The 60437-nt window shown below is 47.7% G+C and overlaps 2 protein-coding genes across 5 annotated transcripts; both read left to right on the top strand.

Annotated features, from left to right (window-relative positions):
- Positions 1-1131: 1131 nt before the first annotated feature.
- LOC118628214 (phospholipase A and acyltransferase 3) lies at positions 1132-47803 on the top strand. Of its 4 annotated transcripts, none has more exons than XR_004959264.1 (7): positions 1132-1288; positions 1590-1667; positions 15316-15418; positions 21108-21376; positions 21689-21800; positions 22552-22666; positions 47728-47803. XR_004959264.1 is itself a non-coding variant. In XM_036259031.1 (5 exons), the coding sequence occupies exons 2-5, from the start codon at positions 1653-1655 to the stop codon at positions 31159-31161; spliced, it is 489 nt and encodes a 162-aa protein (XP_036114924.1). In that variant the 5' UTR covers positions 1134-1288; positions 1590-1652; the 3' UTR covers positions 31162-31324. The 4 variants fall into 4 exon arrangements, 1 of the variants encoding a protein (XP_036114924.1); XR_004959265.1 differs by having other exon boundaries at positions 21689-21844; XR_004959266.1 differs by lacking the exon at positions 22552-22666.
- On the top strand, positions 42427-59471 carry PLAAT2 (phospholipase A and acyltransferase 2). Its single transcript, XM_036259030.1, has 4 exons — positions 42427-42544; positions 44760-44868; positions 47728-47996; positions 59240-59471. The coding sequence occupies exons 1-4, from the start codon at positions 42536-42538 to the stop codon at positions 59351-59353; spliced, it is 501 nt and encodes a 166-aa protein (XP_036114923.1). The 5' UTR covers positions 42427-42535; the 3' UTR covers positions 59354-59471.
- Positions 59472-60437: the final 966 nt, after the last annotated feature.

Raw genomic sequence — 60437 nt, 5'->3', positions numbered from 1 at the left:
GTACAGTATCATCATCACTCTATTTTACAGATGAACAAAGTGAGGCTTAGAGAGGGAAGGGTGCCTGGATCCTATAAGTAGCAATGGACTGGGCCAGCATTTGGCCCAAGTGTCCTGATTCCAAGGCTCAGCACTATCTGGGAGAGGGGGAAACATGGAGATGGACAGGAACTGATTCTTCTCTAGTAGAGTCACAGCCCAGTGCTGGGACTGGCCTGTGTTTGGATATTCAATTCATTCATTCGTTCGTTCGTTCATTTGTTCATTCATCCATGGGATGCTTATTGTGGATCAGGTTTGGGGGAATATCTAATGACTTAAGACCCAATAGTCAAAAGTATTTTCTGTCTGCTAGACCCTTGTCTTCCAGTGCCTTAACATTTCATATAGTTGTGTTTTTTTTAATCCTCACTGAGGATATTTTTCTATTTATCTTCAGATAGAGTGGGAAGGGGAGAGAGAGAGAGAAACATCCATGTGAGAGGGACACATCGATTGGTTGCCTCCCGCAAGACCCTGACTATGGCTGGGAATGAACTGCAGCGGAGGTACTGGTTGCCTCTGGAACGACCCGACCAGGGCAGGGAGTGAACCGCCACCGAGGTACGTGCCCTTTACCAGAATCAAACTAGCGACGCATTGGTCTGCGGGCCGGCGCTCTATATGAGCCAAACTAGCCAGGGCTCATGTAGTTCTTTTTTTTTTTAATCAAATATATTTTTATTGATTTTATAGAGAGAAAGGAAGGGAGAGAGAGAGAGGAACATCCATGGGCTGCCTCCTGCAGTCCCCTACTGAAGATGGAGCCCCCAACCTGGGCATGTGCCCTACCTGGAATCGAATGGGATCTCAGTCCATAGGGCAACACTCAATCCACTGAGCCACACCGGCGGGGCTACATTCCACACAGTTAAATACAAGCCCGCTCTAGTGCAGGAGACAAGCTGCACTCCAGTGTGATGTGCACACGGGGACCTAGTATAAAACAACACCGTTCCTGAACCTTAGACGCCCTGCAGAGCGTGTGTGGACGGGGGAGGAGGCAGTGGCCCGGAAAAGGTTCCGCGGGTGGGTGCCGCCCCTCGGAGGAGCGCGGGGAGGGGCGACCCGATGAGTAGGAGGTGTCTGTCTCGGAGGCTGGAGCAGGGTTCCCGGTGGCCGGGCAGGAAGCTCTGCGAGGCTCTCAGTTACACTGGGAGGGGCCGGCTGACCTCACTCTGGTCGGACCGGCGGCCTTTAAACCCGGTGCCTTTGCCGCTGCGGCCGTGCTGCCCCCCGAGTCTGCGAGGTGGGTGAGGATCTGGGGGTGCCCGAGGGCTATGTGGGAGACGGAGAGGTGGGGTGAAGCAGGGGCAACTTCGGCCTCGGAGCCCCGCGGGCCGGTGGCGCAGCTGCGCCCCATCTAGTCCGTCCTCTCAGCCTAGTGCGGGCAGGGAGGGGGCAGGCGAGCGGCTCCAAGGGAGGGAGCCTTTGTTCCGAAGGATCTGAGACCGACTGCCTGGTCTCCCTGCAGAAGCCACCGTCCCCTGGGATCTTGGGGACGCTGCTACCTGTTAATGACATAATGAACCCTGCTCCCCCTGCCTCAGGCGCTTACGCAGCTGATAAAGCAAACTCCAGCCTGAAATTGAGGGTCCACAGCAGGAAAGAAGATGCGGGCGCCCATTGTAAGTGTGGGGCGGGCGTGGGCTGGGGGTGGGGGCCGTGTTTCAGCGTTGACTCTCCAGGAGCCAGAGTTATCACTTCAGAGAGAGGATCCTCGCGGAGGTGAGCCACACCTCTCTGTGCCCTGGGCAGCGGGCGTCAGAGGTGGGACAGCAGGCAGCGGCTCGAGTTGTCTCCGTTCTTGAACTTGCGTGGGCAGCCCCGGGAAGGCAGGGCCTGCAGAAAGAGGGAGGCAGCAGGGCGCCTTGCGCTGCACAGGTCGTGTGCTGCCTTCCGGAGTCAGACCACATCCCTTGGGCTGGCCCCTGGGGCTGAGTGTCGAGGGCTGGACCTGGCGCCGCCTGGGTCTGATCACAGGCCTTTTCTGGCCTTAGCGGATGCATCTCATGACCAGCCCTGTCAGCAATTACCCAGCTTTTGCTTTTCCTTTTTCTAGCCTACGACATGATTCAGAAATCATAAAGGGGCTCAGCGAACACTTCCTTGCAACTTCGCATTTCTGGCTGCAGAGAGGGTTAGAGTGCAGCTTTGGAGGTAGACCCACCTGGGACCTGTAACCCCCAGCACCTAGCGGTGGAACTTAGATCAAGTTTCAAATCCATTCTGTTTCCTCCAGTGAAGATTTTGTAACTAGGAAGTGCTCAGAACAGTGCTTTGCAAACATATGAAATGCTCAGCCACAATTCACTATTATTATTATTAATTTTAATTTCAAAAGCTTCTCTCATACAAAACAACAGATACACAAATAGGAAAAGCCTTCAGCATTAGGATAAGTTTGTCAGAGATTCATGAAAAACCCCATTTCATAATACTTTCCAGAAAGTGCAATACTGCCTTTTTAAAAATCAATTCTGGTGGCTTTCAACTATCCCCACATTTGAAACATTTTTACTAAAACATCTTCACCAGAAAAGTCACCGTAAGTTTTTATCTTATTTGGCAAAGTTCTCCCACATTTTTCTTCTGCAAAAATCAGAGAAAATAGCTGAATGATGGAGACACATGTTTAATCCATTACTTTCGAAGAGTCTAGTTGTTGGTGAAAATGACTCAGGCTTTCAAACACTTCTCTTTTGTTTTTTTCTGCCACTGGGAGAATAGACTCTTGTCTTCTGTTTAAACACAGGAAAATGTAGGGTCACAGGGGCTGGCGACACAAATCCTGTGAAAAGTCAGCTCGAACCATGCTGAGTGATTTGGGAAATTATCATTGGAACAGACACACGTAGCTGAGTGTGTTGGGGGCTGATATCTAACTGGGTGCTCTCTAATTGAACTTTCTTGTAGAAGACAAATGTTTTTAAAGATTAAGAAATAAAAACGGGCTAATTTGAGGCTCACATATATATTATTAAATCTCAGAACTAGAACTTAAATCTGCAGAAAAAAAAGTTAGAGCAAAAGAATAGCTTTGGGGAGAGTTGTATTTTATCACTGATGTTCTTTAAAATTGTCAGCACGTGCAGACAATAAACAGGAGACTGACTTTTGGTGTGTCTTATTATTGTTTTAAAATTCTCTATAGACAACTCACTCCTATTTGCACCCAGGAAATTCAGCTGCCACTTCCCCACTGTGGGTGAGCCACTACCGGCTCGTAGGGCTGAACAAAACGCAGCTGTTACAGCAGCGCCCGGACCTCGCTGGGATGGAGAGGCTGCATGTCTACCATAGGGTCTACGTTTCGCTGAGCCCTTTAACCAGCCTGTGATGCCTCCTGGTCGGTGCCAGTAATGGTGTGTCCCTGTTCCAAATGTGCTTAGAGTGAGTGGGACAGGAGCCTTTGCCTCCTCTCCTCCACCCACTTGTCCTTAATCTGTGTTTTGTTGAGCAGCTGTTGCTGGGGAAGTGAAGATCCAAGTGAAACCGAGTCCACAATATGAGGCAATGGACGGGCCTGCTCTGATCTCTGACTTTCTAGGCTCCCTTCTCGGCTTCTCTCTGACCCTCTGTTTGCCTGATGTGCTGACAGGTCTCTGTGGAGCAAGTTGAAGTGCAGAGAGGAGCAGGGAGGAGAGGACCCTTCTCAAAGAGCAATGGGGCTTTTGGCCCTACAGAGGTTTCTCCTCCTCCTGGAGGGGCCGCAGGCTTGGAGGGCCACACGCCTTTGCTGAGAACGTTGTATGTGCCAGGCTGGCTGCTCAGTCTAGCTGGAAGGCTGGGCATGGAAATGATCACTCCTTCCCATCGGCTCAGCCCTCAGTTACAGTTGTTGGACAACAGGGCTGCGGCCTTGGAGGCAGCAGCAACACTCTGTGCTGGGGCCTTGGGGAGGCAGTGAGGAGGTAGAGGTGTTGAACCTGTCTTGAGGGATGAGTAGGAGTTTGCCAGTGAACAGCCAAGAGAATTTCAGGCCTAGAGTACAGTGATATAGAGGCAAAGTTGCCATGGGTTGTCACTGGATGTCAGAACCTTCGTGTGAATTACTTGGTATTGTGGAAAAAACCTTGGCCTTGGCACCTGGCACTACTTCTTGGAGAGAGCTGAGACCGTGGGCAAGTTACTTCCCATCTCTGAGCCGTTTCCTGGTCTGTGAAATGGACGCTGTAGGGAGTCCAGATGTGTGTGACAACCCCCAGGAGTGCCCGGTGGGGTTGGGGGTAGTTTCCAGACAAGTTGGGGACAGTCCTGATTCACGTGGGGTGGGTTTGAACACATAGAACAGGTCTGGGGCTTGGAGAGCAAAAGCCTGGAAGGCGGATGACTTTTTTTCCAGAATACTCATAACCTTTGGATTCATGGTGCTGGGCCTAGTGCCTGCTGGAACTAACACTGTCCCTTTCCCAGCAGCTGGCAAGGGCAGAGGTGATGTGTCAGCCCAACCGCTCCCCTCCATCTTCTCTCTGGGCCTGAGGCTGGGGAGTCTGGCAGTCAGGCCTCCTCCTCATGCTCCCTGCACCCACCCTGCCGGGGGCACAGTGTCTCAACCCTCTCCTGGGCATAAGTGGTTTTACACCTTTCCCCCTGTTATCTTATTTACTTCTCGCACAGACCCTGCCTGTTGGGTCTTAATAGCCTTGTTTTACCAGAGAAGCTCAGAGAGGTTAAGTGATTCCTGAAGGTCACACAGCAAAATTGCAGAGAGGGGCTCTATCTCGGTTGGACTGTGAAAGGCAACCTCAGACGCAGATAGATGGGACTGATGGCCAACTCCTCATGCCTTTCTTCTCTTCCTAAAACGCTGTCAGGGAAACTCGTGTCTCCCAGCTGGCAAGTCCCTTCTCGGCACCACCTGGGACTTCAGTCTTTTTTCTTTTTTTTTAACACATGCTTCTAGACATTTCCCCAGAGTGTCAGAAACAAAGGGCATGAGGTCAGGGATTTCCACACTCACCACAGCAAGGAGAGAAACTTGTTCCCAGGCTGGGTTTCACAACCTTCAAAGTGTCTCCAGCTAGTCCTAGAGCTGTCTGGACCTTTCCAAATCAAACACAGAACAATGGGCCCGGGCCGGTTTGGCTCAGGGGTTAGAGCGTTGGCCCTCAGACCAAAGGGTCTTGGGTTTGATTCTGGTCAAGGGCACGTGCCTCGATTTCGGTTCGATCCCCGGCCCTGGCTGAGGTCCTGCAGGAGGCAACCTATCAATGTGTCTTACTCACATCAATGTTTCTCTCCACTCCCCGCCCCCACCTGAAAATCAATGGAAATAAAATCCTTGGGTGAGGATTAAAGAAAAAAAAAAAAGAACAATGGCAGCAAAAATTGCCATTTATGGCCCTAGCCAGGTAGATCAGTTGGTTAGAGCTTCGTCCTGATACCTCAAGGTTGTGGGTTTGATCCCTGATCAGGGCACATGCAAGAATCAACCAATGAATGCATGAATAAGTGGAGCAACAAATCAATGTGTTTCTCTCTCTAAAAATAAATCAATAAAAACAATTAAAAAAAACCCTGCCATTTATAGAATGCGTCCTATGTGCCGGGCAGTATTTGCTGAGTGTTTCATAGCTATGAACTTACTTGATCTTCAGGAGACCCCCACGGATCAGGTGCTGTAATGATTCCCATTTGACCGCCGAGGAAACAGGCTGGGAGAAGCTGAGTAGCCCCAGCTATCCAGTTAGTAAGTAGCAGAGCCGGGATTTGAACTCCGGCTGTCTGCTGTTTCTGAAAACTAAATCCATCTTGACCGAAACACGGAGCAGTTGTGCTCATTAGCCTACTTTCTGCATTTTTTGTATGCCTGAAATATTTCATTACAAAACCAAAACAGCAGACGCCTAACGATGGAGCTAAAGGAGGCTGGCTGTGGGTGGATTGGAAGACTCCTTGGTGGCCTGATTAAAAATAACCTTCTTGTTGTGTTTCAACTCTTGGGTTGAAAATTCTTCTAAAAGTGCCCTGTTTCCTCTCGGACGGTCCAGTGCCCACGGCAGAGGGCTCACCCTGGGTCAGAGGTGCAGCTGGCCGGGGTGCTGGGCAGGGCCAGGGGTCTGGGCTGGTGCAAGCAGCCGGGGCTGCTTCCTTTGCCTGTGGTGGGGCAGGGGCTGACCCTGCTGGGTGACCTCATCTCCCTCAGCCTCAGCTTCCCTCCTGCGAAGTGAGGTATGACTGCCCACTTAGACCAACCTTTCCGCCTTACTCCTCTCTCCCCTTCAGGCTCCCTCTCCTGTGGTTCTCACTCTGGGCTGCACAGTAGATTCACCTGGAAGCTTTAAAAAAAAAAAAAATGCCAGCCTTGGGCTTCATCTGAGGGATCCTGCTTCTGGCCAAACCCCCAGGCACCCTGAGGTCCCCGCCCGCCTGTCGCTGTGCTTTTGCTCTGTAGAGCTCTCTGCCCCACCCCTGTTTGCCTGCCTCCCTCTAGCCCCCGCAAAGCCACTTCCTCCCTCAGCCTTCTCTTCTGGCGGGAGTGTGAGGGTGGAGAGTGTAGCACTTGGGTTTGAATGCTGCTCTGCCACACACCTGTTCCCTCTCATCTCTCAGGACTTGGGCAAAAATCTCAGGTGCTGCCTTTTCTAGCGTCACCTCCATCGGCTCCTCGCATTCTCTCTTAAACCCCTTTCAGCCAGACTTTCGCTCCCAACATAAAGGTCTCCAGGGACCCTCATCCCAGACCACGCTCCTGACCTCCAGACTTAAGTGATCACTGCCTCTGAGCCTCTCCATTTGCCTACCTGGTGGGCATTTCAACCCAGCTTGCCCGTTTAGACTCCTCGTTGCTGTGGCCAGAAACCTTGGGGTCACTGTTGAATCCTCTTTCCTTCACGCCCCTTCATTCCACCAGCTGTTTCTACCTTCAAAGGAACCTAGACTCCGTGCCCCCTCCCCGGGACCCCATCTTCCATTCTCTGGCTCCCACCGTGCCCTCCCACCATGCCCCCTGGCTTCAGCCAGCCTGGCCTCGGGGTGGCTCCTCCAACACAGTCCTGTCTGCGCCTTTGCTCAGGCTGTTCGCTGTCTGAATGCTCAGGACACCCCCAGGGCCTCTCTCTGCCTTCCCTGACCCCCATGTAGCACGGCTCCCTGCATCCCACCGCCCTCCAGCCCCCTGCTCTGCCTTTTCTTTCTTTTCGTTTGTATTTGGTTTCTCTTCTAATATTCCAGGTGATTTACTCATTTACTAAGATATTTAAAGATTTCGTCTCTCTCCCTGGTGGTGAACAAACGTTCCACGTGGGCAGGCGCCTTTGCTTTGCTCATAGACACGCCCTGGTGCCTGGGTTGGTGCCTGCCGCTTAGCTCTGGGGGCATCTGTTGAGTGAATGAGCAAATGACCCTCCCAGGCAGAGGTGGGGCTCCCCAAGGTGAAGGGGTCCCCAAGGGGTGTGGTTGACCACTCACCCCATTTCCCAAAAGCAGGTGGGGTGTATGTGATTCCACAGGCAAGCCACCCTCGCCGGTAATTCACGCGTAGGCTGCAGTCCGACAACCACGGCTGGGGATCGAGGCTGCGCCGGGACTCAGCAACCAGGGAGTCCAGAGCAGAGCACACGACACGCCTGCTTTACTGCTGTGTCACTGTCCTGGACCCCCTCGGTGTGTTACCGCTGCCTCTCCGGACACCCGTCACTTAAATTTATAAGTGTAAAGGTACTGTACAGGTGGAATGAACAGGTGTGATAGAGCGAATACAGTGTCGTCACAGTCTAGGTTGTGAGTGGGTATGCAGACGTTCACTAAAAATGCTTTCAATTTTGAATGTTTGAAAAAGCAAACTGCAAGTTTAAACACTTATAATAGAATGTTGGGACACACACTATGAAATTAAAAATGCTCATTGCAGAAAATCTGGAAAATACAGAAAAATAGAAGGAAGCAAAATAATCACAAGCCACCTTCACCCCAGCGGCCACCAGCATCTGTCAGGATGTGGTATACATCTTTCTAGTTTCTTTTTCTTTCCTTTTTTTTTTTTTGCTGTGTGTATTCATTTTGTTACATAATAGTAACTATATGGGTTACCCCAAAATTGAACATACTGATGTTTGTCATCTTAAGTTTTTTTTTCTGATTCTAAAACAAATATATGTACATTTAAACATTTTGAAAAACTAGAAAAGAATTCAAAACAAAATTAATGCCCCAAATTCTACCACCTAGTAATAAACACTTTGTTTTAGTGTATTTCCACAATTTTTAAATTTTTCTTTTTCAAACAAAATAAAAAAATATATTGTTTTGTAAAAAAGCTTTTTCATTAACCATTATGTTATAGGCATTTCTTGTCATTAAGTGTTCTTTTAAAAATATAACTTTAGCCTGGCCGGTGTGGCTCAGTGGATTAAGCGTGGTCCCATGAATTGAGAGGTCCCAGTTTGATTCCTGGTCATGGCACATGCCCAGGTTGTGGGCCTGATCCCCAGTGAGGGGCATGTAGGAGGTGGCCAATTGATGTTCTCTCTCATCAATGTTTTTATCTCTTTCTCCTGCTCCCTTCCTCTCTTTCTAATATCAATAAAGGAAAAAAAATCTGGCCTTTATACAGAAATTGGGTCAAAGGGAATATATATATATATATATGTATGTATGTGTATATATATATATATATATATATATATATATATATGTATTTTTTAATCCTCACTCAAGGATATTTTTCCATTTATCTTCAGATAGAATGGGAGGGAGACAGAGAGAGAGAGAAACATTGATGTGAGAGAAGCATATTGACTGGTTGCCTCCTGCATGACCCCGACCAGGGCTGGGGACTAAAACTGCAACTGAGGTACATGCCCTTGACTGGAATCTACCTGAGACTCTTTGGTCTGCGGGCTGACGCTCTTTCTGCTGAGCAAAACCATCAGGGCAGTATGAATATTTTTAAGGTTAGTGAGACAAGTTGCCAAGTTACCCTTCAGAAAAGTTGAACTTTGATTTATATTCCCATCAGCAGTGAATGAGAGTTTACCTGCATCTTTTCCTATATTTTGTATCTGTGTTTTAATTCCTCCCAAACTAGTTTTGAATTTGCATTTATTGTATTAGTAGTGAGATAGAATATGTTGTCTTGTATTAATGGTAATATATATTGCTCCTTTTAAAATTATTTATCATGCCCTTTGTCCAGTTTTTTTTCTATTTTGGTATTAAAATCTTATTTTTAAAATTGATTTATAAAAACTTTTTATATGTTGAAGATAGTAACTGCTTTTCTGTCATTTTCTTCCAGTTGGTCAGGATAGTTCGTTTGTGGTATTGTTTCCATGCATAGGATACTCTGGTCTGGCTCCTTTGGTTTTAAGAAATAAGCAACCCACTTAAGCTAGTTCAAATAAAGAAGGTTTAGTTTAAGAACACATGTGGAGACCTAAGGGGATTCTGTGAAGATCTAAGAACTGGAGCTATAATAAGGACAGGCCTGCCAGGGCCTGGAGCTGGGAGGCAGTTCAGGATCAAGGTTGTTCCCGGCAGCCCAGTCCCTGGAGTCTGTGCATCGCCACCCAAGTGCGCCGTCATCCACACCGATGTGACTCAGCCATCTTTCTTGATGTGCCTGCTCCCTTCTCTCCTGCTATCAACTGGGGCTTCTATTGGTCAGAGTTGGCAGTCTCTCCTCCTAGCCTTGGTTTGGTCTATGGACCACCGGGGTCTTTCTTGCCTCCTCTACATCATGACTTTTCAGTTTCAGACTCTACTGCCCATTTAATTTCCTGGTTCCAATTTTTGAGAGAGAGAGAGAGGATATGATTGGTCCAGCTCCACATAGTGGGTCATAGAATGCTGACCTGGCCCTGGCCGGTTTGCTTCAGGGGTTGGAGCGTCAGCCTGCGGTCCAGAGAGACCGGGTTCGGTTCCCACTGAGGGCATGTACCTCGGTTGCAGTTTGTCCCCGGCCCTGGTTGCCTGGTTGGGTCGTTGTGGGTGGCAACCACTCAATGTGTCCCTTTCACATCAATGTTTCCCTCTTTCTTTTTCCCTCCCACTCTATCTGAACAAAAAATGGAAAAATGTCCTTGGGTGAGGATAAAAAAAAGAAAAAAGAATGCTGACCTGCTTGGGGCCCACGCCTTCTTCCAGCCCAGCTGACTGAGGCTGATCTCATCGCATGGTATGAAACACAGCTGCCTGGGCACCTGGGATTGTGGGGGATCATTTTCCCTTAAAAGGAAAATGTTTCGTAACAGAAACTCTCAATGATAAGAACTTTAACATTAAAAAAATTATAAAGCCTTTTCATCTTTTACTTTATGCCTTTTTCTTTGGCATTTATCCTTAGGGTGTCTTTTCTAATTTCAATATCTGATACACATCCATTTATATTATTTGAGAAATTATTTTGTGGTTTTATGTTACATTAAGTATTACATATGTGTATATATATAAATGTGTGTGTGTGTGTGTGTGTGTGTATTTTTTTATCCTTATCTGAGGACATTTTTTTTGCATTTATCTTCAGATAGAGCGGGAGAGAGGGAGGAAGAGAGAGAGAGAAACATCGATGTGAGAGAGACACATTGACTGGTTATCTCCTTCATGACCTAACCAGGGCCGGGGATGAACTGCAACTGAGGTACGTGCCCTTGACCGGAATCAAGCCCATGACTCATTGGTCCGAGGGCCGATGCCCTAACAGCTGAGCCAAACCAGCCAGGGCTCCATATCACTTATATTTAAGCATCATTAACATAGCCATAGTTACAGGTTCCAGATGGGAGATGGTTTCAAGGTGACAGATAATGTCCACCTTTTCCAATTAAAATCTGCTAGTTCATCAACATGAGGGATTTTTGCCCAGCTGAAAAATCTTTAAAATTTTTTATTATGGAAGTAATTCATGTTGGGATAAAGCCAATGAAATCATATAATATAAAATGTAAAAGTCCCTGAGTCCCAATCCCCCACAGTACATGATACACAACAGTTTATTGGCTTTTCCCCAGATCATGCATAGAGTATAATATATTTTGCTTCATAAATGTTCAAAAATGTATTTTAAGCAAAATGGGGATAGTAATGTTTTTCAATATCCTTTTTTTTTTTTTGTTTTTATTGTTTATTTCTGTGTTTGCTCATGTAAATCCACTGCGTTCTCTCTAGGGGCTGTATCTACATATTTAACTGGTTTTTATTCATGGTTGTTTAGGTTGTTTTTCCAATATAAACTTTGGAGGCCAGAAATGGTTCCTTAACTTGCTTGCTAAGGAAAATGGCTGTTCCACAGCTCTTTGTAGCTCTGCTTTGTGGAGGGGACAAAGGGCTTTTGTCCTGCAATCTCGTGGGCGAAGAGGCTCAGCTTTGCCATTGTTACCGCTGAGTCCAGTAAGGGGCCCAGTTACTGTGCTGCCTGGGAGCCCAGCCCTGCCCTGGAGAGGCAGCTCTTCTGGGTGCTTCCTGCTGGTCCCCCGGTTCCTGGGGGGAGAGCCAGGGATTCCAGGACTGGGGATCAAGCTGCGGAGGGAGGCGCGCTGCCGGTCCCTTTGTAACAGGAGTTGGCACACTTTCTGTCAAGGGCCCAACAGTGAAGATTTCAAGAATTCGGGCCCTGTGTTCTCCACTGCGGTGACTCAGCTCTGCTCTGTAGAAAGCAGCGTGGACACATGTCAGTTTCCGTCTGTGGCTGCGGGCTGGGAAAACTGTGGACAGTGACGTTTGAATTTCATGTATCACCCAATAGTGTTCTTTTGACTTTTCCTCCAACCACTGAACACGTGTAACAAGCATTTGTAGCTTGCGCGCAGAAATAAGCAGGGGCACAAATCTGACCCGGGGATCATAGGGTTTGTACTTCTACTTTTATAACAGGATTTATTGAGTTCTTAATTTCAATTCAGCCGAGTTGGCCTGTGTATATCATTAAGCCACTGTTTCTCTAGTTAGATTTTAGTGTTAGAAAGTGAGTCATTCCCTTAGTTCATGGCAAGACCCCTCTCTCATATGGTTTTCTTTCTGTTCCCTTTGATTATTATCCCTCACTCCATCTTCCCGGTGGTCAGCATCCTAGGGCGGTTAATGTGCGGTTCTTCAGTTTGTGTGATTTTCTTCTTGTTGCTGTTGCTTTCTTAAATTTATTTTTTCAGGGACGGTTCTCCTAGGACGGGTATCACTGGGTTGCGCGTGGCACCTCTGATGTACGCGGCGCTGTTGCGCTGCAGGGCTGCTCCTCGTTTCCCGCCGGCACTGTGCCTGAAGGACGCTGCGTGGACAGCGAGCCCTGGCTTCCAGCGAGCGTGCAGGGCGCCGTGGGCAAGTCCACCGCCTTGCACCTCATTTGATTTATTATTAATTTTTTTTTTCCTTTATTGATTTTAGAGCAGAGGAAGTGAGAGAGAGAGAGAGAGAAACATCAGTTCGATTCCTGACCTGGAATCGAACCGGCGACCTCTTGGTGCATGGTCGATGCTCAACCACTGAGCCACATTGGCTGGACCTTTCATCTCATTTTAAAAAGAAGTTTCCTTGATGTTTTGAGCTTGTGTGTATAAGGAAACACATGTGTTTTGTCCTTACAGCAGACAGGCAATTTGAGTATTTAAAAAAATAAAATCACAACTTTTTTCTTTCAAACCGTACATATCCATTTTAAAATGTTTGAAATTTTAATTTGTTTTTTAAAAAATCAGTGTTTAAAAAAAAATTAAGGCCTTATTTACCACTTTTAGCGTTCGGTTCCATGAGTTTTGATAAACACACAATGACATAACCATCCCCACAACAAGTACAGAAAGTTGGACTGTCCTGAAACCCCTCGGGTCCATTAGCTGCCAGCCCCCGCCCTCGCTGCCAGCCCCCGCCCTCGCTGCCAGCCTCCCCCTCGCTGCCAGCCCCCGCCCTCGCTGCCAGCCCCCGCCCTCGATGCCAGCCCCCGCCCTCAGCCCCCGCCCTCGATGCCAGCCTCCGCCCTCGATGCCAGCCCCCCCCTCGATGCCAGCCTCCCCCTCGCTGCCAGCCCCCGCCCTCGATGCCAGCCCCTGCAGTCCTGGGTCATTCTTCTGTCCTACAGCGAAGCGGAGTCTGGAATGACACATAAGGGGAACCATATGTTGCTTTTGGGGTGTGGCTTCTTCCACTCAGCATCATGGCTTGCCTCCCTTTTCCCTTTGGTGTTTAGTGTTAAAAAGTCTGAGTTTCTTTGTCGATATTTTATTCGTTGTGATACGATTTTTTCCGTGTGTAGGTCTCCTATCATTGATGTATGTTTGGGACACAGAGCGCCTGTGGTCTGTGTACCCATGGCTGCTTGTTCCTCGACTCCATATTACTGAGGTTCAAACTCTTCGTTTGCAGTCTGTGGCCTCCCCGGGGGCTGGCACTTTGTCTTTATGTCCTTGCTCATTTGTGGAGACCCACAGTCCAATTCCTCTTTGAGGATCCTTGAAGACCCCTTAACTCTCATCAAGCAATTTATATATATATAAATCTGGAAAGCAAATGGGATTCATAAATTGTGACCACTGCCCATTATTCTGACATAGATTCTCAGTAAGGTCTGGGATTATTTTATTTATAATTATAATTACCGCATAAGAGAAATATCTTTAAAATTCCTGTGAAGAAAAATTTTTTTGTTAATCTGCACCCGAGGATATTTTTTTTTTTTCCATTGAGTTTTAGGAAGGGTGGAAGGGAGGGAGAGAGAGAGAAGAGAGAGATAGAAACCTCGTTGTGAGAGACACATCAGTTGGTTGCCTCCTGCATGCACCCTGGGGTGAATCTGCAACCCAGGTATGTGCTCTTGACCAGAAATTGAAACTGCGACCCTTTGGTCCATGGGCTGATGCTCTAACCACTGAACCACATTGGCCAGGGCCCATGAAAAGATTTTTTTTCTGCTATATGTAATGCTTATTTGCATTTTTCGTTTGCAGTTTTTTATGTTCCCATAAATAGAAATGAACTGCCATCTACTTGCTTCATAGGCATTGCAGGGCTGTGATTGGCTATTCCTAATGCCCATCGTTTTTATCCCAAAGGAGTCCATATAAGTGTGGCTCCTCCCTTCCTCATCTTTGGTGGAATCTCTCAGACCACAGAGCTTGGGGGTGGGATGTGGGCAACCCCGACCCACCCCTTCACTGCTCTGCAGGTGTTCTAAAGTGATGGTTTCCTGCTCATTAGAGAGATTTAAGGTTGGTTTGGACCCGAGAGGCTCTCACCACTGATTCTGGTCCAAATCAGAATGTTGCCCCCCCAGCACTGAGCTGACTGTCTGTACTGGCACCTCAATAATATTGAATGAAAGGGATCTTGAACCTCTCTGAACTTTTCTCAAGCTCTGCCCCATGCTACCCTAACAGGGCAGGGTTCTGAGCAGGATTTCAGCTCCCTCCCTACTTCCCCCTGCGAGCGTGCACACACACACTTCATTGTGTTATAATAAGAAATACTTATTTGGTTCCTAAAACTCTTGTAATTTCCTGAGTGATTGGGTAAGAGTAGGTTTTTTTCTCTCCCCATAATAAGCCCTTTCAACCATACCTGAGTTTATGCTAATGAGGTGATGAGGGCTCAGAGTCAGAGGAACCAACCCTGTGTTCAGAGGTCTGGAAGTTGAGCCAATCATGAATGGCCAGCAATTTAATCAATTGTGCCTGCGTATTGTAGCCTCCATGACACACCCTGATCTAAGGGATTGGTGAACTGGAGGTGTCGTGGAGGTGTAGTGGAGGTGTCATGGAGGTGTAGTGGAGGTGTCAGGAGAGGGCATGGAGCTCTGTGCCCCTCCCCCATACCTCGCCCCGTGCATCTCTTCCATCTGGCTGTTCCTGAGTTTTATCCTTTTGTTATAAACTGGTGATCAAGTAAGTAAACTGTTTTCATGAGTTCTGTGAGCCAGTCTCGGAAGTTGTGGAACCTGAGGAGGGGGTTGTGGGAACTCCTGATCTATAGCTGGTTGGTCAGAGGCACAGGTGACAACATGGACCTGTGATTGGCACCTGAATTGCGGGGGGACAGTCTTGTGGGACTGAGCCTTTACCTGTGGGGTCTGTGTTAACTCTGGGTGCTTGGTATTCATTGAGGATTGAGTTGCTTGGTATGGAAAACCCATACATGTTGGTGTGGGAACAGTAGAAAGGAGGAAGAGTTTTCCTTCACACACACCCACCACCCTTATCATCAGGATGAGAAGCCAGGAGGATATTACTGCCAGGCCCTAGGCCAGGTTGCAGAGTGTCTATGGGACACGCGCAGGGACCCCAGCCATTGCCCCAGGGTTCCATGGTCTCACTCCTTCTGCCTCTAACAGCCCTGTTCTTGGTTTTGCAGCCAGAGCCCAATCCTGGAGACCTGATTGAGATTTTCCGCCCCTTCTACAGACACTGGGCCATCTACGTTGGTGATGGATATGTGGTCCACCTGGCCCCCCCAAGTAAGGACGCCCAAGGCCTCCACCGTGCTGGCAGGAGAGGGAGATGGGGGAGCTGTGGGTGCAGGTGACCCCAGTGTTCCCTTTGCTCCCCGACTGGCAGTTGGTTCCTGAGTGCTATAAGAAGGCAGTTTGGTGCAGGGCAATGATTTCCCAAGTCTGCTCCTTGGAAGTTTCTGCAGCCCGTCTGAGGGGAGCTTCCAAGGGGGCAGCTCTGCCTTGCAGGTTTTATACACTGAGCTTTGAGTGAAACACCTTCAACGCTGAAGTGTACAGCTCCCGAGGGAGCACGGGTTTGGGCAGCAGACTTGGTCATGAATCTCCTTTCTACGCTCAGCCTTGGCTTCCTTCTCCGTAAATGGGGCTAAGATTACCGAACTGGGAGAGTCGTCCTGAGAATTCTCCGCCCCTTCTTTTAAACTTGTCATTTAAATGAGGTAGAACATACAGAAGTGCACAGATATATTAGGATGTATAGTCCGTCAATTTTCAGACTGTATCCATCCGTGTGACAATGACCCAGATCAATATCTAGAACTTTCCACTCCCGCATGCCTCTTCCGTGTCCCGCTCCCTCCCCAGAGGCATCTGCTGTTCTGGCCTCCTCTGCTGGAGATCAGGGCTGCCTGCCGGCTCTGGAATGTCACAGGAAGACAAGTCACCTCTTTCCTGAGGCTGGAGAGGCGCTGTGTTGGGAGTGGCAGTCAATCTTACATTTTCATGCTGGTTCTTCTGTTATGTGAATATACCTGTTTGTTATCCCTTCTTCTGCGGATGGACATTGGGCTGTTTCCAGCGTGGGCTGCTCTGAGGGCAGCCGCCTTGGACATCCCTGGCCGTGGGTTTTGCCCATGCCTTTACCTTTTTGTTTAAATCCTCACCTGAGGATTTTTTTTCATTTATTTTCAGACAGAATGGGAGGGAGAGAGAGAGACATCCATGAGAGAGACATACCGACTGGCTGCCTCCTGCATGACCCTGACCAGGGCCGGGGACCGAACCACAACCAAGGCACGTGTCCTTGACTGGAATTGAACCCGCGACTCTTTGGTCCGCGGGCCAATGCTCTAACCGCTGAGCCAAACCGGCCAGGGCTCACCCCTTTACTTTTAACTACTGGCCTTAGCCTGTACTTAGAGAGAAATCAGAAGCGACTAGAGCAGATGTCATCTCCCCACCCCGATGAACCCAACTACCATCTGTGTCCACAGAATCGGTCTTTTCTTCTGTTAAAATGCAGCACGTGCCCTGACCGGTTTGGCTCAGCGGTTAGAGCGTCGGCCTGTAGTCCAGAGAGTCCTGGGTTCAGTTCCCGCTAAGGGCACGTACCTCGGTTGCAGTTTGTCCCCGGCCCTGGTTGGGTTGTACGGGAGGCAGCCACTCGATGTGTCCCTTTCACGTCGATGTTTCTCTCTCTCTCTCTCTCTTCCTCTCTCTCCCTCCCACTCTAACTGAACAAAAAATGGAAAAATGTCCTCGGGTGAGGATAAAAAAAATACAGCACGTGTCCCTGCCCCTACTGTGTTTGTAAAGCCAGGCCCTGTGTGGGTCCTGGACCCTGTCTTCTCACTTTCATAAGCTCTTTGCTCCTCAAGTTTCCCCTCTCTGTCATTCTTCCCCTTTCCTTTTTTTTTTTTAAACATTGACATGAGAGAGACACATTGACTGGTTGCCTCCCTTTCAACCTCAACCAGGGCTGGGGATGAACCGCAACCGAGATACGTGCCCTTGGCCGAACTCGAACCCGAGACTCACTGGTCTGCCGGCTGCCGCTCTAACCGCTGAGTCAAACCGGCCAGGACCATCCTTCCCCTTTCTGCTGGGCTGTTCCTATGGGTGTAGAAACCAGCGTGAGATCTCCTGCTGGTAAAACAAACACCCCTCCACGTCAGGTCCCCTCCCTCTCACTCCCCATAGAGCGAACCCCTGTCTACAGTGCGTGTTGTTGGTTTCTCACTTCCCCTGCTCTCTGGTCCCCCCCCCCCCCCCCCCCCCGCTCTTGTTCACTCCTGTCCTGGAGCAGCACTTATCAAGGCTACCAAGACACCCTCCCCATCTTGACAGAGTCACTGTTCTGGTCACCTGGCACCTGCCTTTGTTCCTCTCCCAATAGGCCCTGTGTAGGCCCCTCCTCCTCTCTCGTGTCCCCAGCCCTTACTCTCCCCGGGTGACCTCAGCGGGTCCTCTGGCGTCCAGTACCTTCCTTTGTCGATGTGTCGTAAACCCACACCCTCCGTGTAGGTCTCCCCACCCGGCTTTGGACTTGTAGAACCTCTTGACTACTTGGCCTCTCCGCTTGGGTGTCCATGACGTGCCCCTGATGGAAGACTCCTGTGCTCAGGCCCCAAGTCTAGCCGTCATCCTTGATCCTTTGCACCCCACGTCTAATCCGTCAGGAACTCCTGCTGGCTTTGTCTGCAGAACAGACCCAGATCCCATGACCTGTCACCATGGCTGCGGCCGGGCCCTGCAGTCAGCTGCCGTCCTCTCTCCCCTGACGCTGCTGCAGCTTCTGGCTGGGTTGGCGTCTCTGCCTCTTGCCCACTGATCAGTCCCTCCTTCACTGGGCAGCCAGCGTGATCTTTCAAGTATAAGTCCGATCGTATCACTCCTCTCCCTAAGATTCTTTTTTAAAAAATTCTTCCCCCCTTTATTAATTGTAGAGAGAAGGGAAGGGAGAGGGAGAGAGAGATATCAATGAGAGAGAACATCAATTGGCCACCTCTGGCACCGGGGATCAGGCCCACAACCTGGGCGTGTGCCCTGACTGGGAATCGAACCGGCGACCTCTTGGTGCTCAACCACTGAGCCACACCAGCCAGGCCTCTCCCTAAGATTTTTAATTGGCATTTGCATCACACGTAGAGTAAGGTTCAAAGTGTGCTGTGGCCTGTGGGGCCTGGCGTGGCCTGGCCTCCGCCTGCCTCTCTGACCCTCACCTTCCGCTGCTTTCCTCCTGGGCCTCCAGACCTCAGCCTCCTCGGCCTCCTCGCACCTTGCACACGCCGTGCTCTTTCCCTCCCGAGGCCTTTGCTCTCGCGTGTCCTTCTGCTTGTGGTGCTTGTCCCTGGATCTCGGCACAGCTGCCTTCTCTTCCTCATTCAAGTCTCAACTCAAATGCCCATCCCAGGGTGGCCCTCCCAGTCCGAGCTCGAGCAGCCTCCCCTCGTCAGCTTCCCCCAGTTGCTTCACGTGCCCTAATCCACAGCGCGTGCGTGGCTGGGAGTACCTTGCTGGTCTGCGTGTGCACAGCCAGTGTCCTCTCACTAAAAGGGGCTGTCTAGTTTCCACCACTGTCTCCAGCCCCTCGGACAAGGCCTGGCACACAGAGGGCCTCAGTGCTGATCACCGCTCTGAGTGTGTGCAGCAGGTGGATGGGAGGCGGGGAAGGCCTGGCAGGGATCTGGTGGACAGGTGTGCCACGGATCACTGGGCACGTGATGCTCCTGAAAGGGAAAAGCCTACAGCATCTTCTCATTCTAGCTGCGCAGGAATCTTGTGAGATAGGTCAGGACTGACCCAGGCTTCTGAGAAAATGGTAGAAATTAGAATCGGAAGAAAGCTTAGAGAACAACCCCAAGAATAATGACAGCTGACACTTGCTGGGTACTCACCTCGTGCTACGCACCCGTGAAGGCCCCTTACGTGGCCAGCTGCTTCAGGCCTGCAGCTCCCGGCAGTACGGTAGGGACAGGGAGGGACTGTTATTGTCCCTGTTGTACACGGAATCTGGGACTCAGAGAAGGTAAGCAAAGCGCCCAAGTTCACACAGCAGGTGAGTGGTGAAGGTGGGACTGGGACCCTCGCTGTCTGACTCTGGATTTTGTCCTTTAACCACGATGTGCCTTTATGACTGACTACCCGGTCTAAGGTTCCCCAAGTTCAGTCATCAGTTGTTTGCCGTATCCACGTGCTCTTTCTACAATCGTTCAATTAACGTTTTCTTTAATAGACTACCTTTAAGAAGTGAAATAATTTTTTCAAAGGAGCTTTAAATTACTATACTGATGTTCCTGTATCAACTTCAGTGTGTATTTGGGGATTCCCACAGCACTGGCTCAGTAAGGTTAAGTGACGTGTCAGGACCGTCCGGTGACGGAGGCGGAATCAGAACCCGGTTCTGAGTGTGAGCCGCACACCATTGTATCACCAGGTGGTGCCCCCGGCGCAGAGTTTAAAGAGGCCCTCGCTCGGGGATTGACTTTGCACTTGCCTGACGCAGAGAGTAGGTACCTCCTGAAATTCTGTGCTCCAGGCATCTTGCCTGCCTCACCCCAGTCCCAGCCCTGCCACCCACCCCGCCAAAGGGCTGAAGCTCTGCCGAGCCAGTTCCCAAGCTGACCCTCTTCACACACGCTGGGCTCACACACACCATCTCTATTTACTCCAGTGAACCCCTCAAGCATCTCCTGTGCTATCGATAGTGAGTCAGAAGTCTCCTGATTTTCTAAAATCTCAGGGTTGGCCCTGGCCGGTTTGGCTCAGCGGTTAGAGCGTCAGCTGTGGACCAGAGAGTCCTGGGTTCGGTTCCCGTTAAGGGCACGTACCTTGGTTGCAGTTTGTCCCCGGCCCCGGTTGGGGTATGTGTGGGTGGCAACAAGTTGATGTGTCTCTCTCACATTGATGTTTCTCTCTCTCTCTTCCTTCCTCTCTCCCTTCCGCTCTATCTGAAGATAAATGCAAAAATGTCCTTGGTGAGGATTAACAAAACAAATAAATAAAATCTCAGGGTTGTACTCAGGGCAAAGGGGTGTAGTCCTTTGGAAAACCAAGCAGAGGAGGACCTGGGATCAGCCCCCCTGCCATTGCTTGCTGCTATCACACAGTGTCACAGTCTCCTGCCCAGTGTGGCAGGGTGCCTCCCTTGGGGGATCCTGGTCCTAGCAGGGCCATAGTAGCTCTTTGAGGGTGAGGGAGCCTCCTCTCTGGGTCTACCAGTTTGCTACACTGCATTTTCGGTCATCATGCTCCAAGTGTGACCTGCCTGCATAGTGCAGGTTGGCCGCCTTGGGAAGGGTGCCTGGTCTCTGCCGGCATCAGCCCCCACTCCCCACCATCCTGGTCGTCATAGTGACCCCAGACTTCCTTTCTCGGAGGCAGTCCAATCCTGGAGCTCTGTTGCCCCTCCCCGCCCCTCAGCCTTGGCCAGGGCTGCGCAGGTGTACCCACTGGGCCTCCCTGGCGTCACCTCTCAGGGCCTCCCTGGCGTCACCTCTCAGGGAGCACCTGTGGGATTTTGGTCCCTTTGCTCTCAGAAAGGCAGAAGTACTTCTGCAAATCCACCCACCTGTCCTGCAGTAGTCAGCTTTGTATGTGCAGTCCTGACAGAATCGCAGCCAGTTCATACTCGGTTCGCCCAGGGAGATGGGTGTGCTGGTGGCTGACATCTGTGTAACCAAGAGGGCCACTGAGCCGTCACAGGGTGTAGAAGGCCAGCTTCTTTAGGTTAAAGAAAATTATGACGAATCATGGAACTTCACTACTCCTGATTTCAGATAAGGAAACCAGGGCCCAGAGACCACAAGCACCTCCTCCAAAGCCACACAGCATGGGTCTGACCCTCTCCCCTTTTCCCTTCCACATCTGCTCATCCTCTTGCGGATGGTGCCAGGGGTGGGTGCCTGGTGGGAAGCTCCCTCTGAGCCGCGGGGCCTGCCCAGGACCATCTCTGTTTCCTCTTTGTGAACCACAGGTGAAATCGCGGGGGCTGGCGCGGCCAGCCTCATGTCCGCCCTGACCGACAAGGCCATAGTGAAGAAGGAGCTGCTCTATTATGTGGCCGGGAGAGACAAGTACCATGTCAATAACAAACATGACGACAAGTACGAACCGCTGCCTCCCAGCAAAATCGTCCAGCGGGCGGAGGAGCTGGTGGGGCAGGAGATGCTCTACAAGCTGACCAGCGAGAACTGTGAGCACTTTGTGAACGAGCTGCGCTACGGAGTCCCCCGCAGTGACCAGGTGCGTCCTCAGCCTGTGTCCCTGTCCCCAGGAACCAGACCTTCCCCTCCGCTGACAGTGGCTGGGCATCTGGGTGGAGACAGAGAAGTGAACTAGACAAAACAGCAGAGACAGAATCCCTGTCCTTGAGGGAGTGACAGCCAGGGTAGGGATGAGGGTGCGGGGTACTGCTAGTCGGCAGAGCAGACCAGTGCGGTCAGGGGGTGATGTCACAGCCCTGACAGTTACCCCCATTGCCAAGCCCTTCCTGGCTTCCTGGGGATGGACCCTTCCCAGAGCCCAAGAGGCAGGTTTATTAGTCCCACTTTACAGATGGAGAAACCGAGGCTCACAACACTAAAGTAACTTGTCAATGTCCTGGTACTTGTGATTTCCTGGGAGTCTACAACCGAGCGAAGTAGCAGTGGTGGGATTTGAAGCTCAGGTCTGTTTGAAAAGCACTGTCCTCAGCCATGCAGCAACCCAAGGGTCAGTCCAGGAGGCCCCACAGACGCAGTTTGATTCATTGACTAAGTTTGATTTTGGTCATGATCCCTCTTTTTTGAATGTCTTTTTCCTGGGTAACTAACGCCCTTCCTGTCCTCTCCCACCCCCTCCTCTCCCTCTCTGCACCTTCAGTACCATTTGTGTGTGTGTGTGTGTATACATTAGAAAAGTTCTTGGATGCTTGTTGATATAAAAGTATAATTTTTTTCAAAATTTTGAAGTCCTTGCTTCACGGTCATCTAGCTAATGCTGTTGTCGAGAAGTCTGAAATGGTTCAGATTTTCATCCTTTGTAGGTGACTGACCCGTCCCGCAGGTCGAGCAACGAGGACTCTAGAGGGGGAGTGAGGATGAGGAGGGACAAGAGACACGAGAAATGGAGACAAGACAGGACTCTGATCAAGTCTCGTTTATTCAGGGGTAATTCACACAATATATAGGGCAAGAAGCACCTGTTGCCAAGCACCAGGCTTGCCCGAAGCAAATCTAGGAAATACTACAAAGGAACAAAAGGTCAGCAAAGACTGGCTTCTTGAGTAAATGGTTACTTAAAAAAATGCAAAATGCAGAGATAAAGAAATGCAGAATGCAGAGATATCCTGCCTTGGGGCAGGCGATGGCAGAGCAGATTATAACAAAATTGACGCCATGCAAACAGTCTCCCACAGGTGACCCACGTTTTCTTTCCAGGAGCTTTATCTTCAGCGCTCTGAGGTTTCACTGTGAAGTGCCTGTGTGGATCTATGCTTATGTACTGAGTGGGCACTTGACGACTCCTTTCTCTCTGGAACCCCCATTCCTGCAGGTCTGGAGTTTTCCGTTTTCTCTTCTCGTATTCTGGGACTCCAATTCTTCTGACTGCTCCTCTGATTTTCTCTGTCCCGTTTTCCATTTATTCTTTATTTTTAATTAGAAAACTAACATTTATGGATAGATTTGGGTATAATAGAAGTTTTTTTTAAAAGTGGCTGTGACAATATCAGCATAAAAAAGAAATTTAGCCCTGGCCGGTTTGGCTCAGCGGTTGGAGCGTTGGCCTGCGGACCAGAGAGTCCCGGGTTTGGTTCCCGTTAGGGGCACGTACCATAAAAATAAAAAGAAACTTATGCTAAATAAATCCGTTTTCATTACTGGTGATACCAAGTAACAGTTGAGGTCATCATTCACACGTGGCTTCTACTTCAGGTAAATTTCCGTACTCCTCTGCAACAATACACTTCAAGTAAAACTATAGAAACTGGAAAGCAATAAGATACCCTATGAAAGTCAGGGTGCTACATTAGGAAGACCTGGTAGGTTTATAAAACATCTCCTAGTCATCTCATTTCTAGTTATTCTTCATTGGTTATTAATAATAGACTCCCAGGTTTATATAAAGAATTATGTGTCAAAACAAATTGTTACATAATTTAGTAAATGCATATGTCACTAGGCACAAATTATATTTAAAGCAATTGCATACAATTCAGACTTTGAGATAGTGAAATAATTAAGAAATAGTTTGTATCATTTACTCTTTTTTAAAAAAATTCCTATCCGAGAACATTTTTCCATTTTTTGTTCAGATAGAGTGGCAGGGAGAGAGAGGGGGAGAGAGAGAGAAACAGCGACATGAAAGGGACACATCGAGTGGCTGTTTCCTTAGCGGGAACCGAACCTGGGTCTCTCTGGACTGCAGGCCAACACTCTAACCGCTGAGCCAAACCGGCCAGGGCTCATTTACTCTTTTTTAATCTTCACCCAAGGATATTTTTCTATTTATCCTCAGACAAAGTGGGAGGGAGAGAGGGGTGGGGGGAGAGAGAGAGAGACAGAGAGACAGAGACAGAGAAACATCAATGTGAGAGGGACACATCAACCGGCTGCCTCCCACACAACCCTGACCAGGGCCGGGGACAAACTGCAACTGAGGTACGTGCCCTTGACTGGAATTGAACCTGCAACTCATTGGTCCATGGGCCGATGCTCCAACCACTGAGCCAGACCAGCCAGGGCTCATTTACTCTTTATACGAACAATACTTCAACTGTTCTTGCAAAATGAAACAGTGTAAATTGGACTGTTTCTTCCTGTGGCTTTGGCCCTGTGCACTCCATCCTCTTGAAAGAACCTGAACAGTGACAACACAACATGAAAACAGCATAAACAATTCTGCTGGACCCCCTCATGGGAAATAAAACCAGAATACATTACAAAACAAAAGGAGGTGTCATCTATACTGTTTGCAAAGGTCCCCTCTTTCATTTCTTGGCCTAGGATGAGGGTTTATCACCCTCAGCACTATTGACATTTTGAATCATTGACAATGAAGGTAACTCTTCATTGTCATGACTTGTCCTGTGCATTGCAAGATGGTTAGCAGCATCCGTGGCATCTACCCATTAGATGCCGGTAGCCCTCCCCACCTCCAGGTATCAGAAACAAAATGTCTGTAGCTATTGCCAAATTTCCCCCAGAGGGCAAATCTGCCCCCAGTTGAGAACTACTGGCCTAGGTGAGTAAAGGTCATAATACACGGTGTGGCCAAACTGCAGTGTGACTTCCACACGTCTCCCATCTCATCAGAGATGGTGGATTCAGTGGATGTTGGAAATGCCCAGCAGTGTCTTTCTTTGTAATGCTGTCCAAGTGGCAACTCTCCCTTGCATTGAACTCATGAGGACATTTTTGTTTGTTTGCCTTTAACAATCTGGTCAATCATTGTTTATTTGTGCTGTGTGTGCTCTTTGAAGCAGATTAGATTTTCCTTCAACAGAGTATTTCTGAGTTATTTAATTGACCAGTTAGAAAGGGAAGCAATGGATTTAGACTAAATGTAGTTTGTGCTTTACTTGCCTAAGAGTTTCTAAAAAATGATTCCCTGACTTTCCATCAGTTGCTTTCAGAATAACGGTGTCTTTTATCCACTCAGAACATTACTGAATTTGAAGGAAGCACATTAGAAGTTTCTTTTCCCCAGAAACAACTCTGGGGCTTAACTTAGAGAAGTTGTGTAGCGTCGACAGCTGATTTTCCATAGTTTGGTAGAATTCCAGTTTGTTCGCTTCAAAGAAAAGGCAGATTTCTTAGCATGTCTCCTTCAGAGCATTCTGATGTCAGGCCTGCGGCGCCCGGCATGGAGCCCATTTTCACGATCAGAACTCCGGTGATTTTAGCACCGTGCCGGGCAGGGCCCACCCGCCTCGCACAAGAAAACCATCAGTGGCGCCTGAAGGAGCGCTGACTCAGGGACGGATCGTTTTCCCTGTAAGATCTGCACTACCGGCTAACTAGACACTACTTTCTAGTGTTCAGTTATACTCTGACTCTACAGCGGAGCTGCTGTTGTTTTCCTTGACAAAGTATCTTTTGTATGAACCAGTTTCATCAGCATTTCTTCTCACACTGTGAGGTTCTATAGAGCACTAGGGGCATTTTGTGCCTCCTCCGTCATCTGCAAACCATTTCTCCCACCCTGACACGGAGCTGAACCGGGAGAACCCTGGATACAGGTGGATTTATACAGGTTTTTAGAGAGAGAGGGAGAGCGAGAACCATCGATGAGAGAGAACATTGACTGGCTGCCTCCTGCATGCCCCCACTGGGGATCAGGCCCACAACCTGGACATGTGCCCTGACCGGGAATCGAACCGGTGACTTCTTGGTGCATGGGTCCATGCTCAACTACTGAGCCACACCGGCCAGACTGATTGCCTTTTAGAAGAAGGTTCAAAGATTGAGCAGCAGTCTTGCTGGTTTGACTCAGCAGTTAGAGCATTGGCCCAAGGAACCAAAGGGTCATGGGTTTGATTTCTGGTCAAAGGCATCTACCTGGGTTGTAGGTTCTGGCCCTGATCATGGTTGTGCGGGAGGCAACCAATCGATGTATCTCTCTCCCTCCCTCCCTTCCACTCTCTCTAAACATCAATGGAAAAATATCCTTGGGTGAGGATTAACACACATACACACACACAAAGACTGAGTAGCAGCAGTCAAATCTCAGGTCAGTAGTTTTATCCAACTTTGTCATGGTATGTTCTGGCTGCTAAGATCAGTTATGGTTGCCTTGTGATGTTAGTTACACTGGTGTATTTCCTAGCATCTCACACAGCTGTGCTGGACACATGCATGGCCCAGATGAGCCTGGGCAGTGTCAATATATATTTAACTACTGAAGACCTCCAAATTCTTCTCTACATTGGTCATGTAGGCGCTGTGGCAGCCACAACACATACAACCCAGGCAAGTTCTGTGGTTAGAGTAGCAAGGGCAGTGTCGACCATGTCACGTGAGGATGTGGGGTTTGGGTCGTAAGTCCACATTTTCATCTTTCTTATTCCTGGAATCTTTGGTTCACTGTCTTCACTGGAATTCTTGGCATAAAATGATTAAGAATCTTTTCCTTTGCTGTTCTTGATCCTGCTTACAGGCCTAGCTTGGTTTCAGGGTGAGATTTCTTAATCTGTGTCCATGACAGTCTTTCACGCCTTCAGTGAAGAAAAGTCGTTTTGCTGATTTTGGCCACGTGCCTTCGTTGCTATGGCCAACGAAGTTGCTATGAGAACAGTTGCTATGAGATGGGGAGAGGGCTTGCTCTCTTTTTGCCTTGTCATGGGAGCTGGGCCCTGGATAATGCTGGACACAGGGAGAGGCCCGACTTCCTTGCTGTTGCTTGCCGGTCTGGATCATTCCCACTCAGTTGTATCTTCAGTGCTGCTGCCGCACCTGGAAAACCATGGAGGGCTGGACGGTGGATGTGAGGACACCATGGCTGAGAGACTGGGAAGGGATGGGGAAAGGGCCATTGGAGACACTGGCCTTCCAGCTGGACTGCAGATTAGGACAACGGGTGTGGAATGGCTTCTAAGCTTCCGAGTGCACCCTCAGCACTCACTGACAGAGGCTCTCTATCCGCACTGACTCTGCAGCTCTTGTGATGGAGGTCGCGTCCATGGCCACCAGGTTTCAGTTCAGTGGCAGACTGTCAGGACCTCGGGTTGCATGTGAATAGTTCTACCTCAAGTGTACTTGAATGCTGGGGTGAAAGAAGAGCTAGCCATACCAAATCTAAATCTTTTTTTTATCCTCACTGGAGGAGATACACACACACACACACACATTTGTTTGTGTTTGCATTTATCTGCAGATAGAGCGGGAGGGAGGAGGAGGAGAGAGAGAGAAACATCGACGTGAGAGAGACACATCGATTGGTTGCCACCTGCACAACCCTGACTCGGCCCAGGGCGGACCTCAACCGAGGTACATGCCCTTAGTGCGAACCGAACCCGGGTCTCACTAGTCCGCGGGTGGACCAGGCAGACCGGCCAAACCGGCCAGGGCACAAATCTAGATCTCAGTAGTTTTCCACGTCAAGTAATCTATCAGTTCTATGTTTTCCTTGGAAACATCCATCCTGGAGATGGCCATTCTGCCGTCTGTGCTGCTTGCACCCTGGCTGACTGCGTCCTAACCCTAGGACTTCCCCTTGCTGTCAGCCTAGGGATTTCCTTTGCCTTTTTCTTGGATTAGATTTCCTGATTCCATGATCTCTTCATTTCTTATTTATTTGCTCTTTCTCTTATTTAGCTAGACCTTATCCCCACCCCACCCCGAAGTTGCTTTAAGTTAGAAAGACGGTACTTGGGATAATGGTGACGACAGTTAACTCAACATGCCGGGCTCTTGAGTCACACCACTCGAATCTGCTGTATAAATTTCCTACAGCTGCTATGACAAATTTCCACAAATTTAGTGTTTTAAAAGCACACAAATGTATTGTCTTTTAGTTCTGCAGGTCGTAAGTCTGAAATAGGTCTCACTGGGCTAAAATCAGGGTGCCCACAGGGCTGTGTTCTTTCCTGGAGGTGCAAGGGGAGGATCTGTTTTCTTGCCTTTTCCAGCTTCCAGAGGCTGCCTGCATTCCTTGGCTTATGGCCCTTCCATCTTCAAAGCCAGATATGGCTGGTTGAGTCTTTTTTTTTTTTACATTAAATCACTATAACACTGACTTTTCTGCCTCCCTCTCCCTCTCATCCTTTAAGGAACTTTATGATTACATTGGGCTCACCTGGATAATACAGGATAATCTCTCTATTTTAAGGTAAATTGTTAGCAACCTTAATTCACCTGCAACTTTAATTTAACCTCCTCACCATGTAGCATAATATACTTACAGGTTCCTGGAATTAGGACATGGACATCATCCATGGGGGCTATTTATTCTGTTTACCGCTTACCCTCTACACCTGGTACAAAGCTGTTGTCTTGGGATCTCCCGCACCATCATTCTAGAGGAATTTCCTTCTATTGTCTCCTATACTAGAGTGCCCATCTCCTGTATCTCACGTCTTCTTTTCCAATTTACTCCCTGTTGTGGTGGAATCTCCTTCAGCAGCTTCTTGAAAAAAGATCATGGAAGGTAAAATTTTTGAGATCCTATATGTTTGAATTATTTTTTATTTTGCCTTCCCACTTGATTTGATGGTTTTTCTGGGTATAGAATGCTAGGTTAGAAAGTTTTACTCGAGAATTTTGGAGGCATTGTTCCATTGTCTTCCTGCTTCCAATTCTGACTCCTGACCCTTTCTTTGTCTCCCCTTTTCTCCCCAGCTCTAGCAATTGCAACTTCTTTACCCAGTATTCGAAAACTACACAGTAATGTGCCTTGGTGTAGGCCTGCTTTTATCCGTCGAGATGGGCCTTGGAGCACCATTTCAATCTAAAAACATACGTCCTTTGGCCCTAATCAATTTTCATGAATTATTTTATTGGATTTCCCTCCTCTGTGTTTCCTTTCTCTGGAATGGCTATTATTGAGACACTGGACTACCTGAATTGTTCTCTATTTTTTTTTACATTTGGCTTCTGTTTTCTATATCTTCATCTTTTTGTTCTTTATTCTGAGAGATGTCTTCAACTTTATCTTTAACCTTTGTATTGAGTTGGTCATTTCTAGCGTACCTTTATTTCCTAAGGACTATTTATATTCTCTCAGTATTCTATTATTCTTTTTTTTTTTTATCCTCACCCGAGGACACTTTTCCATTTTTTGTTCAGGTAGAGTGGGAGGGAGAGAGAGAGAGAGAGAGAAACATTGACGTGAAAGGGACACATCGAGTGGCTGCCACCCGCACGACCCAACCAGGGCCGGGGACAAACTGCAACCGAGGTACGCGCCCTTAGCGGGAACCGAACCCGGGTCTCTCAGGACCGCAGGCTGATGCTCTAACCGCTGAGCCAAACCGGCCAGGGCTATTATTCTTTTTATAGCACTATGTTTTTATTAAGGATGCAGTGTTTTTTATTTTTAATGATAGTTTTAAAAAAGATGCTTTCTTTTCTACATATGATTTCTGTTTCTCCAGATTGTTTCTATTCTATTTGTTTTGCTCTCTGTCTTCCATGTTAGAGGTCTCCCTCTGAGGTCCGGTGCCTTGGTTGTATGCTCATAATTAAGGGTTGGGGGATAAGCTGCTGAATGGAAACTCTGAATGAGGCGGGGTGGGGGAGCAACGGCGTGTTGACTCTGAGTTTCACTTCTGGGTGATCTGGGCAGGCTGTTTGGGAATCCTCAGTATTGACGTCTTTTGTCCCATTGGGCTGGTCAGATTCCCCAGAAAAGTTTACCTGACTCTTGTGAAGAGGGTCAAGTTCTGGGCGCAGAGAGGGTTAGGAGGGCCAGGAGTCCCACTCTGAGCATGTTTAAGGTCTCTCCGAACCTAGTTTTTGGCATGATACCCCCATCCGCACGTGTTCTAATAGGTTTCCAGGCCCCCGAATCTTCTGTTTCATCCGCCCCAGAGAATAAACTTTAGACTTGAGCTGTGAGTAGGGAGAGCGTCCAGGGACCTAACTAAAGCCCCTCCTTTCTCCCACCTGGTTGAAGGAGGTGATCTCGTTCAAGGTTTCTGTTCTGTAATCACATGTGACTGGTCTCAGCTTCCCCTCTCTGCCTTGGAAGGCAGTGCTCTCTGCGTCCTTGGGGAATCATGCTAAACAAATGGCTTACTTTGCTTTTAGTTGGGTTTCCGGAATAGTGAAAACTGACATGTCCAATTTTTCCCTTGAAACTTACTCTTACTTTTGCAACGTTTTTTTCTCTAGTGCAAGCAATACAAGTTATATATTCTTATCGTTTAAAGTATAACATCACTGCTATTTGTAGTGGAGTCCTTTATTTAAGAATATGTAAAGAGCACCTCTGCGTCTAGTCGGGTGCTGGAGATACAGAGGTGAACACGACACGTGAGGTGCTTGCCCTCATGGAGGTCGTAGTTTATTGGTATTCAATAGCAATACCTCCCTGACGTCATACTAGCTCCAAGGGCTCCCCGTTGGCCAGCCAGGATCTCAACCATCCTGGCTTCATCTCTGTCTTTTCCACAGCCCTCCTCTGGGATTTATGTGTTTTATTTTATATTATATGTGTGTGTGTGTGTGTGTGTGTGTGTGTGTGTGTGTGTGTGTATATATATACATAATCCTCACCCGAGGACATTTTTCTATTTTTTTATTCAGATAGAGCGGGAGGGAGAGAGAAACATCGATGTGAAAGGGACACATCGAGTGGCTGCCACCCACATGACCCAACCAGGGCCAGAGACAAACTGCAACCGAGGTACGTGCCCTTAGGAGAAACCGAACCCAGGTCTCTCTGGACCGTAGGCCGACACTCTAACCGCTGAGCCAAACCGGCCAGGGCAATTTATTTGTTTTAAATACCCACAGGATGGCCCTGGCCAGTTTGGCTCAGCGGTTAGAGCGTCGGCCTGTGGTCCGGAGAGACCCGGGTTCGGTTCCCGCTGAGGGCATGTACTTCGTTGCAGTTTGTCCCCGGCCCTGGTTGGTCATGCGGGTGGCAGCCACTCGATGTGTCCCTTCACATCCATGTTTCTCTCTCTCTCTCCCTCCCACTCTATCTGTACAAAAAATGGAAAAATATTCTTGGGTGAGGATAAAAAAAAAAAAAAAATACCCACAGAATGAATCAAATTTCCCTCTTCAAGTCCAGGTACATTGCTGGCCAGCTGGCTCCATCCACCAATTCTTTCCCCAGACTGCCCTCTTCCCCGCTTTTCCTTGCCAATATTTGTTGACGTCTGAGTTTGTTAAGGAGACCAAGGGGCATGTGAGGCTCTCTGAGCTGAATGTTCCTGTTGAACGCACAGCCTGTACTCAGATTCCTGACACAGTCTGACCCACCCTCCTCTCTCTCCGCAGGTCAGAGATGCCATTGTGGCGGCTGGCATCGCGGGAGTGGGCCTGGCAGCCGTGGGCTTCATTGGAGCCATGCTCTCAAGAAACAAGCGACAAAAGCAATAAGTCGAAGGGACTGCCTTGCCAGCAATTACCTTTTACATGAAGGGGGTCTTGTTTTGCTAGAGGTTTGGTTTATGGGTTTCATTCTGTTTTTATAATGAGGCTTATTTTCACAGAATTCAATAAAGCCCAATAAAGGAGGATTTTATTGGGGAAAATGCAGCAAGAACTGCCTGGTGTGAAGTCTGTTGAGGGCACAGCTGGGCTCTGTTCCCGGTGATGCCGGTTCGTGCCCTGGCCTTCTGGTGATTTTTCTCTCACTTTGTCCTTGCAGGCTGTGTTCTTTACCTTGCAGGAAAAAGAGCCCACCTCCGATTTCAAGTAATGGAGATTTCTGGTTGTGAGGATATACTGGGCAGCAAGGGAGATAGACCTGAGTGACATACGAGAACAGGAGCCATGAAGCAGCCAGGACCGTGGTCTGGGACTAGACCCTGGATGGCTTCTAGATTCAGCAGCTGGAGTCTGTAGATATTCACTGGAGTTAAACCAAACCGAACCAAACTTTTGCCATAAAGAAACTCAATATATGTTCTTGCCAGCCTTAAAACCGGCCTTATTACCTCTCTGCTCTTCACCTCTTTCCTCTGCCTTGTTGCTTCCACCCCCTCGGCCCCAGCACCCGTGCTTCCTTGCCACTGGGCTTGGGATAATCCCCAAGTCTCTGATCCTACATCCCCTCCTGTGGTCCCTTCTTCCCCAGTCAGCTCAGCTCCATCCCTCCCCACTGCCTGCCAGGTGCTCCTAGTTCAAGTTCCTGGGAGAGAATCTGATTGGCTTAGCTCATCACATCCTAGCTCAGCCTACTGACTGGCTGCCTGTTGGGTCAGGTGACCCCACTGGGCCAATCAGCCCTGCGCTGATGGGGCCAGGTCACATGGTGCAAGGTTCCCTCACACCTTCCAGGTTGGGGGTGTGGCAGGCTGCTCAGCCCTCCTGGGAGGGGTTGTGGGGAAGGAATGACCTCTTGTAGCTGGTCCCTTGAAGTCTGCTACTGCTCTGGGCTTGGCAGCTGTTCAAAGTGGCCATTTCTCTAAAAGGGGCTTTTATGGGTTCCTCCGAAATACTCTGCTGGTGTTGAGAATGTTTCCTTGGTCAGCCCCAGTTGTGCGGGGACCATCTGTCTGTTGGAATCCTGGACAGGGCAGTCAAGGAAAAGAAAACTGACTCTGCAAATTTAAGGAAAGGTTTTTATTTAGGACTTATTGAGGGCTAGACTTGAAATAGTGCTCTGACTTGGGGGAAGTGAGAGGGATTTACGTAGGCAGAAAAGTAAGAGACAGTACATTCGCTACTAGAAGTTACAATCAGGGTGCATATGCTTTAGTGGTTGTTTAGCATTGAATGGAAGGGACACATAGAAAAGATAAGGTTGACGGGCCGGTGTGGCTCAGTGGTTGAGTGTTGACCCATGCATGCACCAACCTATGCACAAGAGGTCCCTGGTTCGATTCCCGGTCAGGGTACACGCCCAGGTTGTGGGCCCGATCCCCAGTGGGCGGACACGCAGAAAGTGGCCAATCGATGTTCTTGCTCATCTGTGTTTCTGTCTTTCTCTCCCTCTCCCTAACATGAATTAAAAAAAAAAAAAAGATAGAGTTGAGTTGCCACTGAACCTCCTGATGTGGAAATGATCAAATTTCATAGAGACTCTTGAGATGAATCTTTGATCAGGATGTAGAGAGAACAGACACTGTTTCTGGTCATCATTGTCCTCTAGTGTTGAAACAATGCAGGGTCTACGTGTGACTAGCCCCCGTGGATGCCTTGGTAGAGAGTTTCGGGCAGTAAGGTCCTGGTCCTCCCTTGTGCCGATTTAGTCAGGGGAGCTGAGGTACCCGTTCCTTTCCTCCACACCAGCTTCCTCAGCGGGGCGCTCATCTGGTCCTGGGTGAGCACATGCGTGTGGCTCCATGCCCCAGTGCCCAGTGTTGATGTGAGAACAGTTCTCTCCCAGTGCAGGCTCCTTTCTTGTTGTCTAAACTTGATTGATGTAACATATGCCAGTTCTCATGCTGCTCAAACCCACGGGACGCAGTGAAGTCCCCTCTCCAGTGCGCTGGTGACAGGGACATGTGGAGTGTAAACCTCCAAACAAGTTACAGAGATCAAAGGTCTGCGAAAAAAGAAACTGTTAACAAACAAAAGAAAAGTTCAGACTATAATAAAAAATAAAAAAGCATTTATTTCAGCAAAGGAGGGATTGTTATCTGGGGCACAGATTCAGGTAACAACTCAAATTGTGCTCTGAAGGGAACAAAGAAAGGCAGCTTATTTATAAAGGGCAAAATCATGAGAGCTGTTCTCATTAAGAGCCTCCAGGATAAGGTCAGCTGGGATTGGTTAGGCATGTACATGGGGGTGCTGGTTGTGGAAGTGGATCGGTTCCTTTCAAGGTGAAGAATGCAGATGGTCTGGTGAGCATGAGGAAGTCAAGTCCATATGTAGCAGTCATTGATTAACTCAGGAGATTTGTTCTTCAGCCTTTAGCTGAGTTTGGCAACAGGTCAACAACTTAACAGCAGTTCAAGGAGCTGAGACATCAGCCCCATTTTCTCAGTGGCCTCCTTCCATTTTAAAAAAAGAGTTTTTATTGACTTTTTAGACAGAGAGGAAGGGAGAGGGAGAGAGAGATAGGAACATCGATGAGAGAGAGAACCATCAACATCCATCGGCTGCCTCCTGCATGCCCCCACTGGGGACTGAGCCCGCGAGCCTGGGCATGTGCCCTGACCAGGAATCGAACCAGAGACCTCTTGGTGCATGGGTTGACACTCAACCACTGAGCCACACTGGCTGGGCCATTTTTTAAAAAATATTTTCTCTCTGGAATCAATAAAGGAAAAAAATAAAATAAAATAAGTAAATTACTATTATTTTTTTTAGAGAGAAACATCGACGTGAGAAAGATACACTGATCGGCTGCCTCCTACACGCATCCTACTGGGGATCAAATCTGAAACCCAGGCATGTGCCCTGACTGGGAATTGAACCGGGACTGCTCAGTCCACTGAGCCACACCGGCCACGATATATATATATTTTTTTAAATCCTCACCCGAGTATATTTTTCCATTTATCTTCAGACAGAGTGGAAGTGGGGTGGGGGTGGGGGATAAAGAGAGAGAGAGAAACATCGACGTGAGAGAGAAACATCGATGTGAGAGAGACACATTGACTGGTTGCCTCCCACACCACCTGTCCAGGGCCAGGGACCCAACTGCACCGAGGCACGTGCCCTGAGAGAGAGAGAGAGAGACAGAGAGAGAGAGAGAGAGAGAGACTAAAATATTGATGTGAGAAACATTGGTTGCCTTCCAAACATGCCCTGACTGGGGATTGAACCTACAACCTGGGCATGTGCCCTGACCAGGAATCGAAAAGGCAACTTTTTGGTATACAGGAAAATGTTCAACCAATTGAGCCACTCTGGCTGGGCTCAACTCCCCCATTTTAAGTGACTTTCTTAGCAATTCTTTTTTCATTTTATTTTCTCCATTCTCAAAACACAAGAAAGCAAAACAAAAACACCCAGTTCAATTAAAAAATAAATTAACAAATTGCATACAAAAGCTGGAATGTGTAGAAATAACCAAATACGACAGAAGAACTAATTCCAAATATATTGGTAATCACCATAAATGTAAATGGGTTAAACTTGCCAAGTAAAACACAAACATTAGCCCTGGCCAAGTAGCTCAGTTGGTTAGAGCATCGTCCTGATACCCTAAAGTTGTATAATGTCACATATAAGAGTAAACCAATGCATTAATAAGTGGAACAACAAATTGGTGTTCTCTCTCTCCTTTCCTCTTTCTGTCTCAAATCAATTAAACACACACACATATGAACATTACATGGAATTAGAAAGCTAATTCAGAGAATATAGTTTACAGCAGATACACTTGAAATGTAAGGACACAGCCCTGGCTGGTTTGGCTCAGTGGTTAGAGCATCAGCTTGCAGACTGAAGGGTTGTGGGTTCAATTCCTGGTCAAGGGCATGTACCTGGGTTACAGGTTTGATCCCTGGCCAGGGTCGTGCGGTAGCCAGCCAATATGTGTCTCTCACATCAATGTTTCTCTCTCTCTCCCGCTCTATCTGAAGATGAATGCAAAAATGTCCTCGGGTGAGGATAAAAAAAAAAAAAAGAAAGCAATTCGAGATAATTGGGAAAATTTAAATATGAACTGGGTGTGGATGAAAAAGGGCCACATAGTAAACCTGACGGGCTCAGGGGAGGCCACAAACTCAGGGACCTAAAGTAATCACATAGGATGGTCTGAAATGAAAAATTTCCAACTAAAAGCAGTTCACGGCTGGTAGTCATGTCCTGTGCTGGTATTTTTCCCACCAAGGGTCAATCTTTGCCTTAACTGGGCCTGTCTCTTGTCTTCTTTTGCATCTATGATGTGTCTATTCATTTTACTTTTTATCAATCTCAGAGATCTCCCCTACTTGGCTTTCTCCCACCTCCATAACCCATTACCAATGGATTCGACGTACCCCCTACATCTTCCCTTTGATTCTGAGGTATAAAATACATGGTAAAACTGCCATTTTCCGGAGCATTTTTTCAATCGGTTGAGATTTTGCTTCCCGGAAATTGTTGTCAGTTTGGCCAAATAAATTCGTAAAAAGTCTTACAGGTTTGGATGTTTCTTTTTCTTTCTCTTTAAAAAAAAAAGTTCTCGCCCAAGGATATTTTTCCATTTATCCTCATACAGAGTGGGTGAAAGGGTTAATTATGTTTTAACAAAATTAAACTTCATTCTGACCGGTTATTCCTGCACGTAAACACCCGAGCAGTTTTCTAAAAGCCCTGGGCCTGACACCCAGAGGAAACAAAGATAAGGGGTTAATGGTGGCTTTGGGAAACTTGGAGGAACCATAAAAAGAAAGAGATTAATGATGGCCCAGACCCTGCTGGTGCAGATTCCCCCCTTCCCTCTGAGACAGTGTGTATCAGCCCCGGCACCAATTACGTGGTGCCAAGAGAATGGTTTTTTTTTTTAATGTAGTTTTTTTAGTTTCTGTAGTTTGGGCCTATAAAAACCAGAGAACAAAGAGATTTTGAAGCTGGACTCTTTTAAGGAGTCAGCCCGCCTGCACCCAGGCTTATGCAATAAGGCCATTTTGCTCTACAGTGGCCTTGTGTTGTAGCTGTGATCTCCCGCCGGCTTTGACCTTTTAGTGGGAAGGAGGGAGAGAGAGAGAGAAACATCGATGTGAGAGGGACACATCAACTGGTTGCCTCCCGCATGACCCAGGACAAACCGCAACCGAGGCACGTGCCCTTGACCGGAATTGAACCCATGACTCTCCAGTCCGCGGGCCAAAGCTCTAACTGCTGAGCCCAACCGGCTAGGGCTGGATGTTTCTTATGTTGACACACTGTACAGAGAAAACTATGGGCCCAAAATGGTTTCATTTGTGCTAAAAGCCCATGACACCAAACCTATTTTTAATACCTGATTTGATTGTAGTCTCAACCTCTTCCAGAAATGGAATCTTAATCAACCAGTCTGGAATTTTCTGGTCAGGCACCAGACAAGTAGTCTGTGGTGGGGGCCTCTCCATTCCCTGCCCTTCTCCTCCACAGAAAGGGGGCAGTCTGCATGAGGAAAAGCCTCCTGGTTCCTTTGCTTTCCCCCAAACCAGAGGTCCTAGACTAATCACAATCAGTTCTTTTCTTTTGTTAATAGCTCTCTTGCCCCGCCCTTCTACCTATAAAAGACCTTCCATTTTATGCAAACCCTCAGAGTGCCCTTGTACTTGCTAGATGAGATGTTGCCCAATGCATAAATTGCTTAATAAAGCCAAGTAGATCTTCACATTTACTAGGTTGAATTTTGTTTTTTAACAAATGCAAAAGGCAATGTATTAGTCAGGGTTCTCTAGGGAAAAAGAACCAATAGGATATAGATATAGATACAGATATAGATATATGAACTTCATTGTAGGAAGTGGCTCACATGGTTATACAGGCTGAGAAGTCGTGCAATCTGCCATCTGCTAACAATGAGCCGGGAAAGCCAGTGGTGTAATTTGTTCAGAGGCTAAAGCACTAAAAATAAGGTGAAGAAGGCTGCTGGGATAAGCTCTGGAGTTCAAAGGCTTGAGAAACAGGAACTACGATGTCCAAGGGCAGAAGAAGATGGACAGTCCAGCTGAAGAAGAGAGATTGTCCTTTCTCCACCTTTTTGTTCTATTTAGACCCTCGGTGGTTTGGATGATGATGACTACCCACGCTGGTGAGGCATCTTCTTTACTCGGTCTACTAATTCAGATGCTCATTTCTTCTGGAAACACCCTCAAAGATACACACACCCCGAAATAATATACCAGCTATCTGAACATCTCTTATCCCAGTCAAGTTGACTCACCATCACAGGTAAAAATACAAAATTGTTAGAAGGAAATACAGGAGAACATCTTTATGATCTTGCTGTAGTTTATAAATACACACACACACACACAAGATAAAAAAGTGTAAAGCACAGAAAAATAAATTTGATTACATCAAATAAGAGCATCTATTTAGCCCTGCCAGTGTGGCTCAGTGGTTGAGCGTCGACCCATGCACCAAGTGGTCACTGGTTCAATTCCCAGTCAGAACACAGGCCCAGGTTGTGGGCCAGATCCCCAGTGGGGGGCATAGGAGGCAGCCAATCGATGTTCTCTCTCATCGATGTTTCTATCTCTCTCCCTCTCTCTTCCTCTCTCTCTCTAAAATCAATAAAGAAAAAAAACCACATTTATTTATCTGTTTATCAAAACACACCATAAATTAAAAGACAGATCAATATTGGGAGAAGATATTTATAGCACAAGAACTAAAAACAGACCACTGTTAGAATATACAAATTAATAAAAAAGATAAACAACCCAAGAGAAACGTGGACAAATATATTGATAGATCATTCATGGGAGTAAATACAAATGTCCAGTAAATATAGAAATGGAAAAAAAGATCCCATGCTATCACTATCACGCTGACAAATATTTGAAAAGATGTTGAGCAATTGTGACTCTGGTGCATTGCCCGTGGGAAGCTTAATTTTGCATTCTATCTCTAATAAAGTTGAAGAAGATCATACTGTTACCAGAGAACTGCCCGAGTCAGAGCAGGCTTTCCGCTCCTCAGCTCTTGTCACATGTGTGAGAAAGAATTCAGACGAGTGACAGAAAGCAGTGTTGAAGCAAAGCAAGCAAATTTATTAAGAAAGCAAAGCAAGAATATTTATTGAGAATAAAACGTAAAACACAAACGGGCAACTCAGTCTGCACGCTCCACCTAGTAGGTGTTCAAGGGTTTTATACTCCCCTCCCTATAGGTTTCAAGGTTCCTCTGCTGGATATCTTGGGCAACAGACTAGATTTTAAGGTCCCCCTTTTACCCTGTTGTGGTTTTCCCCAGAATTTATGAGAATATCTGGCAATTTTATCTTGGCAAGTCCCAAGACTGCTGATTTTTTTATTCAGTGGGTGAGATAAACCCCCCTTTTCCCCTCCTTCCCCCCTCCTGCCCTAGCAGCTATCTATTCTGCCTAACAATACCGTACAACTCAACAGCTTTGGGTTGTGACCCTTTAGTGAGTGATGACTTCGATTTAGTGGGTCACAGTCAATATTTTTTTTAGAAAGTAAATGAAACAGGATAATAGAGAACAGAATTTATCAGAGTGTATTTCATCTAGGTTTTGGTAAGACTTTTGTTTATATACCTCCAGTCTATATATATCCTGATACCTTATAAGATGTATTTCTTACTGTGGATCTTGGCTAAAAAGATTTAAAGCCTCTGCTTAGAGCAGTGTCCAGGTGCACCAGGAGGCTTGTGTGAGGATGCTCATGGCAGCTTTGTCTGTAATGGGAACACACTGGAAACACCCGATGTCCATTGACAGGAGACAGGATAATGAAACTGTGCTACATTCCACGTGAAATGAATGAGCATGGATCAATAGGGAACCCAATACTGAGCAAAAATAATCAACGTGTACAATAGAAGAGGCTTGATTCTGATTTTACCAAATTTAAAAAATGCAAATTATATATATATTATATATATAATATATATTATATATTATATAGTGTGTATATATAGATATATAATATATATAGTTTAAAAGATACATTTATATGTGGAAAATAATTTTTTAAAAGCAAGATAATCACAGACACTAAATTCAGGAAGTTGGCTACAATTCCGTTAGGAGGGAGAGGAAGGAACATGGGGCAAATTTCTTTAATAATAGCTTTATTAAGATATAGTTAATATACAGTTTAGTCATTTAAAGTATAAAATTCAATGTTTTTTAGTATATTCCAAGTTGTAAAACTATCACCACAATTAATTTTAGAACATGTTCATCATCTCAAGAAGAAATTCTATACCCCTTAGCTACCACCATCTGCCTCCCAAACCCTAAACAATCACTAATCTACTTCCTTTCTCTCTATATTTGCTCATTCTGGACATGACATATAAATAGAATCTTATAATATGTGGCGTTTGGACCGTTTTTTTTCACTAGCATGCTATCAAGTTTCCTCCTTCCTTCCTTTTTATGGCTGAATAATATTCCATTTAATGAATACAACCCATTTTATCGATCCATTTATGAGTTGATGGATGTTTGGGTTGTGTCCACCTTTTGACATCGTGAATAGTGCTCCTATAAACATGCGTGTGCAGAAATTTTTGTGTCGTGAAGCTTATTTAAGTTATTTGTTGTTTTCTTTCTTTTTTAAAAAGTATGTTTTTATTGATTTTTTTAGAGAGAAAGGAAGGGAGAGAGATAGAAACATGGATCACTGCCTCCTGCACACCCCCTACTGGGGATCGAGCCCGAAACCCAGGCATGTGCCCTGATCGGACCTCTCTGTCCATGGAACGATGCTCAATCCACTGAGCCACACTGGCCAGGCTTTATTGGTTGTTTTCTATTTCTTCAACCAGGTTGTTGGTGCATGGGTGGTTTTATTGTTATTTCTCTTTTTTCCCCTATCAAATAAATGTTTGTTTTTTTAATCCTCATCTGAGGATATTTTTGCATTCATCTTCAGATAGAGTGGGAGGTAGAGAGGGAGGGAGAGAGAGAGAAACATTGACATGAGAGAGACACATCGAGTGGCTGCCACCCACACAACTCCAACCGGGGCCGGGGACAAACTGCAACTGAGGTACGTGCTCTTAATGGGAACCGAACCCGGGACTCTCCAGTCCATGGGCTGACGCTCTGACGGCTGAGCCAAACCGGCCAGGGCTCAAATAAATGTCTTTATTTGCATTAAATTATTATTCTATTTACTCATTCAGCAAGCAGAGCTGCTGCTCTGTGTTAGTCACTGCCTTGGACTAATTAAATATTTTAATTTCTTTCTCTCTTTAAAAAGAACTTTGAATTTTATTTTTCTATTACAGTTTACATTCAATATTATTTTGTATTAGTTTCAGGTGTACAGCATCGTGGTTAGATAAATCATATACTTTGCCAAGTGTTCCCTCCAATATTGCCAGTACCTACCTGGCACCATTATTGTTACTTCTTACCCCTCACACTTATGAATATTCTTCTACATAAATATAAAATTTAATAAAAATCATTAAAAAGTATATGTAGTCTATGATGTCCTGGAAGGATACCCAGAGACTGATAAGGTTGCCTCCATAGAGGGGAATTAAGTGGCTGGAGCTGGGGGTGGGGAGGCTTATCTTGCCTTTTATAGCCCTTTGTATAATTAAAAAATACATATATATACACACACGTAGGACCACAAATGCTTGTATTCCAGGCTGTGGTCCTAGATGGCCAGCAGGCTGGGTGTGTGGCCTGCCCTGGTCCCACTCTGCCCAGCTGGGAGCACTTTGGGCCTTTCCTGCCCAGCAGCTGCTGGGACAAACAGAATCCCCAACCCACCAGCCTTGAGGACTCTTCATGTGGCTCTTGGTTCGGATTTTCTGACCCCCTGGACAGACAGGATTAGGTGGGAAGCTGTGGGCCTCAGAACGGGGCAGTGCCGTTTCCGGCCGCTGTGCCCTGCCAGTCCTCCTGCTCAAGTCCTCCTTGTGATGTCGCAAGGGGGTGGCACTGATTGGGCAAACTGAGATCCCCTGATTCTAGCCCAGCCACTCAAAAGGTGTCCAGCACCAAGTGGGGGCCGGCCCAAAGGGCTCTGGCCAATGGGGCAGGAAGGAATGGGCTAAGCCAACCCCACTATCTCCCTCCAGAATCGAGGGTGGGAGATACTTCCAGGATGGTCCTGCTGACACCAGAGAATGGAGTGGAGATGCCGAGAGAAGGGAGTCTCAGCTGGAGAAAGACCGCGTGTGAGATCCTGGTCCTGAGACGCAGTACACTGGACAGCTGTCCGGTCTCAGTTCCCATCCACCTGTCTCCTGACAATAATGCTCTTTTTATGCGAAGAGCCTGAAGAAGACAGATCACTGATCCTTGCTGCCCTGAGGGCCCTCCCCACTGCACCCATCCCTTCCTGCCCGGTTTGCCAGGTCCTTCCAGCCCACAGGGGGGTGTCGATGACAGAATCTTATTCGGGGCTTTGGGTGGGGTAGCACACTGGTGCCTAAGAAAGCAGCCTCTCCACACCGGGCAGTCCTGGATTTGGGTTTCCATTTGGTCTAGAATGTATGTTTGTGAACTGTGGGCTGGAGCGGGAGAAGGAGGGGGGTCTCTCGCCACACTTGTGGTCAAGAAGGCTCACTGTTCAGCGTGCCTCTGATGACATGTTCAGTGTGGTTCCATCGGCTTTGAGGTTGCTGGAAATGTTGGTATGTTCTGGTCATGGTCAGTCTTTGTTTTGGAGTCTCCTTGGAGCTCCTCCCTCTTCCTGGAAATTCTTCCACTTTGGCTTCTGTCGCTCCCGCCTGGCCCCACACCCACCTGACTCCGCCCGTCCTCTGTTCTCTGGGCCCGAGGCTGGGTGGCCCTAATCTGATTTCTCTCCGGCTGATTTCCATGCCTGCTTGTCTACCTGGCATGGACCTTGGCCCTGCTTGAACCAAGAGTAGACTTTATGTGAACTTTGATTTGTATTTTTAGTTTTAAAAATTTATTTACTTATTTATTTATTTGGTAATGCACGCTGAATCTAAATATTAAGCACACGAACCTCCTCTTCCTGAATCATTGCCTCTCAGGTCACGGGGACAAATGTCTTACCGAGGAGCGCCTTATGGGTGTTTGTGTTTGTGGGCAGGGTCAGAGGGAAAACGAAACTCTTAAGATTATAGAAGGCTGGACACAGAGGCAGCAACGCACGGATACCGTCTTCACAGAGGAAAATGAAACTCTTAAGATTATAGAAGGCTGGACACAGAGGCAGCAGCGCACGGGTACCGTCTTCACAGAAGGATGGCTGGGGTACGTCCTCAGAAAGCTGTTATTTTTACCCCGTAACCCTGTCCGTGGTGACTGCATGGGCTTGCTTGGGAGTCTGCAGCTGGGCCTGCGGTCCGCTCTCTGGGGGGGGGCAGGGATGGTGGGCTCAGGGAGGGCAGCCCCTGCCCACTGCCCAGTCCCACCGTCCTGGGTGGGTGGGACAAGCTGGGAAGGGAGGGGCCAGGAAAATGGTTGACAGCAGTGTGGGGCTGAGGTGGGGGCTGCCAGGAAAGCATTCTTAAGAAAAATTTTTTTTATTCCTCACCTGAGGATATTTTTCTACTTACTATCAGAAAGAGAGGAAGGGAGGGAGGGAGACAGAGAGAAACATTGATGTGATAGTCACATTGACTGGTTGCCTCCCGCACGACCCGAACAAACTGCAACCGAGGCATGTGCCCTTGGCCGGAATCGAACCCGAGACTCCTTGGTCCACACACCAACCGCTGAGCAAAACCAGCCAGGGCCACCTTTTAAGTGTTGTTTTGTGGCTTTGAGTTTTGTTGTCATTTTTATTTATTTTTATTTATTAAAAACATTTTTTTCCCTTTATTGATTTCAGAGAGAGAGGAATTTAGAGGGAGAGAAAGATAGAAATATCGATGAGAGAGAACATTGACTGGCCGCCTCCTATATGCCCCCAGTGAGTGAGGATCGGGCCCACAACCTGGCATGTGCCCTGACTGGGAATCGAACCAGCGACCTGTTGGTGCATGGGTCGATGCTCAACCACTGAGCCACACTGGCTGGACTTGTTGTTATTTTTAATTTGATTCTCTGAGTACAGTTCATTTAAGAAATGCTTGAATTTTTTTCTTTATTTATCAGTTTTTGAAATAATATAGTGATTCTTTTGCATCCTCCAAAGGTGACTAAGGACTTTTTTTTTTATCCTCACCCAAGGACATTTTTCCATTTTTTGTTCAGATAGAGCGGCAGGGAGAGAGAGGAAGAGAGAGAGAGAAACATCAACGTGAAGGGACACATCGAGTGGCTGCCACCCTCACGACCAACCAGGGCCAGGGACAACCCGCAACCGAGGTACGTGCCCTTAGCGGGAACTGAACCCGGGTCTCTCTGGACCCCAGGCCGACGCTCCAACCGCTGAGCCAAACCGGCCAGGGCAAGACTAATGACTTTTTAAAAATATCATTATAAACACATTGATATCACTATTCACATATTTGATGTGTTTCTTTTTCATGCTCAAATTTTTCCATCTTCGGTCAGGTTGAGGCTTGACTCCTGTAGTCAAAAGCTTTTCTCTCAACCGAGTGTCCCAGCAGATTCCTTTTGGAAAGCATGCTTTCCTGGAGCCCCACCTCAGCCCCACACTGCTGGTGGGAGCTGCCCTCAGTCCACGCAGCAGCCCAAGCCCCTGGGCAGGGTGGTCCGGCCCGTGTGACCGGCTCAGCTGAGGCGGGGAGGGGAGGGGCTGGCTGCTCTCAGAGCCATCGACCTCAAGTAGAACCTTGGTGATAAGGGCGTATCTCAAGTCCCAGGTATAAACACCTGCTCCTGCAGACTCCAGAAGGGCAGTGCCCTGCCACCATTCCAGTCTCACCCTGAGATCCCCAGCCCGGGTCTTGGCCCGGAGCCCAGACTTCAGCTGCCCGGGCCTGCCTGGGGTGCTCTGGGATCGTTAGGGGTGTAATGTTAGAAATGAGCAGACGTAGGTTTCAATCTTGCTTTTCTACTCACTAGGTCAGGCTCTTTGGCAAGTTACCTAGCCTTCCCGAGACCCAGTCTTCTCATCTGTCTGGGGTAACGATAGTTCTTAGTGAAGGAGTGATGGATATCGAATGTGGGTCGTGTCAAGCTCCGAATCTGGGATGTGCGAGTCGGAACTCTGCACTCACAGAACCACTCAGGCCCCGGCACAAAGCGGGTGGCTCTGTGAGGCATTTAGACGTCCTGGGAATCCTATAGTCCCTCGCTGACACAAACATACCCTGCACAAAACGTGCTCACGCCACACTCCCGTGCTACACGCCTGCCCACACCGCCCTCTGGAACCCTCTCCCTCTCTTCCCTGTCCCCCGATGAGCTCCATTCCAGCCCAGCAGCCCCAGTGGGAGAGGGACTGTCCACCTGTGTGTTCCTGCAGGAGATGATGGAAGGGGTCTGCAGGCAGTGCTGGGGCTCCTTCCAGAATGTTCCCTGTGAGGGCTAACCTCAGGCTGTCTCTGGTTTTCAGGCACAGGCCAAACCACGTCCTGGAGACCTGATTGAGATTTTCCGCTTTGGCTACGAGCACTGGGCCATCTGTGTGGGAGACGGCTACGTGGTCCACCTGGCTCCGCCGAGTAAGGATGGGCTCGCTGTTGAAGCACAAGGGGGAAGATGGCCAGTGTGAACAGTTGCACACTCGTGTGCCTGTTCTCCCCTCAGTGCCTGGCATAGTGGGCACTGGCTGAATGATATTCCCTGGTAGATATATCAACTGCTATTCTTCCTTAGCAGCAAGTTCATGGAGAGACTGTTGACCTTTCCGGGAGAGAGTGGTGTTCAGTTCCAGCCAACCCACTGTCCTAGGGAAGCCCCCTTCCATGGGCATTCGATGTTCTGGAGGGCAAAAGGGTGGGACATAGTGTACAGCCGGCTGCACAGTGCAACGGAAGGAGTGTGGGTCTCCCAGCTAGAGAGAACCCAGCAGGGATCCTGGGGCCTCCACTTACCGACTTGTGAGTTGCCCATGTGACTTCACCCCCTAAGTTCAGCTGCATCCTCTGGGCAGCACCTGTGCGGGGCCTGGCCTGGGCGGGTGCGGGACCAACCTCCCTTCCCTTCCAGAGCACATGGCATTAAAGAAAATGCCGTAACCTCGGAAACCACTCAACAGCAGGCTTATTGAGGAATACTTTATTAATAGTAAGACTTACTCTATTGAGATAAAGTTCTATGACTTTTGACAAATGCATATAATCATGTAACCACCAGCGCAATACAGATATAGGAGAGTTCCCTCCTCCCTGCCCCAAAGTCCCCCTATGCCTTGTCAACCCCTGTACCCCCAGCCCCTCACCCCCAGTTCCTGGCAACCTGTGGTCTTTTTTTCTATTCTTATAGTTTTGCCTTTTCTACCATGTGATAGAAATGGAATCATATGGAATGTTGCCTTTCTGTCTAGTGTCCTTAACTTGGCACAATGCATCTGAGGTTCGTGTATGTTATAGCACGTGCTCGTGTATGTTGTGGCACGTGATGGCACTTTGCTCCTTTTTATTGCTGAGTATTCCATTGTTTACCTATCCACCAGCTGAAGGACATTTGGGTGGTTTTTAATTTTATTATTTTTTAAAAATATGTTTTTCTTTTTTAATTGACTTGTTAGAGAGAGAGGAAGGGAGAGAAATAGAAACATTGATGTGAGAGAGGTACATCAATCGGCTGCCTCCTGCATGCTCCCGACTGGGGATTGAGCCTGCAACCCCCAGGGCATGTGCCTTGACTGGGACCTCTCAGTCCATGGGATGACACTCAATCCACTGAGCTACACTGGATGGGCGGTGGTTTTTTATTTCTGACAGTAATTATTAGAGCCACTATAACTATTCCCATACAGTTTTGTTTTGCATGTGTGAACATAAATTTTTGTTTCTTTTGGGTAAACATCTAGGCCATCCTATGGTAAAGTGCCAAAATGTCTAAGTAGCTCAGAGCAATTTAGGAGAGATCGCCCTCTACTGGGGAAAGAAAGAAATTCACGGCAGGCGGAGGGAGGCTGATGACAGGGATGGGGAGAGAGGCGGGGTTGGGAGACTGAAGGGGAGAGAGGTATGCAAGTGTGGGGGACCTAGAGAAAGATGAGAAGACTAAGGGGCAGAAAAAGAAAAATTAGAAGCTGAGAAGGAGATACTCAGGGTTGGAGGGTACTGAGGGACAGGGATGGAGGAGACAAATTCTCAGTGACATATTTATATGCCTGTATTTATCTTGTTTCCTCTACCTCTCCTTCTCTTTGGGATCTGTAGCCCAGGCCCAGCTGGGTGCGGTCCCTTCTGGTTTTTCCCTGCAGAGGGTCTCTCTGCCCCATTTTTCCTCCTGCAGCGGTAGGAGCAGGTAGAGAGACATTTTTTAAAATGCCCTATTATTTATTTTTATTGATTTTAGAGAGGAAGAGGGAAAGAGAGAGAAGGAGAGAGAGAGAAACATTAATGTGAGAGAGAAGCATCCATCAGTTGCCTCCCACACGTGTCCCAACCAGGGATCGAACGGGAAAGCTAGGTGTGTTCCCTGACCTGGAATCAACCCGCCACCCCTCCGTGTGCAGAACAGTGCTCCAACCAGCTGAGCCACACTGGCCAGGTTCAAATGGTCTTTTAAAAAGAAAATAAGAACTGGTGAACTAAAGGGTAAATACACACAAACAGGTGAATTTAGAAGTGGCCAGGAGATGAATTGGCTATTCCGAGATTGACGTTATACCAATAGGCTTCCTGCGAGCCCAGCTCATCCGGCAGGTCCACTGACTCCTCCCCGAGGGTTCCAGGGGACATCGCTTTGCCCTCTCATTCTGGCTTCCCCAGAAGCCTGGGTGAGGCAGGAGACTGAGGTCCCCGTTAAAGGCAAATCACAGAATTTAGGGCTGGGAGAGTGTGGCCATCCCCTGACCCAGTCCCTTCAATTTGTAAATGATAAGAGCCCAGGAGAAGAGAAGGCACTTGCCTGAGGCCACACAGTGAGTGCAGCCCTGGGTCTGCAGGTCAGGCCTCATCTTGCTCAACAGCTTCCTTTCCTTCTATTTTAAAAATGTCACCCCTGCCAGCTGAGGTCCCCCACTCTGGCTCAGGAAGGAGCAGTGACAGTTTCTAGGCCACAAGCTAGTGAGGGGAAGCTGGGAGTAGGACCTGGGTGGCTTTGCCCTGCACCACTCTGCCCCATCCTGAATCTTTCGGGGACATCTGAACACACGTGGTCCTTTAGAAGAATTCACGTCCTTTGCTTTAGAAATGAGGAAGCTGAGCCCAGGGACATCCTTTGACTTTTCCAAAGTCACCCAAGCTTGGGTCTGTCCTGGTTTTGAGTTTGAAGCCAGGCTGATGGCCAGGCCCTTCCACAGCTCATCCTGATTGATGACACCATAGCAGCAGGGCTGCCTGCTGCCCGCTCTGAGCCGCGGGGCCTGCCCAGGACCATCTCTGTTTCCTCTTTGTGAACCACAGGTGAAATCGCGGGGGCTGGTGCGGCCAGCCTCATGTCCGCCCTGACTGACAAGGCCATAGTGAAGAGGGAGCTGCTGTCCGTGGTGGCCGGGAGAGACAAGTACCGTGTCAATAACAAACATGACAAGAAGTACTCGCCGCTGCCTCCCAGCAAAATCGTCCAGCAGGCGGAGGAGCTGGTGGGGCAGGAGATGCTCTACAAGCTGACCAGTGACAACTGTGAGCACTTTGTGAATGAGCTGCGCTACGGAGTCTCCCGCAGTGACCAGGTGCGTCCTCAGCCTGTGTCCCTGTCCCCAGGAACCAGACCATCCCCTCAGCTGACAGTGGCTGGGTATCCGTGTGGGCCAGGCCTGGGTGGAGACAGAGAAGTGAACTAGACAAACTAGCAGAGGCAGAATCCCTGCCCTCAAGGGTGTGACAGCCAGGGTAGGGATGAGGGTGGGGAGACCTGCTAGGTGGCAGAGCAGACCAGTGCGGTTAGGGGGTGATGTCACAGCACTGACAGCCATCTCCATTGCCAAACAGCTCCAGAGGGTTTTATTATCCTATCTGTAAAGTGGCTCATAGTACTTTTTAAAAAATCTTTATTGCCCTGGCCGGTTTGGCTCAGCGGTTAGAGCATCGGCCTGTGGTCCGGAGGGACCCGGGTTCGGTTCCCGCTAAGGGCACGTACCTCGGTTGCAGTTTGTCCCCGGCCCTGGTTGGTTGTGCGGGTGGCAGCCACTCGATGTGTCCGTTTCACGTCGATGTTTCTCTCTCTCTCTCTTCCTCTCTCTCCCTCCCGCTCTATCTGAACAAAAAATGGAAAAATGTCCTCGGGTGAGAATGATAAAAAACAAAACAAAACAAACAAACAAAAAAATCTTTATTGTTGACGTAGCTGGGGACTTCAACACCCCGCTGACAGCACTGGATAGATCCTCTAGGCAAAAAATTAGCAAGGAAACAGAGACTCTAAATGAAGCACTAGACCAAATAGATTTAATAGATATCTACAGAGAATTACACCCCAAAACTACAGAATACACATTCTTCTCAAGTTCACATGGGACATTCTCAAAGACAGACCACATGATAGGACACAAACTAAATCTCTATAAGTTCAAGAAGATTGAAATCATATCAAGCATCTTCTCAGATCACAATGGCATGAAACTAGAAGTCAATTGCAACAAGAACATGCAAAGACATTTCAACACATGGAGGCTAAATAGCATGTTATTAAACAATGAATGGGTTACCGAGGAGATCAAGGAAGAAATTAAAAACTTCCTGGAAACCAATGAAAATGAACACACAACAACACAAAATCTATGTGATGCAGCAAAAGCAGTTCTGAGAGGGAAGTTCATAGCACTACAGGCCTACCTCAAGAAACAAGAAACATTTCTAATTGACTGTCTAACCTCACAACTTAAAGAATTAGAAAGAAAACAAAAAGAAAACCCCAGAGCAAGTAGAAGGAAGGAAATAGTAAAGATCAGAGCAGAAATAAATGACATAGAGACCAAAAAAACAATTCAAAGGATCAATGAAACAAAGAGCTGGTTTTTCGAAAAGATAAACAAGATCGATGGACCCTTAGCTAGACTCACCAAGAAACAAAGAGAGAGAACCCAAATACACAAAATCAGAAATGAAAGAGGAGAAGTAACAACCAACACCACAGAAATACAAAAAATTGTTAACAGCTACTATGAACAACTATATGGCAACAAATTCAACAATCTAAGCGAAATGGACAAATTTCTAGAAACACACAGTCTCCCAAAACTGGACCGGGAAGAGATAGAAAACTTGAACAGACCAATAACAACTAAGGAAATTGAAGAGGTAATCAAGACTCTTCCAGCAAACAAAAGCCCAGGCCCAGATGGCTTCACGGGGGAGTTTTACCGAACATTCAAAAAAGAACTAACACCCATTCTCCTCAAACTATTTCAAAAAATTCAAGAAGAAGGAAGACTTCCAAACACATTCTATGAGGCCAGCATAATTCTAATTCCAAAACCAGAAAAAGACACTACAAAGGAAAAAAACTACAGGCCAATATCCCTGATGAACATAGATGCCAAAATCCTGAACAAAATACTAGCAAATCGGATCTAGCAATACATCAAAAAAATTATTCACCATGACCAAGTGGGATTCATTCCAGGGAGGCAAGGCTGGTACAATATTTGCAAATCAATGAATGTGATACACCACATAAACAAAATGAAGAATAAAAACCACATGATCATATCAATAGATGCCGAAAAAGCATTCGACAAAATCCAGCATCCATTTCTGATAAAAACGCTCATCAATGTGGGAATAGAGGGATCATATCTTGACAAAATAAAGGCCATATATGAAAGACCTACAGCTAACATCATACTCAATGGGCAGAAACTAAAAACATTTCCATTAAGAACAGGAACAAGACAGGGATGTCCACTTTCGCCACCCTTATTTAACATAGTACTGGAAGTCTTAGCCACAGCAATCAGACATGAGGAAAAAATAAAAGAGATTGGAAAGAAGGAAGTGAAACTGTCATTATTTGCAGATGACATGATATTATACATAGAAAACCCTGAAGACTCCATCAAAAATCTACTAGACTTAATAAATGAATTTGGCAAAGTAGCAGGATACAAAATTAATGTCAAGAAATCGACGGCATTCTTGTACACCAAAGATGAACTCACAGAAAGAGAAACTGAAAAAACAATCTCATTTACCATTGCACCAAAAAAATTAAGATACCTAGGAATAAACTTAACCAAAGAAGTAAAGGACCTATTTGCAGAAAACTACAGGACATTGAAAAAAGAAATAGAGGAAGATATAAAAAAGTGGAAGCACATACCCTGTTCATGGATTGGAAGAATTAACATCATTAAAATGTCCATACTACCCAAAGCAATCTATAGATTCAGTGCAATTCCCATCAAAATACCAACGACATATTTCACAGAACTAGAACAAATACTTCAAAAGTTCATATGGAACCAAAAAAATCCCCGAATAGCCACAGCAATTTTGAAAAAGAAGGACAAAGTAAGTGGGATCACAATACCAGATAGCAGGTTATACTACAAAGCGACTGTAATCAAAACAGCCTGGTACTGGCACAAGAACAGGCATATAGACCAGTGATGGACCCAAGGCAATATGCTCAATTAATATTTGACAAAGGTGGCAAGAGCATACAGTGGAGTAAAGACAGCCTCTTTAATAAATGGTGTTGGGAAAATTGGACAGCTACATGCAAAAAAAAAAATGAAACTAGACCATCAACTTACACCAAACACAAGAATAAACTCAAAATGGATAAAAGACTTAAATGTGACCCGTGAATCCATAAAAATTCTAGAAGAAAATGTAGGCAACAAAATTTCGGACATCATATGGAGCAGAATTTTCACTGATACATCACCTAAGGCAATAGAAACAAAGGAAAAAATGAACACATGGGACTACATCAAATTCAAAAGCTTCTGCACAGCAAAAGAAACAATCATCAAAATGGAAAGGCTACCCACTGTATGGTAGAACATCATTGCCAATGATGTATCAGATAAGGGGTTAATTTCCAATATATATAGAGTGCTCATACAACTCAACAAAAGGAAGACAAAGAACCCAATTAAAAAATGGGCAGAGGACCAAGTGTCCACCAGTAGACGAATGGATAAAAAAGCTGTGGTACATATACACAATGGAGTACTATGCAGCGGTAAGAAAGAAAGATCTCTTATCCTTTGAGACGACATGGAGGGACCTGGAAAGTATTATCCTAAGTGAAAGAAGCCAAGCAGAAAAAGACAAATACCACATGATCTCACTTATATATGGAATATAATGAACATAACAGTCTGAGGAATACAGTAGACCCAGACACATGGAAGTACGGCACAGACTGACATCCCTCAGAAGAGGGGATGGGGGGTGGGGGTGGTGGGAAGAGATAAACCACAGAACTTATATGCATGTATGCATGACCAATGGACATGGACAACTAAGCCGGGGACAGGGTGGAGGGGGGGTGGGGTGGGGGGTGCCAATGGGGTAAAAAGGTAAAATATGTGTAACAAAAAAATAAATAAAAATTCATTAAAAAAAAAAAAAAAAATGGGCAGAGGAGCTGAATAGACACCTCTCCAAACAGGACATACAAATGTCCAAGAGACATATGAAGAAATGCTCAACATCACTAATCATCAGAGAGATGCAAATTAAAGCAACAATGAGGTATCACCTCACACCTGTCAGAATGGCCGCCATCAACAAATCATCAAACAACAAGTGTTGGTGAGGGTGTGGAGAAAAGGGGACTCTAGTACACTGCTGGTGGGAATGCAGACAGGTATAGCCACTATGGAAAACAATATGTTGTTCCCTCAAAAAATTAAAAATTGAACTTCCATTTGACCCAGTGATCCCGCTTCTAGGAATATATCCTAAGAAGCCTGAAACACCAATCAGGAGGAATATATGTACCCCCATGTTCATAGCAGCACTATTTACAATAGCTAAGATCTGGAAACAGCCCAAGTGTCCATCAGTAGACGAATGGATAAAAAAGCGGTGGTACATATACACAATGGAGTACTACGCAGCTGTAAGAAAGAAAGATTTCTTATCCTTTGAGACGACATTAAGGGACCTGGAAAGTATTATCCTAAGTGAAATAAGCCAAGCAGAAAAAGACAAATACCACATGATACCACAAATACCTCACTTATATATGGAATATAATGAACATAACAGTCTGAGGAATACGGTAGACCCAGAAACATGGAAGTAGGGCACAGACTGACATCCCTCAGAAGAGGGGGTGGGGAGAGATAAACCACAGAACTTCTATGTGTGTATGCATGATCAATGGACATGGACAACTAAGCTGGGGACGGGTTAAGGGTGGGGTGGGGAGGGGGGGGTGCCAATGGGGTAAAAAAGGAGAAATATCTGTAACAAAAAATTTAATAAAAAATTTAAAAAATAAAATAAAAGAGAGAGAGAGAGAGAGAAAAGCTGGAACATAGGAAGTGCTGGATCAAAACAACATTTTACCTTCTCATTCAATTTATTGAGACTGGTCACTAAATTTATTGACCACTGCCCCAGCCCAGTACTCCGAAGTCCTTTATCCTTCTTGACATTTTCTTCCATAGCACTTAAGGACTTTTTAATATCTTATATTAGCATTCTCACCTTCAGCATTGGGGGCTGGTTTTGAGCAGCATCCTTGATCTCAACCCACTAGATGCCAGTATCACCACCCACCCACCCCCAAACTTGTGACAACTACAAATGTCTCCACACATGGCCCAATGTCCCCTGGGGGAAAAATCATCCCCAGTTGAGAATCACTATCTATACAACTTACTTTTTCATTATGTTCATCATTAACGATCTCTCTCTCTCTACCCCTTACTAGAACGTTTGCTCCAAGGAACGACTTTGCTGGTTTGGGCATTGATGTATGCCAGTATAGATGTAAATGTTAACAAAACCAACTCCATCTCTGTGTCCAGATTTCATTTCAAAGTTTCATGCTGTGACTAACCTCACTATCCTTAGCAAGCATATCAAACCTTCTAGTTGATTATCTGTATTCCTTAAAATGTAGCCATGACTATTTTTGTTAATAATGGCCAGAATGGCATGATAACTGAGATAAATATCAAACTGGTGATAGTATCAATTTAAACAACCATCGCCCAGCCAATGTGACTCAGCGGTTGAGCGTCGACCCATACACCAAGAGGTCACCAGTTCAATTCCCAGTCAGGGCACATGCCCAGGTTGTAGGCCCGATCCCCAGTTGGGGACATGTAGGAGGCAGCCAGTCGATGTTCTCTTTCATTGATGTTTCTATCTCTCTCTCCCTCTCCCTTCCTCTCTCTCTAAAAATCAATAAAGAAAAAAATTTTTTTTAATAAAAATAAAAAATAAATAAATAACCATCCATCCATCACAAGACCACTTGGAAGAATGGCCCCTGGCACTGCTGTATTCTTTGTCCCTTTGTCTTGTCAATCATTATAAGTACCTCATTTATACTATAAAAATGCACAGTAACAGGGGTTTGGTAGTAAAAAATAATCTGCACAAACTGCTGAGCCATCTGTTCTGCGCTGAGCCATCTGTTCTGCTCCAGCCCAATCTCCCCATATGTATATCACCCTATAATAAATTCTGTTATAGTCTAAAAAAAAAATCTTTATTGTTGAATGTAGAATGTATTACAGATGTTCCTCATTTTTCCCCCACTGCCCCCCTCCTCCCCACTCCTGCCCTCCTCCCGCCTTTTCCCACACTATTGTCTGTGTCCATTGGTTATGCATATAAGTTCTTTGGTTTATTCCCCACCCCCCCAACCCCTTTCCCTTTGAGGTTTTTTTTGTTTGTTTGTTTTTGTTTTTTTATCCTCACCCGAGGACATTTTTCCATTTTTTGTTCAGATAGAGCGGGAGGGAGAGAGAGGAAGAGAGAGAGAGAGAAACATCGATGTGAAGGGACACATCGAGTGGCTGCCACCCGCACGACCAACCAGGGCCGGGGACAAACTGCAACCGAGGCACGTGCCCTTAGCGGGAACCGAACCCGGGTCTCTCTGTACCGCAGGCCGATGCTCCAACCGCTGAGCCAAACCGGCCAGGGCTCCCTTTGAGGTTTATCAGTCTAGCAATGAATTTGTACTTCTTAATCCCTTCATCTTTTTCACCCATTCCCCTAACCCCCCTCCCATCTGGCAACCAACAAAATGTTCTCTGTATCTATGAGAATGTTTCTGTTCTGCCTGTTCATTTTGTTTGTAGATTCCATTGTTGATAGATACATATTTATTGCCATGTTGTTTGTTCATGTATTTATCTTTTTCTTCAAAAAGACCCTTCATCATTTCATATAATAACGATTTGGTGGTGATGAACTCCTTTAACTTTTTCTTGTCTGGGAAAGTCTTTATATGGCCATCGATTCTAAATGACAGCTTTGCAGGATAGAGTAATCTTGGTTGTAGGTTCTTGCTTTTCATCACTCTGAATATTTCTTGCCACTCCCTTCTGGCCTGCAAAGTTTCTTTTGAGAAATCAGCTGACAGTCTTATGGGAACTCCCTTGTAGGTAACTAGCTGCCTTTCTCTTGCTGCTTTGAAGAGTCTCTCTTTGTCTTGAACCTTTTGCATTTTGATGATGATGTGTCTTAGTGTGGACCTTTTGGGGTTCATCTTGTTTGGGATTCTCTGTGCTTCCCGGACTTGTATATCTGTTTCCTTCACCAAGTTAGGAAAGTTTTCTGCCATTATTGTTTCAAACAGGTTTTCGATTTCTTGTTCCCGCTCTTCTCCTTCTGGCACCCCCAAGATGCGAATGTTGGCACGCTTGAAGTTGTCCCAGAGGCTCCTTACACTATCCTCATTATTTTGGATTCTTTTTTCTTTTTGCTGTTCTGATTGGGCGTTTTTTGTTTCTTTATATTCCAAATCGATGGTTTCTTCTTAGATTTACGTACTCTACTATTGAATCTGTGTAAATTATTCTTTATTTTACTTAGTGCCTCCTTCATTTCTGAATGGTCCTTTTTTATGCTCTTGAGGCCCTCACTAAGTTCACTGAGGTTCTCACTAAGTTCATTGAGCATCCTTACAAGCAGTATTTTGAACTCAGCATCTGTTAGGTTGCTTATCTCCATTTCGCTTAGTTCTTTTCTTGGGGTTTTGTTCTGTTCTTTCATTTGGGACCTGTTTCTTTGTCTCCTCATTTTGGCTGCCTCCCTGTGCTTGTTTCAGTGTATTACTTAACGAGCGGTATGGGGCTAGCTGAGACCAGATGCTGCTTGTTTGAAAGAATTTAGGAAAAACCTGAAGCAGGATCCAAGACAGGCCAATCCTATGGTTAAGCAAGAGGCAACAGCTTGGGTGGGCCTGAAAGTTGGGGGGGAAGGGGCGCTCAGGGTATCACCAGGGCGGGGCTACCAGTGTGAGCCAGGTTGCTGGAGTCCCAGATATGGCAACTGTCTGCTGCCCCAGGGAAGGGCTCACCAAAGGAACAAAGGCCCCTGACAGCACATCTGTCCAGGAGAAAGCCCCTCTCCAGCCCTCGCTCCAGTGCCAAACAGCTCAGTTCTTCCCTGTGTGTCTCTGGCACCCCTGGAGCTGCCTCTCCTCCAAGCTTAGAGGGAGAGAGTCCGATAAGTCTGTGCGGGGACCTTTAAAGAGCTGCCTGGGGCTCCAGCTGCTTCAGCTTCCCTGAGCCTCAGTTCCCGCTGGTTTTTCCAGCCAGAAGTTATGGGGATTCTCTTCCTGGCACTGGAACCCTGAGCGGGGCACCTGATGTGGGAGTGGGACCCCTCAGGCCTCAGGGAGGGCCTTCCCAGCTGAGCTGTCCTCCTGATTTTTATCTGCAACACGTGGGTGTGGGACCAGCCCGTCCCCTCCGCCCTCCTACCAGTCTCGATGGGGCTGCTGCTTTAATTCCGTAGTTGTAGGACTTCCATTCAACTTGATTTCAGGTGGTTTTGAATGATGGTTGTTCTGTAGTTTAGTTGTAACTTTGATGTGGTTGTGGGAGGACGCGATACTGTGTTTCTCATAGTGCTTTACTAGCTTATCCAAACTCATCCAATAACTAGGTACTGAGTCTCTAGGACCTGACAGCCCCTGTTGCAGAGGTGGGATTTGAACCCAGGCGTATGATCAAGGAAGGCACCACAGCAGAGGTAACACCTGAGCTGAGCCTGATTGCATTCTTTTGATTCATCTGAGACTGGAAAATGAGCTGGAGATTACCAGCGAGTAGGGGCGACAAGGACTACAGGCCGAGGGAACAGGGTGAGCCAGGAGGAGGAAAAGCCCAGGTCGGGTCAGACCAACGTTTTCTGCGAGGGCCGGGGGCAGCCCTCAGGCTCTGTGGCCCGCGGGGTCTGCCCCGCTCCTCTCTGCTGCAGCACGGTAGCGGTCGTGGGCAATACTTAGTGGGATGGGGGCAGCTGTGTTCCTCAACACGTTTTCTATAAAAAGAGGCGGGGGACTGCTGACCCATATGCCGTAGCTTGTGAACTCCTGGTCTCAGACCATTTGAAAAACCACATACCCCTGTGTACACTTGTAGGTGACATCAAACACTGAACAAAATCACAGATACTGAAAAGTGGCAAGGGAGGGGCTGTTCGGTAGATGGTACGTTGCATGCATATGTTTCTGTTTTGTTCACGCCCTTGGAGCTGCACACTGAGCTCATTCAGTTAATGCAAAGTGTCTGCCATGTAATTTAAATGGGCCGGGCCTTATTGTCAAACCCGTCAGCCAGATCAGACTTAATTTTTCTTAGAATAAAAGCTGCATTTCCCCCCCAACTCAAATAAATATGTTAAAGCATGTTTCCATGATTACGGTCTCACTCCGGAATTCTAACCTAATCCAGTAGATAGAGATGGAGGGAGCCTCCCTGGAGGTGGGTTTGTGGTTAGTATTTCTTCTGGAAGTCCTGTCTGCTTAGGAGCAGTGCCTTATCCGACCCTCCCTCTGGCTTTCTGGAATGCTTACGCCTTAGGCCAGGCGCTGTCGATTCAGGATGAAGCTCCTCTTCTGGGAGGGAGGAGAAAGGCTGTGGTGAAAGGGGAAGTGGGCAGGGGGAACCCACAGCCTCTGGAAATGAGGGCTCTGGACGGAGCCCAGGCTGTTCCGGGCCCACCGGGAGCTGCTCCGTGATGCCTGGCAGCGATGGCCTTATCACAGCTTTCTGCTGAAGCCCCAAGGGCCAATCTGGGAGACCCCAGCTTTTCAGGAGCGCTTGGCCCTCTGCCGTGTTCCTGAGGGACGGGGAGGACGTGTCGTCCCATGTAGTTTGTCCCTGGCGCCTCTCTTAACGCCTTCCGCTGCGGGTAACTCATGACCCAGGCTGTCTGGCTCCGTCTGCTCCTTCTTTTCCCCTGACTCCGTGTCTACAGACTCCCTCCGTCTCTCTCCTTAGGAGAGTGGGCTGGTGACGCCAGAGCTCCTGGCACAGAGCTAATCCATGCAAACCGGGCTCTAGGCGGCAACCGAACTCTAGCAGGGCTCCTGTCCTGAGGCCGAGTCCCTAGAATGACCTCGGGCCTCTTGCGATGCCCGCCTGAAAAGGCTCGCCGCAGCCAGGAGCATTTACTGTTTGCTCCAGCCAGCCTCTGGGATTGGCCCTGACCTCCCTTTCTTAGTGCCTTCACGGGAAAGGGCTGGCAACTGTGGATCTGTCCTCCGCCCCGAGAGGTGTTGTATGTCCTGCAAGTCGGGAGTCTCAGGGACCTGGGAGCCGTCCTTTGAATGCAGTGGTCAGGAAGGCCAGGCCTCTGCACCCACACTCTGTGGGACGGGAGGAGCCTGGCTTCCACACACCCAACCAGCTGACAACTGCACTGACACTGACCCACTCTGCAGTTTTTCATTTCACGGACTGTCCTGGGCGCCTCCCTTCTGCACCCTTGCAAACGCCCACTGGGGAAAGTTCCTGAGTGTGTCTGAATGGAGTGGACAGTGCATTTTTTCCCTTTCCCCAGATGCTCACATGGTTCCAAGTCATGGTATTCTATAGAAACCTGCTACTTGGTGTGTGTTTTGAGTCTTTTTCCTTCTGGCTGTGGAGGGTGTCGTGTGCTCACCAGAAGTCGGGTCCTGGGCCCTGTCACTCGCCAAAAGTGTGGCTTTGTGGGTCTTTATACTGCCCGTCCTCCTCTGCAAAGCGGGAATCTCACTGGGTTATAAATAAGGTTTTGGGGCAGATTAAGACAAACTCAGTGCCCGTGAAGTCCCGCCCAGTGTAGACACCTGGAACGCCGCATTCTCATAGTCTGTCTGCTTCTGCCAACACAGTGATGTGGGCAGCGGTGGCTCACACCTCCTTCGCCAAGTGTACAACCCTCAGGGTCGTCCTCATGTCTCCACCGCCTTGTGTGTGTGTTCCGAGTTCCGCTTCCTTGCCCAGGACCCCTCCCTGTCAGCGCAGAAGCGAGGTGATCCTGTTCCATACAGCGCTGCTCAGTCACGGCACTTGGTGAGCACATGGTCGTGGGCGCCTGCGCTGTGCCTGGCGCTGGGCTCCTGGGCCACCCAGCAGTCCCCTCAACCTGCCCGCCCTCAAGCCCTGGGTAGTGAGAGCTCACGGGTGTGGTTTTCCCAACTCTACACTGGCTTCAGGGCGCCCAGTGGGCCAGCCCTGACCTAGAACGTCGGGCACCGGCCCTCTGTCCTCTCCATGGCCACCCCTCGGGGCTCTATTATACTGAAAGTACCTACAGAGGGCTGTTGTTTCCCTCGCACCCACAGCTCCTTCCTCCACTCATTCGTGCCCCACCAGGCACCCCTTCTCCGCTCTCCTAGGAGGCAGCTGTCTCGGGATTCCCTCCCTGCTGACAAGGTTCCTTCTGTGGTTCATTGAAGGGGACAAGGGCCAGATGGGTCTTTCCTGAGCTGAAGGTTCTCGGTGCCTGGATCGTGGTGAAGGTCCTGATGTTGAGTGACACCCCTTCCCTTCTGTTGCAGGTCACCAGTGCCGTCACCGCCGTGGGCGTGTCAGCAGTCGTCCTAGCAGTGGGCCTGGGCATCGCCGGCCTCATCGGGTCCCTGCTGGACAGGGACAAGCGCGAGAAGCAATAAGTTCTGAGAAATCATCCTAACGGTGACCAGTTAATATGGAGAAAACTTGCTTTGCCAGCAAGCGTGGGGTTTGCTTTATGGCTTTTACTCTGTTTTATAATAATTTGGGCTGATTTTTTTTTTTAACCCTCACCCGAGGATATTTTTTTTCCCATTTATCTTTAGATAGAGTGGAAAGGAGAGAGAGGGGTGGGAGGAGAGAGAGAGAGAGAGAGAGAGAGACACCGATGTGAGAGAGACACATCGACTGGTTGCCTCCCGCACGAACCCGACCAGGTCTGGGGATGAACCGCAACCGAAGAATGTGCCCTTGGCCGGAATTGAACCGCAACTCTTTGGTCTGCGGGCCAACACTCCAACTGCTGAGCCAAACCGGCCAGGGCCATTTAGACTGATTCTAATAGAGCTCAATAAAAGCACAGGAAAATCCTATTAGAGGAAAAACAGCCTAGCATGAATTCTATTAAAGAAAGAGTTGAGCTCTGTCATGGACTGAATGTTTGTGCCCCCTCCCCCACCAATTCACGTTGAATCCTAACCCTCAACCTGATGCTATTTGGAGGTGGCCTTTGGGGGTGATTAGGTTTAGAGGTCGTGGCCAGGGTCAGGGGTGGGCACGATGGGATCCGTGCCCTCAGGTTAAGAAGACAGACCAGAGCTCTCTCTGCTCCATGTGAGGACATAGTGACAAGGCAGCCATCTGCAGGCCAGGAAGAGGGTGTCACCAGGAACCATCTGCCAGCACCTCCATCTGAACTTCTCAGCTTCCAGAACTGTGAGAAATAAATGTCTGCTTTCGAGACCCCCCAGTCGGTGGCATATTGCAATGGCAGCCCAGCTGACTAGCAGGCTCCTGCCCAGCTGCACGGAGGTACACCCTGGCCACTCTCTGATTTTCACAGGCTTCCTCTTGGAGGGCTCTGTTGTTTCCATGGGGCAAGGATGCCTGAGGGGCAGGGGAGACACACCTGGGATGGACAAGAACAGGAGCCATTGGCTGCCAGGGCCTGGGACCTCAGTGGCTGGAACTGTGTTGAAGAGTCTCAGCCATGAGTGTGACCCAGCCACCAGTGGCTGAGGCTCC

Source organism: Molossus molossus, unplaced genomic scaffold, assembly GCF_014108415.1.
Source record: "Molossus molossus isolate mMolMol1 unplaced genomic scaffold, mMolMol1.p scaffold_m16_p_13, whole genome shotgun sequence".
Lineage (NCBI taxonomy): Eukaryota > Metazoa > Chordata > Mammalia > Chiroptera > Molossidae > Molossus > Molossus molossus.
This window is presented reverse-complemented; position numbering and strand designations above follow the sequence as displayed.

What these genes read in the sequence shown, in the direction of transcription:
- PLAAT2 (XM_036259030.1), top strand. An exon ending in GGTCCACCTGGCTCCGCCGA is followed by an intron (nt 44,869 to 47,727) that starts GTAAGGATGGGC and finishes TGTGAACCACAG; the next exon opens with GTGAAATCGCGGGGGCTGGT. An exon ending in GAGTCTCCCGCAGTGACCAG is followed by an intron (nt 47,997 to 59,239) that starts GTGCGTCCTCAG and finishes CTTCTGTTGCAG; the next exon opens with GTCACCAGTGCCGTCACCGC.
- LOC118628214 (XM_036259031.1), top strand. An exon ending in GGTCCACCTGGCCCCCCCAA is followed by an intron (nt 15,419 to 21,107) that starts GTAAGGACGCCC and finishes TGTGAACCACAG; the next exon opens with GTGAAATCGCGGGGGCTGGC. An exon ending in GAGTCCCCCGCAGTGACCAG is followed by an intron (nt 21,377 to 31,059) that starts GTGCGTCCTCAG and finishes CTCTCTCCGCAG; the next exon opens with GTCAGAGATGCCATTGTGGC.